This window comes from Nanorana parkeri, unplaced genomic scaffold (assembly GCF_000935625.1).
Source record: "Nanorana parkeri isolate BGI_ZX_2015 unplaced genomic scaffold, ASM93562v1 scaffold154, whole genome shotgun sequence".
NCBI lineage: Eukaryota > Metazoa > Chordata > Amphibia > Anura > Dicroglossidae > Nanorana > Nanorana parkeri.
The window spans coordinates 1,073,100-1,145,188 of NW_017306422.1; the positions used below are offsets into that span (position 1 = coordinate 1,073,100).

General features: G+C 40.2%; 1 protein-coding gene across 2 annotated transcripts; it reads left to right on the forward strand.

Moving 5' to 3' along the window:
- Positions 1-19,649: 19,649 nt before the first annotated feature.
- Positions 19,650-21,250, forward strand: CNR1 (cannabinoid receptor 1). 2 transcript variants are annotated; one of them, XM_018554348.1, is made up of 2 exons: positions 19,656-19,719; positions 19,798-21,250. In XM_018554348.1, the coding sequence occupies exons 1-2, from the start codon at positions 19,656-19,658 to the stop codon at positions 21,042-21,044; spliced, it is 1,311 nt and encodes a 436-aa protein (XP_018409850.1). In that variant the 3' UTR covers positions 21,045-21,250. The 2 variants fall into 2 exon arrangements, with proteins under 2 accessions (XP_018409849.1, XP_018409850.1); XM_018554347.1 differs by having other exon boundaries at positions 19,650-21,216.
- Positions 21,251-72,089: the final 50,839 nt, after the last annotated feature.

Genomic DNA, 72,089 nt, shown 5'->3' on the forward strand with positions numbered 1-72,089 from the left:
GAGTTGAGTTGTAGAAGTGTTGTGCAGAGGCCTAGATGCTCAATGAGCACATGCTCAGTAGGCACACTGTGTTGAGTTCTGCCCTGGACACCGTTTTTTTTGCTTGTGTTACCACTAAGGAAAGATCTAAGAAACCTAAAGAGAGTGTTTTTACCACCAACTGCTTTGCTGCATTAATAGGAATGGTCCACACAGGTGCTTCTATGCATTTGTAGATGGATAACCTACAGTTCTGACAGGTGAAGGGATTACACTGTTGATTACCCATTATGGTGTTTAAGCTGTATGCAGCATGATTTGTGTTTTTACAAAGATTCTCACATAGTACTCTAGTTGAACCACCAATGTTTATTGTACACCTGTTACCCCCTCCCCCCTTTTCAAAATGCCCTGATCGCATGATATACCTGCTTGCCATTTTTTCCTGAATTCAATCTTAGCTTCTGTGATATGTGGAACACACACTATGAGAAACAAAACAGGCCATGCTAGGTTACTTGATCTGTGTGGTTGGTTTACACTTTATATGCCTGCATTATAAACATGAAACAGGGTAGGGTCCCAACATGGTTCTGTGGGGTTAAACCAGGGCTGGTGAGACCCCAAAGTGCACTGGTGAGACCCCACACAGGCCCGGTTAAACCAGGGCTCTGTAGGGTCTCACCAGCACCAGGGCTCTGTAGGGTCTCATCACTAGCCTGGTTAGACCCCTCAGAGCCCTGGTGAGACCCCAAAGAGCCCTAGTGAGACCTCAAGAAGCACTGTTAAAACCAGTGCACCGCAGGGTCTCACCAGGACTCTGTAGGGTCCCACCAGCACCAGGGCTCCGTAAAGCTCTTTAGGGTCTCACCAGGGCTCTTTGGGGTCTCACTAGAGCATCAAGGCTCTGTGGAGCCTCAACAAGGTTCTGGGGAGTCTAACCAGCCTTGTTAGACCCACAGAGGCCCGGTGCAGACCCCACCGAGCTCTGGTGAGACCCACAGAGCCCTGGTTAAACCTGTAGGGTCTCACCTGGGCTGTGTATGGCCTCACCAGCACCAGGGCTATGTGGGATCTCACCAGCCTGGTTAGTCCACACAGAGCCCCGTGAGACCCCAAAGAGCCCTGATTAAATCAGGGCTCTGCAGGGTCTCATCGGGGATCTGTAGAGTTTTACAAGGGCTCTGTAGGGTCTCGGCAGGGCTTTGTAGGCTCTCGCCACCCTGGTTAGACCCCTCAGATCCCTGGTGAGACCCCACAGTGCCCTGGTGAGACCAGAGCTCTGTGGGTCTCACCAGGGCTCCGTCTGGTCTCACCAGGGCGAGATGGGGTCTCACCAGGGCTATGTTGGGTCTCACCAGCCTGGTTAGACCCCTTTAGGGCCCTGGTGAGACCCCTTATAGCCCTGTTTAAAACACCACCAGCACCAGGGCTCTGTGGGGTCTCACCAGGGCTTTGTCTGGTCTCACCAGGGCGAGATAGGGTCTCACCAGCACCAGGGCTCCGTAGGGTCTCACCGGTGCTCTGTGGGGTCTCAACAGCCTGGTTAGACCCTTCAGGGCCCTGGTGAGACCCCACATAGCCCTGGGGATGGTGAGACCCTACACAGCCCAGGTGAGACCCTACTGGTTAAACCAGGGCACTCACCAGGGCTCTTTCTGGTCTCACCAGGGCGAGATAGGGTCTCACCAGCACCAGGGCTCCGTAGGGTCTCACCGGTGCTCTGTGGGGTCTCAACAGCCTGGTTAGACCCCTTCAGGGCCCTGGTGAGACCACACAAAGCCCTGGTTAAACCAGGGCGCTGAGGGGGCCTCACCAGGGTAGCAGGGTTCTGTGGGGTCTCCTCAGGAACCTGTGGGGTCTAACCATCCTTGTTAGTCCGGCAGAGCCCTGGTGAGACCCCTCAAAGCCCTGGTGAGACCCCTTTAGTGCCCTGATGAGACCCCACAGAGCCCTGGTTAAACAAGGGCTCTGTAGGATCTCACCAGGGCGAGATAGGGTCTCAACAGCACCAGGGCTCCATAGGTTCTTACCGGTGCTCTGTGGGGTCTCATCAGCCATGCTGGCCGTGTCTTGAAGGCGTCTCCATCAGCTTCTGTAGTTAAACTCCGCCCTCCCAGCCAGAGATCCTCGTGTGGTGGATGGGAGGGGGGAGGTCTCTTCTTATTAGCTGGTGGGCGGAGCTCCGTGCAGAAGCGGAGCCGATGATCCGCACCAACGATCGAGGTAACGGATGAGCTCTCAGCCCTGTCACTGTCAAACTGAGAGTCTCAGTTTGACAGCTACGTGGATGAGAGCTGACAACGCTACCTGGCTGCCGTCCTGACAGGGCAAACTAGGCGGCCGCGAGGCCCTCGGGAGCGCGAGGCCTAAGGCGACCGCCTAATTTGCCTAATTAAAGAGCCGCCTCTGACTACCTCTGCCACTATTACATTGTGCCCACAGCTCATAAACAAATTTGCTGTGGTTCATTCACGTGCACATTCTTCTCCCACTATTAGGAAATTCAGTGGGGGGGCAGTGACTACTTAAGGAGGAAGCCTAGCCTGGACTGGCACTGGAGCAGAGGAAGCAGGAGTTTGTGAAAGGGAAAGAAGGGAGATGCTTCTCAACCATGCTGTGCACCGATGCTATCCACACTCTGCACCCACTTAGACACCAGGGCACTGGGGGTCCACTGTGGCGGAATGAAAAGTGTGGCTAGCCATTTTAGGATGGAGGTGGGGGGTCTATTACTTATCTCGTATCAGGTATGAGTACTGATCATTTTTTCCGGTACTCGATGATACAGAGTACCGGTGCATTGTGCCCCGATTATCAGGAAGTCGGGCGGCGGATCATGACCCATCTCCCAGCTTCCTGATTGCCTGTGAAGCCGGTGTTCTAGCAAAAGAACCCACTGCTTCAGTGGCAGCCTGGCTTCCAATTAGGAAGCCAGGCGGTGAATCATGAGGTGCCGTCCAGCTCCCCGATTGCCTAGCAAAAAGTGAAGCCGGCTTCCTAGCCAATCTGGAAGCCGGAAAACATGTCATGACCCGCCTCCAGGCTTCCCGATTGTTTAGGAAGTTGGTTTCACTTGTTTCTAGGCAGCAAGGCTTCCTGACCAATCAGGAAGCTGGGATGCAAGTCATGACGTAGCACCTGGCTTCCTGATTGGTTAGGAAGCCACGCTGCCAGGCTGCCTACCAATAAGTAAAGCTGGCTTCCTAGCCAATAAGGAAGACGGGTGGCACCTCATGACCCGCCTCCCAGCTTTCTGATTGGCTAGGAAGCTGGCTTCACTTGTTCTTAGGTGGCCTGGCTTCCTGACCAATCAGAAACCCGGGAGGTGGGTCATTACGTGCCACTCGGCTTCCTGATTGGTTAGGAAGCCAGGCTGCTTAGCAACGTTTAATGCCCGCCTCCTAGCCAATCAGGAAGCCGGGAGGGGGGTCATAACCCCCTGCCCAGCTTCCTGATTGGAAAAGAAGCTGCCTCCATGCTCCCTCAGCACTTCCAGTCAGAGGGAGATCTCCCTCTGACCGGAAGTTCTGGTATCGGATGTAAGTATCATAGCATTTGGGCGAGTACGAATACCCACCCAAATACTCTGTATCAGCATACTAGTATCGGTATCAGTGCATCAATAATTCTAACATCAACTTTAAAGCATATTTTCTCATATTTTCACTTATAACAGTAAGGGGCACACTATTAAGGACCACTGCACACTGCACATAGCTGTATCTTACATAGTCCTGACCCCTGCATTGCATTCACTATGCTTTACAATATATTCCTGAACACTACACTGTTTACACCATATTGTACATTATACATTTGTCCCCTGCACTGTATATGCTTTAGATTATACTCCTGACCCTTGCATTTACTGTGTAGTACATTATTCTCCTGACCCCTCTGACTCCCTGTCTTATGTTATAATCCTCACCCATGCACTGTGTACACCTTGTACTGTGTACTGCATTCATTATGTTGTACAATATACAACTCACGTTGAACTCACTCACCTGAAACAAAGTGACTTGAACTAACATGGGAGTTTTTGATTTTGGAAAAGTGTTTCCTCTGTTTCTGTTTTGGATTCTAACAGTTTTGAAAAAAAAAAAATTTCTGTCCCTTTTTTAAACAGCACTTACAAGATAACTCATAGTTAGTGACTGAGGACAAAGAGAAGGTAATACACTAAATACCTTGTCCTCAAACAGTTGAGCTATGTTTTTTGAGAAGCCATTGTTTCTAATTTTTGGAGACTGTTTAATGACTGGCTTGGTACCAATGGACTGGCACAAGGTCAACGTGGTGCCTATATTTAAATGGGAATCAATGTCTTTACCAAGTAACTACAATCCTGTAAGTTCAACTTCTATAGTCAGGAAGATACTTGAGAGTTATTTTCTGTGCATTCCTAAATGCACAGAATATAACTGAATATTAAGTTATAACACCAGAGATTGTTGATCCAGAGAATGCCCTATTGCCTTAAGAAATCAGGAATTTATATGTGTAAAAAATAAATCAAGGCAACTGAACTTGCTGTATTTTTCTTGAATATGTTTCGCTGGCCATCTGACTAGCTTTCTCAAATTGAGAAAGCTAGTTGGATGACCAGCAAAATGTCCTCAAGAAAAATACAGTAAGTCCAGTTGCCATGATTTATTTTTTACAGATATACCATGTCCAGGATGAATGAGAACCTTCTTAGACGAGATCAGGAATTATGTTTTCCATGCTGTAGCAAATTGGACCAGGTTTTATAAATGTATTTATCCTTCCCTGGATTAGTTGCCGATATAGTTATTCAAATGCCTCTGGCAGAGCCGTGAGTATTTTAAATTATTATCCCATTCCTAATTAAAGCACATTCTCCACCTTCAATGACTAGCTGGAGACAAAACACAAAAAATGTCCCTGGACTGGAAGTTAAAAACCGCATCACTGACACGATGGAATGTTTATGAATTGTTGGCTACAATGTCTAAACACAGGGAATGGTGTTTGAAAACCCATAGAGGTCAACAGTCTCTGAGAGGCTACAAGACCCCATCTGCTACCAATAATTCCTATAGGTACAGTGCAGTCTTTGTGCAAGTATGAAAGTCCACTTGTAATGGCCATAGACTGGGCTATAATATTAGGGATGAGCTCAGGTATGGACCAAACCCGGTCTGAACCTGAGCTCCTCTGAACACAAAAAAAGCTCCTCCCAAACATGGGGTAAAGCTCCTTATGTGCTTACCAATCAGCTATACACAGATAATTTCCCGTCTGCAGCTTGATGTAAGCAAAGGGGCAGCATGTAGCAATGTCATTGACCTTATATTTGGTCATTTAGTGACATTTGTCACTAAATGACCAATTTACCTCAAGTGACATTTACCTAATATTGCTATGTGGCCATATAAGGTAAATGACATCAGCACAAGCATCCCACCTTTTTGTTTACATGCAGCTCTAGGGTAAGGAATGCCTGGCCAGCAGCTGAATGGGTGGAAGTGCCCATGTGCACTTCCTTGTTTGAAGGAGCGTGGTTTCAGACTGAGTTTGGTTTGCCTAGCTATAATCAATAGCCATGTTTTAGCTTTAATCTTTCTACAATAAAATAGGTAAAGAAGAATGTCAGTGCCCCACTTTTCATGATCTTCTAAATTAGACATTTGTAGACTGGTGTAGTGGTACGCACTAGTATATGGCAACTGAGAATTTTAAAAAATGAATATGAATGAGCAGAGGAGTTGATTTACTAAAATGCTAGAACATATTTAGTTTACAATGTGATTTTTTTTTACATTTCTGTCTGGAAATCTACTTTACAGATGTGACTTTTGAGTGGTACACCAGTACTCACAAACTCTGTCTGCTCTGTAAGTGCTGTAATCATGATAGTCAAACAAATCTGCAATTGGTTAATGACATTTAATAACTAGATTTATTACAAATCCCATATCAAAATCCTTAGTCAAACAGTTCAGGCTGAGTTACAATTTTTGTCATTTTACACTTGGCTAAAAGAGTAATGAACATTTGGGCATATACTATGTAGTTCCTTAAGCATATTCAAGCCAATGTGGGTTGTGGGAATTTAAAGGAGCAACATCACTTTTATTTCTATAACCTGACTAAAAGATATATTTCTCCTATTAATTATATCAATATTAGCCATATTAGTCATATTTAGATATTTTTATTTCACCCTATTTCAGTTTCCTGCAGAAAAACCTCTCTGTTTGTGCATAGCAATTATGGCTACTTGGTATGTGAGGACTGAGCAGAAAATTACATTCAGCCATCAGTTAGAGGAGAGACATATATAATGTATTCCAAGTAGAGAGAACAGTGGTATTTTATTTTATGGCAGCCCAGAAGTGGCATGATTTCAAGGTTGTTTTATCTATTTAATAAATATACCCGTTTTATATGTTACATTGTGAACATTTTTATTAAAGGCACTCTATGACAATAAAGCAGAAATATATTAAATGCTCTCCAAGCCTCATGGAAGTTTTCTCTATGGTGATGTCAATGGACTTAGTAAGTAGTCTGGGAAGCTGTACTGGAAGAAAGATGTAGGCTCTTGTTTCTGATTTTTTTTTTCTGGAAATGCTGGTTGCCCGAATTTCATGCTAGATATACCAACTTTTTATTTTATTTTTACCATTTAGGTCTGGTAGGAATTTTTTGGGGGACTGCAATGGCAAAAAATCTCTTATCGGGCCCTTGATTTAAGCAGCGGCCTGGAACGTTGCTGGGTGAAAAGCAGGAGTTTTGTCAGGAGTTGCAGAATAATGATGTTAAGTGATTTGAACATAAGAGGGTGCTAAATCGAACGGTCCCAGAAACACTACACAAGCCATGCTGCAGGAAATTGGACAAGGAAGGGTAAGAAACCCTGACACAGTGCTTTAAGCCAGAGCTAGCCCATAAATAAAGTGGGAGCTAAACTTCCACCTGCAAATAAATAACGAAATTTGTGGGGAGAAGAAGGCAGTGTAGATTATGACAGGTGGCTTTAGAGCAAATGGACTGTTCAAATTACTTAACTCTGGTAAGCTTATTGTGCTCAGGGTTGGGCTATAAATCACAAAGTTCACTCAATGTACCTTAATCTGAGGTCAACACAATCTAAGGTTCCATTTAAAATACCTGTCCTCCAGCCGCTCAGTCCTAGACGCGACCTCTTGGTCCCAGTCATACACAACTAATGGCAAATAAAGAAAGGAAGTCACACTCAAAATGAATAACCATATCTCTGTATTAAACAAACCCCTGGTACATAGACAATCCAACTGAATTTCTCCTCAGGCATAGTTTGTTTGGAAAAAGCTTAATCTTAATCTAGCCAAGCAAAACACATGAGAGAATATGCTCAGGTGAATTGGCTGTAATTTTAATGGTTTTGGATAGAGTGAAGAACAGTTTGACCAATTGAAAAATTAAGACTAAATAAGGGTATGAACTAATCTTATCTAAACTGATCTACAGTATATCTTATGAAGGCTAGTTTTCCTTACATAATGTTGCAGTTGAACATAGGCACAGCCTTTTCAAATTTACCAGGACAAACCCAAATTTTGAGATACCCTACCATAGCTCTGCACTTGCCAACCCCTGTACCATATGACTTTAATGAGAGACCGTTGACTGTACAGGTAAAACAACAATATAAGAACACTGCCAATGTAGAGTAAAACTCAGAATATCCTGGCTGTCCTTTTGACAGTGGGGAACTGCTGGTAAAAGCAGAAGCACGAGGAGAGGGACAGGCCATGCTATGTACACCCTATGCACTTGTATGAAGCTTTTTTTGGATGAACATAACGTGCCTAGGTAAGTATGGTTTTTGAAAAATACTGTTCAGCAGTGAGAGGGTCCTTCTTTTATTCCTTTCGCTGCCAAGAAGAATGTCATACAGTGTTGGCAGTGGGCCCCTGTACACAGACACCCAGTGGCTAGAGCCACTGTGCTTTTGTTTACCTGTGTAAAGCTGACTGTTGGCTTTACACTGGAACTAATTTTGGAGTCTGAACAGCTGCTGGATCACTTCCAGGGGCCAGTAAACGGAGCTCCCCCCACCCGACACCCCCTTCTTCCTGGGCTCCGCTGCCCTCCTGCAGGCCCGAGACTGGCATTGTGGATGTCGGTGAAAAGCAGGGAGAGAGACCAGCAAACATCTGACGCTGATCTCCTCTCCTGCTGAATGAAGCCTTAAATTAATATTAATCAAGATATTTATTAGAGAAGCCAGGGAAGAAGCTGATCAAGCACAATCTGTGCTCAATCAGCTTATTTGAAGAGCAAAAGTGACATTAGAGGTCTAATATACCCCTAATGTTACCTTAAAGAGAACCCATCACCTCCATTGTACTATCGCTGGAAAGTTGGGAGGACAAAGTCCAAAGGTGTAGCGCTCACCCAGAGGACTACTAGGGGACTGGACAAGGATTATGAGCGGCTTCTGGAACCTGGTGTCCGTCTTAAATGTGTGAACAGAGAAGGGTGGGAGAAGCGCTACAACTAAGTTCAAGTGGAGTGGGTAGGAGGAAAGGGTCAGTTCTGTAAGATTATGCAAGGGTGAAGTTTCCAGAATGTATTTGTTTCTGTTTTGATCAATCTGAAGATCTATGGGCCTCTGTGGGCAGCTACAGGACTGGTTACCACCTGTAACACCTACAGTGTGGTAACCAGTTGGTAACCGGTGGTAACCAGTTTCATCTATTAACTGTAGGTGTTACCGGTGGTAACCAGTCCTGTAGCTACCCACAGAGGCCCATCCTCCCATAGATCTCCAGATAGATCAAAACAGAAACAAATACATTCTGGAAGCTTCACCCTTGCATAATCTTGCAGAACTGATCCTTTCCTCCTACCCACTCCATTGTACTATCACATGCAGTAGGGGGCTTGTGAGCCCCTCTATGTAATAGCAATAAAGTTGTGTAAAAAAAAGTTTAAGAAAAATAAAGTCTAATAAAATAAATGTAAAAACACCCAAAAAAAGACTGATGACCTGTACAGGTTTCTAAAACATTGCCTAATGATGATTTTGGGTACCATATTTTCTTGCCATTTCACAGGCGCACACAGTTTCTAAGCTTGGCATGTTGGGTATCTCTTTACTTGGCACTTCTTCTTTTATATGTTAAAAAAGTTTGGGTATTATATTGTGTTTTGTGCACTAAAATTAACTTAAGTGTATTTTTTGCTGAAATATTGGGTTTAGTTGAGCCAATATCATCCGACATAAAAATTTGCAACTGCCACCATTTATTCTACAGGTTCTCTGATTTTAGGAGATAGATAATTCTGGGGTTTAAGTAATGTTTAGGCCAAAAATGTGGAAAAAACACAAAAACCGCTCTGGTAGTGAATGGGTTAATGCAACTCAGAGAAAAACACCAGTCTTAAGTTACATGTTTGGAAGATGCCTTTAAACTGTAAGTGGTGTTTTGGAACAGTATGGATCTTCATGGACAGGGTCAGTGACAGTGTATTCTGGCATTGCACATTTTGCATTTATAATTTATTTTCTTTATTTCTTTATTATTTCTTGGCCTAAATACAGCTGCAGCACCCCATTTTGATCTATTTACATCTTGAAAAAGGGATTTTTAAAGTAGTTTTCACTGCGATACTTGATTTTTTTAACCAGCAATAATAGACCTACAGTGAACAGTGAAAGCAGCAGCCACAACAGATCTAAAAACATAAAAAAACAAAATAATGCTAAAGCCCTCAATGTGATGATAATGATGTCTACTGAACCTCAAAGTGAGTGGAGAGAATGGCAAAGTCTTATTAAACACCATGCCATCCTCAAATCTCCAGAAAACAATGAAAACTTAAAGCAGAACCCTTGCAGTGGGGCTACACCCACTTTTTGCCTTATATACTGATTAACATTTTTAATGATTTTTTGTTTTCCTCATAAGACCATCCCTGACCTCTTAAAGCAAACATGATGGGCAGGGACAAGGCTTTACCTGAACTACTTTCAAACAATAATTTCTACTGAAATAAAGGCAGGACAGGCCTTTTCTGCTGCCACGGACGTGTATATCTATTGAATGATCTTGCTTAGGCTTTGCATTGGTAACAAAGATATTCAACTCAAACCAAATGGAACTCCTGATCTATTGAGGAATGATGTGGATGTCAAAGCAAAAGGTCTTATATACAGCGTACATAGATGTGGCCATTGCATTGCCAAGCAAATCAGAGATCATACATTATTTCTGGCTGCCAAAGTAGACATTACTCCCTGGCCTGACAAAGATATAGGGTTGGATGAGAATGCACCAGCTGTCTTTGCTTAAACAATGCAATGCCTGTGGCAGAATCACCTTTTTTGTTCTGTTTATGCAGCTCAATGTGTAAGGCCTGATAAAAAAGAAAAAATAAATATACTGCAGAAGATACTACAGTGTAAAATTAGCCAACAGAAGGACATTGTTTTATCAGGAATAATAGGCCTTATCAGTATATAACTTTAAATCTATCTATGGAGGTGGGGAGGTGCAGTGAATGTGAGTGATGCAATGTGAAGTGGTTTAAGTGCGCACTGTTCTTGTCTTTTTTTTTTGTTTACTTTCAAAATCAGGCAAATCAGAGGGCATCCGTTTGGCCCTTAGACATGCTGTGCAAATGCGAGGTCATGGCTAACAAGAGAACAGTGGAAATAAGTTTGTCTTCAAGTGACCATATGCCCATTAACATTTGCAACAGTCCTAAACAAACTCAAATTATAATTTTTTTTCCATAAACATACTGGCTAGATCCCATTTGTCATAATCCATCAAAACTTGACTCTGGGGAAAGCCATGGATAATCAGGCAGCTTTCCAAGCCCTTGCTATAGAAATCTTTAATGCTTAAAACATAAAGAAAGTCAAACTACCCCCCAAATGTGGAAATACCAGTGACCTGTTCATTAAGGAGAGCATACTAATGATCCCTAGATACATAAACCCCAGTTATCTTAACAATAAGAGCAAACATTTAATTCCAGAAGCTATGGATCCTAGGGCACATCCACCAAATATATAGTACTGTGGAACCTCTGGCAGTTCACACGCTGCCATTCGCCCCTATTCTCCTAGGGGCCGAACGGCAGTGAGTAGCCAAATGCCACCGAGCATCATCTGGCTCGGCTATTCTGCTCGCTAGCAGGCAGAATAGAAGAAATTTAAACAAAAGAAAAAAATGTTAAAAATTATTAAAAAAAAAAAATGTTAAGAAAGCAATAATTTTTTTAAAAAAGAAAACAAACAAAAACAGTGTGGGGCCCCCCTCCCAAACCATACCAGACATACAAGGTCATGTAGGAAAAATGTGGGGTCCCCCTATAATTCCTAACCAGAACCTTGATCGAGTGCCCCCCCTCCCTTTCATACCAGGCCACATGCCCTCAGCACTGGGAGGGTGTTTTTCCAGGGTTCCCCTGTCACGGCCAGCTCTGCCCAGTTGTTGTCATTCAATGACAGCCCAGTCTCCTCAAATAACCTGAGGACGCCGGTCTTTCATTGAAGGACAACAACTTGGCAGAGCCAGTCATCACATCATGTATAGATCCGCCCAGTTGTTGTCAGTTGCAGGAAAAATGTTCTGCTTTTCAGACCATTCTCCCCGCTTCAGCTGTCACTACGACACAGCTGAGCTGAAGCCTATGCGTTGAGCCTGGCTGAGCCACTCGGCTGCTGTACGGGCTATTGCAAAATAGCCCGTACAGCAGCCCTTCCGTTCAACTGAACCGAATGGCTCCGGTGGCCGAAGTGAGCTGATGGATCAGCTGAAGCTACAGCTGAATCCTTCAGCTCTTTAGTGAATAACCCTCATAGTTGCTAACCTTGCAGGGACCAAGTGCCACCATGACAACACCTTAAAATTGGCCTCAGCCAAGGAGACATTCAGCCTTCCTCGGAAAGGCCCTCCTGCTGTGCCTGTACCAAACGTCCTCTAGGAGTGTGACCCCCAAGTCAGTTTCCCAGGCAGATATATAGGATAATTTGGAAGGTGGACCCAGCAACAGGGAATATATAACAGGTATTCTGTACCTCATCTATGATCCTTGACTTTTATGCACCAACTTTCGTAGGGATGGAAAGAAATAGAGGCTACCTATGATCTCAAAAATGTTGTAATTAATTAAATCTACACAGCTTAGATTGAGGCATTGGCAATTTCTCTTTACAATAACACAGCATCAGAGGTTTCCCAAGCTTAAAAAATGTCCTTTCTATAAAACCCTTTGTTTTGCCACCATTGAAAAAGTTGAGATTGCATACCCAGCAGAAAAACAGGGTTCCCAAAGACTGGAGCAGGGTGATTGTGTGAGGATACTAACTTAGAGGATTGCTGCATCTGATCCCACAGGACCAGAGTGCAAAAGGGACAGAGCCAAGATCACTGGTCTCTGTCAAGAAGGTAGCCATCTCAAAAGATCTGTAGTCACATTCACCGCAACCTTGGTTTCCATAGAAACCCAATCAGCTGACTCTTTTTCTTCTTTAAAAAGTAAAATAATAAGCTCCTAAATGAACTGTTAGCAACAACTGCCTGATGCACTCTATTCACCACAAGCTTAAAATATGAAATCTAATCTATCCAAAAACGTTTAGGGGAAAAGACCATAATTTATAGATATAACATAGTTAATATGTTGAATTTTAAAGAACTAGCTTTCAATCAGTTGTTGCAGACAGATATTACTCTTTAAAAGAGGGTTTTGGTTGTATAGATCTGTGACCACAGAAAGGGAACACAAGAAAATATACACCGGAACTGCAATTAAAAGAACTCAAGCACTGTTTGTTAAAGTATACCCAAACACTAAAATCTCATGTAAGTGTTAACAGTTAGTGATATGGATAGGTCGTTGTTTGGGTAATTTGTGTTATGGGGTAACAATGCTCTGCCCATCTCTCCAACAATCTCTTATCTGCAGATCACCCTGGCACATGCTTCAGTCCTGATGTAGATTGACCAGGAATAATACATTGTTTTTACAATAAAATGCCTTACAAATTACATATGGTCTCAGGGACAGGCTGTAAAAATATAATTTGCAGCCAGAAATAATAGGACATAACCCCTATACTTTCAGCATATTATGACTGTAGACTGTACATGTGGAGAGGATGTAAAGTGGCCATAGGACACACATCAGCAGCATTAAAGCTGGCCATATACTGCTCGAATTTTGACTTTTGTTGAAGGAGCCAGTCCAAACATTCTTAGCAAAACAGAACCTGCATCCAAACAGTTTGTCCTGTTCAGAAATTCAGCAGCCACTGGATAAGCAGCTGATGAATACAAAAGATGGCAGGGAAGATTCCTCCATCCACAGTGTTTAGAGTGGATAGGGTTATCTATGGATTTCTCTGGTTCATCCCACGAGGATAAAAGAAATTGTAAACATGTACTGTATGTCCAGCTTAATATGTGAAAATCCTTACCTCCCTCACTTCCAAATTCCCCCAGGATACACATCATTTTTCTATTATTTGGATGTAAAGAAAGATTCTACTTCTACTTTAAGACACCAGTGCCTACAAGTCTTACACTAGTCCAACCCTATGCATTTTATCAGCAGCACTCCACAGGCTTTTCCTATCACAGCTAAGCACATTGTGAATGTGGCTGCTCGGAACCCTGCATTGTTATAGTGAGGGGCTGGCACATAGCAAAGACCTAATTACTGACCATTCCAAACCACCTAAGCTATGTTCAGTGGCTAGGAGGTGCATTATTGGTGGTCGGTTGCTCTGGCCACAGACAGCGGCATTAGTTTGAGCGCAAACTCTGAACAGGTTGGGTTCGTCTCAAACCCAACTTAAACACAAGTCCAAAACTTAACCCTATTTAACAGTAATAATGTATTCTGCATTGTGGTACTCTAGTTATTCAAGTGTAATGTATAATACATCCAAGGTTTATTTCCTACTGAAATTTACAGAGGCTTTACAAGAAGGAGTCAAACTGTTTTACTTACTCACAGAAGGAGGTTGATCAATTATTAATAATCCTTAGTTCATTACCTTCCATTGGAAAGATATAATAGTAGTTTGAAACCTTAGTCTTTACTGTGCTGAGATAGACCAGCTGTTAGATGGGGGTATAACAATAAAGACCCATAGAATGAGTAGGTACCTAATGCAGACGTTCCCTTAATTGCTAATCTCAGTAAGTTAATGACTATAGGTCATTGAACAGACTCACTTTGCGAGGATGTAAAAGAGTTCTAAGCTTTCTTGTGGAACCACAGTGAAGTCTAGCTTTATTCTACCAATACCAGCTCAAATTTGGCATATTCGTTTTTGGGTAAGTTCCAGTGTGTTGACTGTGTCTTACATTACTTGAAGACTCTATTGCCAAGATTTCCCTTCTGTAGTTTTTGTCACCATAATAATGTCCCTCTCACATATGAGCTCTCCAAATACTGATGAATTCTACAGTAGATTCCAATAATCCGTCAGGGAAGCTTTACATCTGTATTTTACAGCAGCTAGGCAGAAATAAGAATTCTGGTGGTCTTGATATCTTATACCCGATTTCTCCCAGGATATGAGAGATGATTGAAAAGTTCATGGCCTTCATAGTTGTGTAGGAACCTGAGAACAGGTTACATTTAACTGAAGACTCTTTTGAGTTTAACATACATTTTGCATGATCTGCTTAATAACAAAAATTCTTGACAGATGTAATTGCTGATTGTCAGCTGTCAAGAATTTATAGAGCCACAGTTTAGACACCTTTAATAGAAACTGAATATGTTAATTTAAGGATTTTTTGTCATCAGTTAAGTAGAAGTCTTCACATGCTACACAGATGTTACAATGTTGTAACATTCTTATTAACCACAAACCTTTCAATCAATTCTTTAAATGCTGTCATGTGATTCAACTTGCCAGCAATCACACAGAAAAAAATATTAGTGCACTTAGTGGTGGGTAGGGTGTGTATAGGTGCATTGCGTTGCAATTCATTAGAATGGCACCCCAATGCACCTCCTGGTGGCCATGCGTTGTAGCTCCCCACCTCCATGCAATAAATGCCACCCCAACGCACCTCTCGGGCGAATGAAACCTCAATGCAATGCACTGTATTGTGAAATTATAGGCGTTCTTATAAGAAGGTTACAGGCAGAAGTGAAGCCACTGCCCTCTCTCTCTGTCTTCACCGCTCTGCCCCCTAAAGGACCTGTCACTGACTGCAGGATATAGTAGCATGCACACAGACCACTGACAAAAATGAATGGAATGGGAGAGGTGCACAGATGGAACACCCACTGCTGATCTGTGCAAGTATCTTTGCAAACTTTACAACTGCCAGTAAACAAAGTGCATTCACAATAGTGGAGGATATGTCAGTGCTTGTTCAGCTGTGTGATCTGTCAGCTGGGTAATTTATCTGCTAGCAGATAGATCACATAAATGAACCAATGCTGACATATCCTCTAGTATTGTGAATTTACTGCGTGCCTCTCTGGAGGGCACAAGCCCCGCCTGGTCTGAGTGAACCAAGGAGGGGATGTGGGGGAGCAATCTCATGGACAGGATCGTGGTGAACAATTTAGTGTCGATGTTCAGAAGAGAGATCAGGCGGTAGCTGGGGCATACCGTTGGGTCTTTATCGGGTTTAGGCATCACTACAATATGGGCCGATAAAGCATCTCTCGGAATGGGGCATCCCTCTCGTACCGAGTTCCAGGCCGCCAGTAAGAGAGCGGACAACAGCAAGGGGAAAGTGTTATAGTACAGGAGAGGGAAGCGCTCAGGACCCGGAGCCCTATCGTTGTTGGAATGTTTTATGGCGGACTCTAGCTCCGTGGCTAAGAAGGGGGTCTCCAGAGAGGCGCGTACCTCGGGGGCTAGACTGGGCATGGCGGATGCCTCCAGGTAGGCACGGATGCGTCGTTGTCGCTTCATCAGGGACTGCGCGGTCCATGGGCCAGGGAGATTGTAGAGGGTAAAGTAATAATCCTGAAAAACGGTAACTATGTCCTCCGATAGGCATTGCCTGCCGAAAGAGGATTTGATTGCCGGAATGTAGGTACGGGAGCGTTGTTGACCAAGTGCCTGCGCCAGGGAGCGGCTACACTGGTTACCGTACTCGTAGAAGTGCCAGCGACATTTGGCTGGAGTAGCTTTGGCCCTGCCCATATATAGAGACCTCAGTGAGTCACGTAAAGTGTGTAACTGAGCTAGTAGAGTTGGGTCCTGACGCCGTTTGTGTAATAGTTCAAGCGCATGAATCTGTGTTAAGAGTGTGGATTGCTGTCCTAGCCATTGTTTCTTGCGTCGGGCTCCCATCCTAATCAGGGTGCCCCTTGTGTAGGTTTTGTGAGCCTCCCATATGGTGTAGGGCGAGCAGTCTGGTGTAGAGTTCAGTTCAAAATAGGAGCGCAAATCGCGTTCGATCTCTGGGGTTAGCCTCGGGTCTTGTATGAGCGTCTCATTCAGTCGCCATCGCCAACAACGTGGCTCCTGAGGGCCAAGCTCCAGTGTGAGCTTAATCGGGGCGTGGTCGGAATATGTGATGTTGCCAATCTCTGTATGTGAAACCAATGGCAGGTTGCTGTGATGCACCAGAAAGAAGTCAATACGTGTGTAGGTGTCATGTACCGGTAATGAAAGGAGTATTACCTAGTGTTAGGGTGGGGTATGCGCCAAACATCTGACAGCTGGTGTGCATGTAAACACTTTTTGAGGCGTCGCAGTGTAGCAAAGGGCAAGTGAGATGTCGGGTTAGTGGAGTCTGTCTCTGGATCTAAGTGTAAATTAAAGTCGCCCCCAACTACTAATACGCCGTCACGGAAGTCATCCATTTGCAACAAGACCCGTTCCAGAAAGGCTACCTTCCGTCCTCCTATCAGGCCTTTCACCATTAGCAGGCGACCCTTCTCCCCTGCGGATACCTCCAATAGTTGCCACGGCACTGAGCGATTGATCAGTATAGTGACTCCTCTCGACTTTTTGTCGGGAGAAAAACTATGGTACGTCACCGGGAAGGGATGGTCTTGGAGCGAGGGAGCCCGCCCTTTGGCAAAGTGAGTCTCTTGCAGGAAGCTCACCTGTATTTTCTGTCGGTGCAGGTCCGTGAGCACCATCCTCTGTTTCTCTGGCATGTTTAGGCCTCTGACATTGAGAGATAGGATCTTGAGGGTAGACATACAGTACCTATGTCTGTGTGGGAGACAAGGAGGATGGAAGTCAGATGGGTACCAGGAGGTGGATAGGGGGGGTTACACGGACAAAGACTGGAGGGGTGGGAATACACGGATAGGAAGGGATAGTTAGGGTACAATCTACAAATACAGATCACTTGTATCTAGAAAACTAACTGGTGAACCGAGGTTCACAGTCCCTGTGGCACTTCAGGCACTGCAGGAACTAACTAGTGGGCAAACGAATCTGAGCAAGGCGGAGCTTAGCAATAAATGCTTAGAAAACAATATACGTGAATAATCCGGTAAGTATGCAACCTATCCCAGTTGGGGAGAGGGGCCAGTGCCGGGGAGTGGGGGGAGAGACAAAGCCACAAAGTCGTTGGGAGCGGACGGTGGGGGAAGGCAGCCCCAGAAGTCCCCTGAATCACATCAGTATCAGACAGAGAGTAAGAGCCCAACTCCCAGGACTGCATACCCACACCGTCCCATCCCGCAACCCCCGTGTCACAGCATCTCGCACTCCGGCGGTGGGCCCCCATCAACATAAGATAGTCATAAACAGACAGTAAAATCACTCATAGCAAAATAAACAAGAAGAAATTAGTAAATAAACCTCCGAGCAAATAGCTCGATAACAACCCAGAGTGCAGGAGCCCTGACACTCTGTTCAATTACACAGAACAGACTGGTAAGTCTCTGCAAACCCGAGTCTCAGCTATCTGCAGTCAAGCTACCAAGCAGGCTGACGGAATCGCGCCAAGACTCGGGATAAATCCGGGAGGGATCAGCGATATAAGGATACTGACGTGAAGCCAGCGAACAGGGTCTGGATAGTCCATAGAAGCTTCCCCATCTACCCAGGGTGTAGAGCTGAGGCCGGGGGTTTCAGCTTTGGTGGGTCATCCAGAGTGTCCGGAACATCAGGCATAGTTCTCAGAAAAGGCCAGTTAGCTGACCGCCACTCCCATAACCGAGCGCAGCTGGGTCGCTCGCAGTTTTAGGTAGAGATTGGCTGAGCCGGAAAGGAAAGAGAATCACATCCATCCATCCATCTCAGGGCTCCGCAGAAACCCGGTGGGATCCACGAGACGCCGGTCGAGCGGAGCAGTAGAGGATGTATGGTGGGCCCGCCCGGTCTTCGGGGACGCCGGTGCTTCGTCCGGAAGGTGGTCAAGCCAGTCCGGGAGATGTACTGGAGGTACTTGGTGCAACTCACAGAGGGATGGCACATCAGTAAGAGAGCGAACCATGAACGAGGAGCCGTCTTTGCGCACATGCAGGTGGATGGGTAACCCCATCTGTTGGAGGAGCCGACCTGCACGATCACCGAAAGGAGAGGGCGCAGCAGGGCCCGGCATCTCAAAGTGTTATGTGAAAGGTCCGGTAGGATTTGCAGGCCCGCTCCGTTGAATTCCACCGGCTTCTTCAGCCAGGCCTGGTGCAAGATGCCCTCCTTCATGGAGTAATATTGGAGTCGGCATACGACATCTCTCAGGCGGGAAACTTCTGGAGATGGAGAGCAAAGACTGCGGTGTACCCTGTCCTGTAAGATGGTCTCGGGGCCGTGTCGGGGAGCAGAGAGCCGAAGACTGCTTGCCCCGTGGAGCGAAGGTCTGAGGGGGTGGTCGCCTCTGGTAGGCCCCGAATCTGCACATTCGGGCATCTGTTGCGATCTTCCAGGTCCTCCATAGTCGGCTGCTTGCAGGATGGGTATTGATCGGCATCTGTGGAGTCTGAATCGTAGATACGAGGTGAGTGGATCCCCGATGGGGTCTCGCTGGTGCGGGAGAAAGAGAGTGAACAGTGCCTATTGGTGAACGTGGGAGGCGAGGTTCTGGCCTCGGCCACGGGTCCTGTTCCGTGTCGAGGTGAAAAAGTGTTGTAAAGACGGGGGCCCTCTCTGCGAGGATGGTGTGCCCTCCTTGCTGCGTTTAGACATCGTCTGGTGTTACAGGATGGGGTGGTATAAATCACTGTAAGTAGTAGGTAGGTAGATAACACCACGGAGCTCTCAGAGCACACAACTTACTCTGCCATGAGCAGGACACGCCCCCCCCCCTGTATATTGACAGTTTTAATAATTGCTCTGTACAATTAGGGGTACAGTCTGAAGAATTGATGTATTTCTGGAAGTAAGTGAAAAAACCCTCTGTAGAAAAAACCTAGCTAGAAGTAAACATAATTAAAACTTAAAAACATAATTTATGAATTTGCCAAGTGTATTTAAACTTGCTTTTGTCTATTTTCTTTACATGTGTGCTGTATGTGAACTTTATATTGCTTGACTTTTTGGACTGTTAGCTCATCAAAATAACTTGGTTTTTCTATTGATTTAATCAGTTTTGTAGATAAACAAACAGTCTTTCATTTGGAGTACATATTTCATCTTGACTAGACAAATAAGAACATTTACATTGTTTGTTTACCTTTTCTTTGTTGTTTGCTCTGCTGCAGGTTTGGAGCCAACAGTCTGTCTTTTCCACTGGGAACATATACAACAAAAACCTGGGGTAATGAAGTCTATCTTGGATGGCCTAGCCGACACCACGTTCAGAACAATTACTACTGACCTTCTCTATATGGGACCAAATGAAGTCCAGTATGAAGACACAAAGGGTGATCTTTCTAAACTGGGCTATTACCCACAGAAACTACCTTTATCCTCATATCAAGAAAAAATTATAGACGGTCAAAGTACCCTACATCTGGATTCTAATAATGCAACTGAATTTTACAACAAGTCATTCACTACCTTTAGAGATGGTGATGGCAGTATACAATGCGGAAACAACTTCATGGACATGGAATGCTTTATGATTCTTACCCCAAGCCAACAGCTAGTCGTTGCTGCTCTTTCCATAACCCTGGGTACATTTACTGTGCTGGAGAACGTGCTTGTGCTGTGTGTCATCTTGCAGTCTCGTACTTTAAGATGCAGACCCTCCTACCATTTTATTGGCAGCTTGGCAGTTGCTGATTTTTTAGGCAGTGTCATTTTTGTTTACAGTTTTGTTGATTTCCATGTTTTCCATCGGATAGACACCCCAAATGTTTTTCTATTCAAACTAGGGGGCGTAACAGCTTCATTTACAGCCTCAGTTGGTAGTCTGTTTCTAACTGCAATAGACAGGTACATCTCCATACACAGGCCAATGTCATATAAAAGAATAGTCACAAGGACAAAAGCTGTCATTGCATTCTGTATGATGTGGACGATAGCTATTGTCATTGCTGTGCTTCCTCTGCTAGGATGGAATTGCAAGAAGCTAAAATCCATATGCTCAGATATTTTCCCACTTATTGATGAGACCTATCTGATGTTTTGGATTGGGGTAACCAGTGTTCTTTTGTTATTTATAGTGTATGCATATATGTATATATTGTGGAAAGCTCACACCCATGCTGTGAGAATGTTGCAACGGGGCACTCAAAAGAGCATCATAGTTCACACATCAGAAGATGGCAAAGTCCACATCACTAGACCGGACCAGGCACGTATGGATATCAGGTTAGCAAAGACTCTGGTCCTTATTTTAGTGGTGTTAATCATTTGTTGGGGTCCTCTCCTTGCCATTATGGTTTATGATGTCTTTGGAAAGATGAACAAGACTGTAAAGACAGTATTTGCCTTCTGCAGCATGCTTTGTTTGCTTAATTCGACTGTGAATCCCATCATCTACGCTCTTCGAAGCCAAGACTTGAGAAATGCATTTTGTAGCATGTTCCCTGCTTGTGAAGGGACTGCGCAACCTCTTGATAACAGCATGGAGTCTGACTGTCAGAACAGACATGCTCATAATAGTAACGTCCACCGAGCAGCTGAAAGCTGCATTAAAAGCACAGTAAAGATCGCCAAAGTGACCATGTCAGTATCCACAGATACATCTGCTGAAGCAGTGTAAGTCAGTCATACTGATGGGAAGAAAAGAAAGTGGAGTCTGTCCCCTCTTAATTTGTTAAGTATAACAAGAGATAAAGAGCAATTAATATCCCTACTATTCATACAAATTTAAGTAGGAAAAAATTGAGATTTCAGTAAAAAAGTTTTACTCTGTTACAATCCTTAGTTTAGAATACAAAAAAGAGCACTAATTTTATTATACAAGAATATTTTGTAATTATATAGTTTCATTTATTTTGAAAAAATTGAACAATTCTGATATAGATTTACATTTTTTAAAGTATTGTTTGTAGTCCTTGAAGTATTCTGTGTTGTCCTTCTGGACCTTTATCTTATGTATTGTGTTTGTCAAGACACACAAATAAAAAAACTGGAAGACTTTTTAATACCTCACATCATTATGATGAAAGTTATGCTTAAAATAGTTCTAGAAATTATAGGTAATCTTCTAGTTTGTAAATTTGCAGAGGAATTTCATCTCCAAGTTTAACACTGAAAGACTGAATATGGTTTGCTTTACTTGCACAGAAATGGGGACTCTAATATGCACCTGAATTGATTGTGGTAAAATGGAATTATATTTTACATTCTGTATAGAACAATAGGCATTGTATTTATATATGGTCCTACTGTTAAATAATAATGTGTATCAAACATAATGTAGGACTGACTTCTCCTTTACAGTCCAGGGATGCCATTTTACAAGTAAATGGAATGGAAATGATGGCTTCGGCAAGCAAGGGCATTGGTGGCCTATCAGCTGTTTGTTGTTAAGACTGACAGTGTATAACGATACTGTTGTGAATTTAATGTACTTAACCATACATAGAAGTAGGTTAAAGTCAGTGATTTAAACTACTGATATCCAATATTTTCTAAACATACAGGATATTACATATAACCAAGTAAAAAAAAGTGATATAAAAACTTTTAGTAAGTTTTAATGTAATGTTACAATTTAATGTATTTCATTTGTGTTAGTTAATGTAATGTGCATGTCTGTTTGTAAATAATGAAGTAGGTCATCCTATTAAAAAATGACCGACAACTATGATTAAGTATAACATAGCTCTTGTTGCACTATTTGCACATGAATTCAGTTTCTAAAATTGAGTTCTACTACAGTATTATTGAATGAATTGACAATTAAAATATACTTTTTTTGTCTATAATGTATTAACAGATATGTCATGAGACTGCAACTACTTTACTGTTTCATTTCACTTAAATCTCAAATAAACTGCAAATTAGTTTTAAAAAACTGCCTTTTATGAAAAGCAATTATTGAATGCTTCACATAAAAAAAGACATGTCAGTATGAAAAACTGCCCTCTGCTGCTGTCAATCACTAGAAGGGACCTGATGGAGAACTGCAGGTCCCCTCTGCTGATTGACAGCAGCAGTGGACGGGTGCAATAGCTAGTTTGCTACTGGCTATTGCAAATTGAAATAGCCAATAGGAATGTAGCTATGCATTCCAATGCTTATTTTTTTTGTTCTGATGGCAGCCAACGGCTCCGATATCAGAAGAAAAAAAGACAACAGAGCAGGGAAAGCTTTACTCTGCTCGACCGGCAGAAAGTACCGTAACTCACTCCCGGGCGGCCCGGGAGAGTTGGGCTTCCTGGAGATCAGTGTCCCTGGTTAAATGGTAACCAGGGACGCTGATCTGCCTGTTCAAGTGGCCGGAGCCAGCCGTGAGATGGCGGCTGGCTCTGCCCAGCAGTCTGCAGCTTCACCTTTCACCTCAGCTCAGTTGAGCCGATGCATATGCCTTCGGCTCGACTGAGCCGCTCAGCCGACTTGGGGAGCTGTACGGGCTATAGTGAATAGCCCGTACAGCAGCCCTTCGGTTCTACTGAACCGAAGGGGTCCAGGGGTCAAAGCTAGCCGAAGCATCAGCCAAAGCTACGGCTAGATCCTTCGGCAGCTTAGTGAATAGACCCCCTTACTTTTTTTGATGTGCAACCTTTTTTTGTGCAGTACAAACATTTTCAATATACCAACAATAAAACATGTTCTATCATTGTAACTTTAAAATGTAAATTGGCTACCAAAGGAAAAGAGTTCGCCAATGTTCCCTTTATACAGGCACTTTTGGTTGTAAAAAAAATGTCAAGCTACACATATAGCTATATAATAAAAAATCAAGCTATTTTGAAAATAGGAAGCACTGTATCTTTAGAAAATATAAAGTATCTGATTTATAAGATGTTTAGGAGCATCATATGTTCAGACTCTATAGCTTTTTGTTCCACTGGTGGCACCATTGGTTTTGGAGCATGATATAATTTTAACCATTCATTATATTGACCTAATTTTTTGTAAACTACTGCTATGAAATAATGAATCACAAGTTATGAACTCCATATTTATAAAATAACCCTTGAAAAGGAAATAGTGTTAAAAACGACACTACACATTTAATTACCCCATATATTTTTGATTAGTAAATAGTATAATTACGTTTTATATTGTACATCAGTGAGTACCAAGGTGCTAGGAAAGTTAGGTTAACTATTTCATATTATAATTATGATACATTCCTCCTTGTTTTCATAATAGAATAAAAAAGTGCCAAAAAATATTTTTTTATGTGCTACTGATACTCCTAAGGACAGTAATGCTGGTATTTTCTTGCATATCTCTAAATTTAGGCATGCAATATCAAATGTTTTATCAGTTTCATATGAACCAAGTCAGTTTAATCTTTAATCCACTCTCTAAGTTGAGTGTTCCTCTTATATGACTGCTTGAAACCCCTTTGTGTAGTTTATAGAACTTCGTTATATAATTATAGAACATAATTATTGTGTTTTTCTTATATTTAAAACATGACAAAACAAGGAGTTTGAACAAATGATGACTACCAAGGAAGGCACACATTAAGGCTAAACAAAAACACAGATTGCAGACATTTTTAAGGGTCATATACTGCAGGTATTCACTTAAACAACGGAGAAACTAGGAAAGTTTGTAGGCGATAAAGTAATCTACTAATACAAGAGGAAAGTGTTTGTTATTACAAATTCTTATTGGAGCTTCACAGTGATGCTAACAGGTTTCTGTACATTGTCTTAGAAGGAAACAGGTTATCTTGATTGTCCTGCTGAAGCTCATGAGCAGTTATGAGTTGCTTCCTTTACATACAACCTAATAATTGGCTAAGCTGTACTGTAGTACCGTTGCTAGTTAAGGTAAGAGTACCTTAACTTGCCTTAACAAGAGTACAGATTTGTTTAAATTATGCCTAATTTTCATTTTCAATTAGTTTTAACCATTAGCCTACTAGAGCTCAGAAAACATAGTGGGAATCATTGAACCCCATGGGCAACTGCGGACTGTGTACAGAAATGTTCAAAGTTCTGGTCAAAAGTCAGTATGATGTATCTTACTGTTTTCAATAACAAAATAAAAAAATTTGAATAAGGATGTAGTATTACATCTGTACATTCTTTTACCAAATATAACGTTTTTTAAAGATTGCTGACAAAATTAGAGAAACCACAAACCATCTGCATTTATGTAACTAACCAGATGTATATTAGTATGCCAAAAATGTTTCCACTGTAGACATCGGAGTTGAAAGGAGTAAAAAGTTCACACAGTTGACATATGTTCACTTCATATACTCATCGATTACTTATCTAGCAAAGTGAATGATTACTTTGCATTGAATGCTAGTGAATTAGGTGAAGCAATGTTTATTTTGAATACCCAATCATGTGTTAAAAAATGTCAATTTTTCAAATCTACTTTCCATATGATTGGGTATTTAAAGTGAACACAGCTTCACCTTGTTTACTAACATTTTATTTGCCAAGTAAACATACGCTTTCTAAAGTTAACATTAACTTTGACGTGAACCGCCTCTGCTCCTTTATTAACTAACCCAACTGTCTTAAAGTGGATGTAAACTGCTTTGTAAATGTTTTGCTTTTGCCCTAAATGTGCAAGTATGCACAGTGTTGTTGGATCATCTGTTCTCAGCTCTGTCACCCGCGACTGACACTTCTAAGTTCTCGGAAGCCCTCTTTAGCCATTAGGTGGCCACTGATGATGTAACTCCTGTGCACATCCTCCCTGGTACCCAGCCCATTCACGACATCTTAGAGATGCAGAGAATAGGCTGAGTGTGTACACTGCATGGCACATGCACTGTACAGTGTACACAGATAATAAAAAATAAGCTGGGGGAGAGAATAGGTTTTTTGGCAGAAGAGACTTTGCAAGTCTCTTCTGCCAAAAAGCCCCCAGCTCCCAGTTATTTTTTATTTATTTCACTTTACTTCCACTTTAATGAGGAACATTTTTACCTGAAACATTCACAAAAACATTTCCCTTTCTCTTGCTAGTCTTCTAGCATGATTACTTAGAGAATAGTTTGAAAACGTAACACATTAATATTTTATGCCTGTAGATTAAGTAGTACAGTTTGTCGCGGTGTCTTCTAGGTATTAAGGCTGCATTAAGTTTTATTGCAAATAAGGATATTAAATTTGCTTAAGACTAGTTGAAACAATATAGAACATTCCTTGGGCTATTTCCAATGTACTCAGTGCAAGAAGAGCTACATTTTGTTATATTCCTACAGAGCATTCAAAAGCACAATACATTAGATGAACGACCATTTAAATAACTAATAAATCATTTTACACATGAGAGATTCTTAGTCATCTAGTGCAGGCATTTGCCAAAGGTAAGTGAATTAATACATATTAAAGAAAATTAAAAAAACTGCTGAAGTGAAAAAAGCAGATGCAACCAAGAGCCATTTTTGAAACTGTATTCTTGTACATGCAACAAAAACTTTTACAGGTTGTTTTATACTATCAAGACTTAAATAAATCACGGGACAATGGGGCTGTCTGGCACTAATACTAGTGCTTGTTCATATGACAAATCATATTGTGTACACGTTTGTGACATTCATTCATTATTCATTTCCATGCCGAGCCTACTGGGGCTAAGTTAGTGTAAAAAACTAAGCTACCTGAATCACAGTTCCAATGTTCTGTATTTAGTGTGTAGTGTGCTAAAGAGAAAATCTGCAGTGTTGTTTTATTTTCATATACAGGGCCTTATGAAACCTCTTGTATATACATTATTAGTCTTTTATTTTTTTCTTATTTTTAAGTAATATTTATATGTCAGCATAAAGGCATTTTAAACATGTGTCCGTTTTAAAAAGGTGTGCTCATTTTTACTTTAAATTAACAACCCAAGTTACCTTGCGCAAATGTGCAGTTATTTTTGGAGCACGCATTCAACCTTAAAAGGTTCTCTGTAGATTACTAAGGGATGGTTTATAACACATTCACCTAGTGTATACCTTAGCAAACAAAGTTTGCAATGCATTACCTCTACTAGACAAAGCTAAGACGCATAAGAAGTTCCTATGCTCCATGGCTCCATTTAGTGGCAGTAATGCACTGTGAATGTCATTCGTTCAGCTTTACACTGGGAAAACATGTTATAAATCAGCCCTAAGTGTTGCCTTGGCTTTCATCACACAAGTAGCGTGGCAATTTGTGTTTTAGAAACATAACTTCTAAGTTTCACAGGCAAGCAAATGGATTGTCCATATATTTTCTATCACCAAAAAGTCATGACAACATAGGAGACAAATCATCTGGTGTAACTCAGAACAGAGCTCTTCATCTGGGCCTTAGAAAAGTTGCCCATCCATTGTACTGATGTGTTAAAGGATAATGACACCATTTTAGGGTAACTGGTTGGGTATGTTCACATGAAAGAAACAATGCATGCTTCTAGCACAGGAACATTTTGAAAATGTCCTGTGATTAAATGTTTAGTTTGATAAGCAAAGTTAGGTCAGAGGACCGTCTCATTTTTTTTTCTTATGCAATACCTACATATACAGTAGCTATTTTTAGTTACAATTCACCAGCTTACAAAAAATCATAGATGCTCATATATATGTATTTTCCTAATTGCTATAGATCTCATGTTTTGATTATTGGGCACTTTTACAAGTATATCAGTGAGTTAAGAGTCTGTTAGAGAATAAATGGGCAAAATGGCAGATGCTATTCTGTGATGAATGCACTTCCTATGTAATCACAGATGAACATGGCACACTCCATATTTCCAGCATGTCAAAGAAACTGTATTGATCCAGAAAGACCATTCAAACTCTATTTTACTCCTCCCAATAATATGTTTCGCCCACTTAATAGACTTACAGGTCTATTCACAAAAGGATGATGACTGTGGAGAAGAGAGGAGAAGTGAACAATCTAGGACAAAATAGCCGATTTGGAAAAATTCTCCAATTCAGCTTACTTTCCAGTTCAGCTATGTTGTCCTAGATTGTTCCCTTCTCCTGCCTTCTCCAAACTCTTCACCCTTTTGTGAATAGACCCCTTAATCTAGTATCTAAGTAAGTGTCAGATCTGGGCCCCTATAGGAGCTACTGCTGTAATTCAGACTGTGACACTAGGAATTTTTAAATACCATATTTGGCCATACATGCTAAAGTTTTGGCCACTATTACATGCTCTGCAGATCATTAACTAATTATCTGGCCTGTCAATGGACTGATAGAGTTTTGCAGTGTATAAGCCAGACAGTATACATTCACTGAACTACATCCCTGAACATTGAAAATTTGCGGTTTAAGAGCACTATGATTATTTGGGGCATGTATACAGCTCAATCCTACAAAAAAGCAACATAAGCAAAACAAGCAAAAAGATATTGAATAGTGTGCTAACAAGAAAAGTCCTTGCCAGCAAGCCTCAGAATCCTTGTTTCAATTTCTGTTTTGTGTTGCAGAAATGACAATTGAAAGCTGGTTGGTTTCTATGAGCAACAAGTAATTTGTTTGTTAGCCCCGTATACAGTATTTTGTTTGTAGTCCAGCCACTATTCTGTGAAAACTTTAATCTAACCAGCAAGTGATTTAGCTGAGGAAGCTACTTGGATAAGTAGCATAACAAGTCCTATTGAATGTGACTAGTCACTACAAGCTATTCCAGGTACTCGTTGCAACTAAAGCTGTTCCAGGTACTTGTTTGCAACTAAAATTAACAGTAGTAAAACATACCCTGTGTAAAATAAATATTTTTACTAAGGCAGAGTGCACTCATCTTATCAAACCAATAAAAAATATAATATTCTAACAACTCCAAACAGTTGAAAACTAAAACTTGGTTGCTTATGGTAACTGCACATGACTGCTATTAAAATATAAACCCCACAGAGTTTAGTATTGTCAAAGATGATTACATTGCTTTAATTTAATTTTAATCTGAATGGTGCCTTAAAGATATAAAGCCACTATATTATATTATTGTTATAAAACAGTAAGACTGAGTGCACCTTTCTAATAGGTCTCAATGTATTCATGTACTTCCATCTCTTAACTTGACTTGTATGAACTGTAAGTAGTAACTGTAGTAATTGTTCAGTCTAGTCTAGTGTTGATTGTCTATTAAAAAATGTTCATACAAAGTATAAATATGTATTTGAAGAAAAACAAAAACTTGTATATTTGTACCATACAGAAATTATCTTGTTGTTGCAATTGCTGTAAATGTTTTCCTACACTGGCCTTTTGATAAAACTGTTGGAATGGTTGAAGATGAACAGAAAGGTAATCTGCTCTAACAGGGCTGAATGTATGTAAATATGATAAATATATTTTGTTGGATACTCTTGAGAAGCTGTGTGAAAATTATGTCCAGTTCTATGGTGGAATCGATAAGCATTGATGCTGTCTTTTGACTGGTTGAGTCCTAAAGGCCTGCAAAAACATACTTAAAAAGCCTGTTCTTTCAGCCAATAGTAGTAGAAAATCAAAATAGCCCAAGTTTCTTTCCATTTTCACAGCTAGGTACATTGAGTGAGGTTCATTAAGAGTCAAAGCCCAGTATCAGATCTCAGTCATGCTCTGTACATCAGCTAGTGCACAGCTGGCTTGTGATACCTTGCTTTGCTCTCAGTAATTAATGGAGATTATTCAATATTGTCTGTGATTCAAACATTGAACTTCCTATGAGAAGAATATTGTGTAATTTGATGTTTGTTCGGCTGGTAACTCCCTGTGCTTCTGCTACAATCTTTTGTTAAGTAATCTGTTTCAAAAATGTACACAAAAGTACTAGTATAATTGTCTTTTAAAGTATTTTCACTCTCTGTAGGAAAGTGTATTTCTGTAATATTTCCAATATAAAACTACCATATCATATATTATTTATACTCTGTAATTAAACTGTTCTTTGAAACATATGATCACTGTGTTGTTTTCGTGTAATTATACTTGTCTGTAAATTATTAATATTTTAATTGAAAGAAACAGTGGCACTTCAGAATGTAATGAATATTCAGAAAAGCTGCATTTTAAAAATAATTTTATAATAAAATTAGGAAGTCTCCTATTTTTCTGAGCTCCACATCCCGTCTCATTGCTGTTTACCAGCAAACTGCTGTCCTGATAGTTATATACAGTGACTCCATTTGAGAATAACTGTATTTTATAGTAAAGTTCAATATAAGATTTCTCCAGCCAAAATCAGGAAAATATCGCTCTCAGATAAGGTTACAAGCAAGCATTGTTGAAAGGCATACATTTACGTTATATTACACAGGAGTGCTCCAAACATACAAAATGTACAGTTTGCATGGAAATCCACTTCAAGCAGACAAGAGGGTATATATTACTGATTGGTAAAATTCAAAACTTATGTTACCTCTCTTTTTCTAATTTTTTTTACTGCTTAGAGCAGAGATCCCTAAACTATGGCTCAAGGGCAGAATGTGGCCATTTGCTTGTCTTTATCGGACCCTCAGCGCAGTATTCTACCAACTTACATGATAGGGCATTAATTCTTACACTGATATAAATTATGAGGCATAATTCCTTTCACTGACACAAATGATGGGGAGTAGTTCCCTCCAGTAGATAAATGTGTAAGATGTCACCAGCACACTGAAGAACCTTTTGGAATCACCAAACGCTTATTTTAGTGAACAAGTTGTCAGAATGGATACAAGCGCTTTCGGGACCTCGCAGGGTCCCTTCATCAGTCTTCAGCATTGACGAAGCCTGATGTCAGTTCCCTCCACTGACACCAACAATGGGGCACTATTTCTCCCAATGACACCAACAATGGGTCACTATTCCTTCCACTGACACCAACAATGGGCAAATATTACTCCTGCCACTGACAACAAATGCTGGATCATTTTTTTACTCCCACTCACCACCAACAATGGGGATACTTTTACTTCCAATGACTGCCGAGCCTGAGAAATTGTTAACTCCCATTAGCCACTGATGCAGGAGCTTCTTATACTCTCACTGGCCACAGTTTGGCCACTCTAAAGTCGGAAGGACAGTGTGTTGACCCTATGTTTACAAAGTTTGGGGAACACAGACAGTTTTTTTCTCTGCAGTAAAAAAAAAAAAACAAGCACACTTTCCACTTCAGTTCTGTGATTTGCACACAGTAAACCTAAATGAATAGTAGACGGTAGCAACAAGTCATAGATCCCCCGTTAATTACTTATTACATTAAAAGCTGAAATGATGTATAATCATTAGTCTACCTATAATTAGTTTGCAATAAACAGTTTCCTAATTAAAAAAAAATGTTAGAGTAGCATAAAAACAGAATATCCTTACACAGACAATTATGTCCACATACTGTGGCACTGCAACTATTAAGGGAAATAATGTATGAAATAAAGTAAACCTGTGAAGAAACTGGGCAGTTAGAAACTCTGCATATGGTAAAAAAAAACATAATCAGTGGTCACCTGCGGTAAAATCTGCTGGGCAAAGCATCTCACGGAGGCAGAACTATACATAGCAGAAGTACAGTACATGCAATTCTTGACTTTTCCAGTCTCCTTATTGGTCAATGAGGATGTGAATCACATCCTCTACTTGTACAAGAAAAGGTGAGATTTGAAAGCTGTTTTTGAAGATAATCTAAGTATTGTTTTAATTGATGTATTTGTTATATGTTCAGTTTTAATTGCCCAATTCTGTGACAGTTTTTGTTTAAGTTTGCTACTTTAAAACTGAAAGCAACTCTGTGCATTGCCCATTCAGGGCAACAGGTTTTCCAGTTTAAAGTAGTGGTTTAGGTGCTCACTGTTTTCCAAATTTTTCTTTCAAATGATACAGCTGCACACTGTGAATAAGAACAGCTCCAAGAACAGCTACAAGCCCTTTTAACATAAAAGGCAAACAATAAACCCCAAAAGAAATGAAACCCCCAAAACACCACCCTTTTTTTCAAAGCAAAGCATTGCTGCGACAAAAAGCACTTTAACCTAAAATAAAAGTCCTATGAACACATAATGAAATTAAAGAAAAAAGCCACCAATAAAAACAAAAATGGCAGCAGGGGTTAATTGTCCAGACAGATAGCAATCAGAACTATACAATTCATAGTTAAATAGTTACATAGTTAGTTAGGTTGAAAAAAAACACACGTCCATTGAGTTCAAACTATAGAGAGCTATTCCTAACTGATAATTAATCTCTCTCTCTCTATACAGTTTGAATACAATATCCTACAGCAACTTTATTACACTGTCACTATAGCACTTCATAGTGAGGGGGCTGCCTTATACAAAAGCCCCGCTATTCACCTTACTAAGCCATAGTGCAAAGGTCATGTGGTGCATTATGGTGTAAAAAAAATCTACAGGATTAATCTATACATAAATTCATCAAAACTGTGAATTTTGAACCCACAAGATTCACTTTGGACCATGGTAGTGGTGAACCCAAAACCTCGTCCCTGCTCCTTACCACCCCCCTTCCCCATATTGCAGCTTTGGCCAGATGCCAGTTACTAACAGTACTACATCATAGTAAGAAGGGGTGGAGGTCTTAAGCTCTATGTTGGCTCCGACCAAAGTGCTTTCAAACATACAAAGGGCTTGTTCCTTTAGGCAATGGTCAAATCCTTGAAACGTACACAGGCTTGTTCTCCTTGCTTCTCTGGGCAAATAAAGCCGTAATGGAATTAAGGTAAGTTTTTTTGTCTTTTTTCTTAAAGGTTCACTTTAATGTTTGATTGCTGTTGATCATGTGTAATTCACATTTATGGAAAATACATTCCGATTCGGCTGAGCTACATTTGCAGTATAAGAACCTTGACAGTAAAAGAAAGATTTTAACTAAGAAAAAAATGTTTATAGAGTATTATGATCCAAAAGAAGGAATAAAATGCACCTGTATTTATAATTATTGACCATGACTGTCATACCTTTTTAATTTGTACTAGACATTTATGGGGCAAGGAGTTTGCTTGGATCACAATAACAGTAACTGATTGGTGATGACACACCTGGCATGGCTGACTGGTGAAATTTTCATCCAAGGTACTTCTCTGCTCCACAGGACACCATCTGTTGGGCAGCCATCTTTACTTTCTAGTAGGGATTCTAGGTTGTTTACAGCCAAGATAGATATAGTGATTAGTTTAATAAAACATGACGAAGAGAGAGCAAGAGAGCACAAAGCAGAATCTTTTTCTGCTCATACTCTGAGACAGAGAGTAGTCTGAAAACTGAGTGAGGGCAAGGGGAAAAGTCATTCCACCAAATCATTTGTTGGTCTGCCTGTGTAAATTTCATCTGGAACTATTGGACTCTGCTCTGAAAAAATGACTTGGAGATGATAAGGAGAGCATAAAGAAGATATTTTTTGCCGTGACACAGAGATATTACAAAATGAATATATGTAGAGAAGGTGTGTCTGTGGCATGTCAGGTTGCTGCTTGACACTTTCCAATCTATATCTTGGAATAGGGTTATACAATTACTATTGCCCCATAGTTTTGGGTAAGGTATTACAAGCTAAATGGTGTCATAGCTAATTTATGTAAATTTGGTTAAAATGTTGTCAGACTTCTGGTATTTGGAAAAACTTTTACACTTGCAGAAGATTCAATACAAGCAAAGGAACAGTTCAAGATGGAAAGTGTCTCAGGCAGCAATGCCCAAAGTCATCCTTAGGCCTACAAGGGGCAAGCATGATATAACATGGAAATATCATCTAGTGGCAGTGTTTCAATTTCAATGCCATCCCCAGGCCAACATGTAGCAAGCATCTAGTAACACAGATATGTCCTCCAGCAGCTGGGCCCTTATTCTAAAAAAACATTTCCAGTCAAATAGGTAGGGGGCATGATGCTGCATAAAAATGTCCTCCAAACCAAAACTTCTGGGGGAGGGGGGTGTGGAGACAAACTTCCGGATGAAAGCAGCAGTGATTTGGAGCTCCAACACACGTTGTCACGGTATGCTGCATTGATCCTGCTGAGCCTTGGCTGCCTATACTTCCACACTTGCTGTTTGAACACCTCCTCTCCCTGCTGCACCCACAGCTATGGGACACATTGGCCTTGGTGCTGTACAAATCTCCAAGGGAAGGTCTAGCCAAATTTTCTAGAAAAGAGAACACAGAGACACATGATTTTGCTCATACTGATATTCAGCACACTGCTACAGACACAGCTTCCTCTCCTCCTCTAAAAGCTTTGCCACAAAGAGAGCACAGTACAAGAAAAGGTAAGCTTTTACCATCTGCTACCACAAAAAATAGTACAGATGACACAGATAAGGAGCCTCCCCTTGCAAAAATATTTAGTGCTATACAACAGTGCCAGACTACCCTGACTACTCAAATTGAAAACATTAGATGGATGTACCCATGCATAAACACTCTGGGGGGAATTTATCAAAACTGGAGCAGACAGAAACTGGAGCAGTTGCCCATAGCAACCAATCAGCATCTCTCTCCAGTTTGCTCAGTTGATATTTGAAAATGAGAGACAGAAGCTGATTGGTTGCAGTGCAAATCTGCTCCAGATTTTGTCTGCTCCAGTTTTGATAAATTCCCCCCAATATGCATAAAATGAGGGAAAGATTCACTTTAACTGAACTAAAGACAAGTGATTTGGAATCACTTGTCCTTCATTTGGTATCAAAGAGCAAAAATCCTGAGGATTTTTTTTAGTACAGTGGCCAAAACAAGTTATGAATGCAGACATGTTCTCTCACCTATTTGCCGTTGAATGCGCACATATGAGAGCTCCGTCTTTTGGAGAATCCTTCAATGCACCAATATATATATATATATAAACCTTAAAGAAAGTTTAAAATCATAAAGTTGCTACTAGTAATCTCTTTCCTATTGGCCTGGTATTTCAAGAATTGAGATTATATTATTTAGCCCCCATCTTATATATCTTTATTAGTGGATGTTTCCCCAGTTGAACAATGCCTCCACATAATTAGAGGCTGCTCTTGTTAAGTCTTAGGATACTTTTATAAATCTTATTTTTTAGATTACAATGTCCTGTGGGGGCAATCTGCTATTTCTAAAATGTCAGTTGAAGTCTAAGTTTATCTCTGATTTGTCAGTTTTTTCCCCTAAATCCCAATGTGGTTTAACTCTCAACAGAGAAAATTTCTCCACCTTCTAGAAAATATTTCACAATATAGTGTGAAATATCCATATCACCTATGTTCCAAAAATACTTTCAAGACCTCAGAGGTACTAACAGAAAAATACTGCCCTGTCCTGGCATCACCAATATATTCAATATCACACCATATTTTGGCCATGATTACCATCCAAAAATTATACAGCGGCATACTGCAAACAAGAGACTGCAGGTTCTAAATGTTAATACAACATTGCTATTTCTAAAATGTCAGTTGAAGTCTAAAGGTGCCCACACACCTTACAATTTATCTGCAGATTTTCTGTGGTCAGATGGAAAAGGTGCAACAGATTCCTCCATCTACATTAAACTGTGTGGCTGGTAGACATGTGCACTGCCAAAAAATGTGTTTAGTTTCGTTTCGCTTTAAATTCGGATTTGTGTTATTTCGTTTTTCGGGATTCGGGTGTGAAAGTCAATTCGGATTCGGAATTCGGATTCGGACGAAATTCGGTAGCGGTAGGTCGAACGTTCGTTTAGTTTTCGGTTCTTATTCGTTTCTTATTCGGTTCTTATTCGTTTCGTTCGTTCGTGACATTTGAGGAGGAAAAAATATTTTTCTCCTTCTCTAATGTCACTTTGCTCCAACGAACGAAACGAATAAGAAACGGAAACGAACGTTCGAACTACCGCATTTCGGAAATGGAAATTCGGATTCGTTTGCATTCGTTATGTCTGTAATTCGGATACATCCGAATGTCCGAATTTCCGAAAATGCGTCCGAATTTCGATTCGGAACGAAACGAATCGCACATGTCTAGTGGCTGGAGTAATCTCCACCTATGCCAATCTGTTGCACTTTTTCCATCTGACCACAAAAAATCTGCAGATAAATTGTAAGGTGTGTGGGCACCTTTAGTTTATCTCTGATTTGTCAGTTTTTTCCCCTAAATCCCAATGTGGTTTAACTCTCAACAGAGAAAATTTCTCCACCTTCTAGAAAATATTTCACAATATAGTGTGAAATATCCATATCACCTATGTTCCAAAAATACTTTCAAGACCTCAGAGGTACTAACAGAAAAATACTGCCCTGTCCTGGCATCACCAATATATTCAATATCACACCATATTTTGGCCATGATTACCATCCAAAAATTATACAGCGGCATACTGCAAACAAGAGACGGCAGGTTCTAAATGTTAATACAACATGTTGCTACATCCCCATTATAGGATGTAGTGTTTTTGGCTACTCTAAACATATTTCTGTTCCATCAACTGAAGGGAAGATAAATTACTCATCTTTTGTCATCTGCTGTAGAATTTGATAGTGAGTGTCTTGTTCCTTTCCTTTCCGGTCTCACCATGGCTGCATGCAGGTCTCATCAGGGCTGTATGCAGATCTTACCAGGGCTGCCTTTGGGTCTCACCAGGGCTGTGTTTTGGGTCTCACCAGGGCCGCGTGCAGATCTCACCAGGACAGTGTGCAGGTCTCACAAGGGCTGCATTTGGGTCTCACCAGGGCTGCGTGCAGATCTCACCAGGGCTGCATTTGGGTCTTACAAGGGCTGCGTGCAGATCTCACCAGTGCTGTGTTTGGGTCTCACCAGGGCTGCATTTGGGTCTCACCAGGGCTGCGTGCAGATCTCACCAGGGCAGCATGTGGGTCTCTCCAGATCTGTACAGGTGGGTGCAAGGCTCCCCGGGCTGTCAAGTGTGGGACCTCAAGCAACCAAACTTATTAAAAAATGTAAAGGGTCAGTTTAGACCTTTAGTATCAGGGCATTTTCACGAGTACAAATACTCAGGAAAATGCTCTGTTTCTGTACATCCCTAATTCTAGATGGTCACCTCCAAGTAAAAAAAAAATTGTAAAAAAGTTAAATAAAATAGTAGATCCATTCACAAAAGAAATTACAGACCTCAGAAAAGGACTGGCTAAAACATTATCAACTCCATTTCAGCAGAAGTTATAGCTGCTACTAGCTCTACCTGTACATCACCAATAATCTCCATCTGTTAGTGAACTGGCATTCACAGAGGAAGCTATAGGTGCTGATATAGAAGGACATTGAAGGCATTATTGTAAGTCTAGATAATCTAGCTTGTGAACAGATGTGTGCTTGACAATTGCATAAACAGTTAGCTTATCTCAAAATATGCCTTCAAATTCCAAAGGTGCAAGCATGAGTATTGTTATAGCAGCACAAGGTATGCATACGTAATTTATGTGTGCGTAAATTGTTGCCACTATATAAATACCTGTATAAATAAATAAAATAAGTAAGCAAATTAACTGTTTTACATCACATGTAAAACATGTGCCCCAGTCACTTCTTTTCTCTGGGTTTACATGCATTCTGTGATTAGATGATTTTGAAATATTATATTTTTTTAAAAAGACGATTTGTTGGTGGGAGAGCATTTTTAAAAACAAGATTTTCTCTGCTATAATAGCAGAGCTTTATTTATTTTTGTGATGGCTTTCTTTCGTTCTTTCTTTCTTTCTTTCTTTTTCCATAATAAAGTTTATTGAATGCAAAACGAGAGCAAACACAGTAATAAACCATCAATCAGTAAACTTGAGCTTACATAGATAATGTAATAAGGTACATGTTGACAGGGGGGTCAAAAGCTATATATCTATCTTATTTTTTTTATATATGTTTCTTTAAAAAATTAGCTTTGATGAAGTGACCCAGAGACATTGAATCTTTGTCTGTGACTTTGATGCTAGGTAATACAATCCATGGAGCTAGATCTAGAGAGTGCTGATGATAACTGTATAGTGTAGATAAGTGACAGCCCCATCTATTGTGTCACTACAGATCCTATAAAGCCATTTTATTTACAAAGAATTTTATTGAATCCTATAAAACCACTTTGGTCAGAGAGTGTATGGTGTGTAGCTATAATTGGGAAGTGTTCTTACTACCAGAAAGCCCTTTGTATACCAACTGCAGCCCCTTCAGTGATAATAAGCCCATTGCATCAATAAGCAGTAATAAAGACAATCATGGGATTCTCAAAGGTTTGGGCTGTAATATACTGTATTGTCAACAATACAGTCAACCAAAACAGCAAAGGTGTCCTTTTTAAATTGACGAACCCAAAAATGAATTACAAACATACAATGGAACTAGTCCACCCTGTATATGCCAAAGATTGCTACCTTGGAACTCTAATGCAATTTGTTGACTGCCACTGTTGAATCATTTTCTGCATATTATGCCAACACTGCACAAATTAACTTAGCATATTGTGCACTACTTATGAGAAAAGTCAAGCAGTAATATAAATAAATAATTGCCTTTATTTCATAACACTTATTTACAAAGTCTTGTGTGTGAGGGTTTACATGACTGGCATACCAAACACTTTGTTATCCATGTCAAAGCTAAAACATAATTGCATCTTTTTTGGAGTCTGAAAAAAAGAAAAAACTGTTAGAAAGTATTAGGACCAAATTTGTCTACCAAAACAATAATCCTTAGAAGCGCTTGTACCAAAATAAACTTAAAAACAAACACAGACAAAAGAAAACAGACATCTGTGCCGAAGAAAGAAATTACAGATCAGCATCCAGTCTGCTGAAAAATAGCAAAGCAAGGCCACATCTCCCTTAATGACGATTCCTCTATTATAAGCTATCACAAAGCTTGTGACAATGGAAATATGAGGTTCCCAAAAGATATTTGCAAAACACAATATACAAATCCATGTGAATGCATTATACTAGGGAAATAACCTTCTACTCTGTTCAGGGACTTTCTTATCATATCCAGCACTAAGACAGCATTCACAATTCAAGGTTCTTTCAAGTGTACTTGAAATTTGCTCTGCCTGAGTACAAGTAGACACTGTCTAAGCAATTGCTGTTTTGTAAAGCTGCACATATAAAACTGAAAAATAAGACATATGGGCTCTAGTGACTTCTTTTTTTAAATGCAATCTGATTTCAAGCAGAGCCATTAACACATTTTGATTTTGATTAGTGCGGTGAAGTTAGGATTTGGGTAAATGATAAATAGTAATAAATGAAGGTACAGCATTTTGATATACATTGAACTTCTCAACATCTCATGCTGGTGGAGATACTGATCCTGCTTTATTTGGGTTGGTCTCTTTTTTTGCCTCTCATTCTCATTTCTTTCTAAAGTCTGAAATTTTCATACACACTTTTCCTGTAATAAAGCATGCAAAGGTATGTGGACACCATGAGAAAGTGTCAATGTCTCATCTTTGTGCCTTCACCGCCCTGTTAATTGTTACAGCCACCTACAAACAGTTAGTACAGCTAGTGCTGTAGAAATCAGCTGCAATGGGACCCAGGGACAAGGGTGATGGAATGCAGTATCATTAACCTAGGGCACTAATAGGTGTTGTAATTTATTAAAAGGAGACCAACCCAACCATTACTTCATTGTCCATTGGTATAGGTATGGGTAGATGCAATTTTTACAGGGTTTAATAGGCCTAACCTATGTGCTGCTCCTGCTAAACACTAAACCCTGTGCTTAACAAGGGGTCTCTGGCATGTTGAGAAATCCCTTTGCATATAAGACATGAGACAGCCCCTTGTGTACATAATTGCATTTGTGCGGATATTTTATAGACTGTTATGTAGAATTATCCTGTTAGCCTGTATTCATACACCACTCTGCATTATATATGAAAGGAGGTAAAGGATTGCATTTCTAACAAATGGGGCTATCAGACAAATGGAAAATAGCCTCATCATGTAATGCGCAATATTAAAGTAAATCTATCATAAACACACATAACTCAAACAGAGCATATGAGGACAAACTACATGAGCAGAGGTTACTGCCATTTAAAATTCATGTCTAAAGCTCCAGAGAGCTCCAGAGATATAGTCAACTTATATTATATGTAAATCTTAAAGTGATGCTAAACTCAGAAATTAAATCTTGAAAATGCATTAAAGTACTTTAACTATTAACACAAAATTTAGCTTAATTGTGTATCACTCGGCTTTAGATCCTTTAATCATCTCTGAATTCATGCTGACACTGTCCTTCCTTCTGGAGGATGGCAACTTTTGTTCCCTATGGTCCCTGTGTGTAATGTAAAGTAGCCACCGGTCCAAGCTCACTCCTGTGATGGTCTACAATCTCAATACAAATAAGTAAACTAAACATGAGATTATAGTACATCACTGGGGTGAGCTTGGAGTGGTGGCTACTTTACACCTGTGTTATTGGTGGTAATACTGACCAATATGAATAAACTATACATGAGAAATGGTAGGTCTAAGCTTAACTGTGACAGGAAAAGTTATTTGTGCATAACTGTAACTGCCATTTTCACAGGATTGACAAGTCATTCTGATAGAAACCTTTGCACAAGCATTTTTTTTATCATTTCCTCAATTTGCATTGCCAAATTAGTGACAGATTTACTTTACAAATCCAACACTCGGGTATTTCTTCTTTTTCTTCCATTAATTCAATCAAAAAAACAAACAAATCTATGTCACCTATAGACTTCCAGCTCTTTCAGCCTGTCAATTTTCCTAAAGGGGTACCCTGCACGCTTCTTGTCTACTTGCTGCTGACCCATTTCTTTCTAAACAGTCCCCACTCATCCATGGGAGTGGAATCAAGTCCTCAATCCTTTTTCCACTAATTGAAATGCCTACAGTTCTCTTTTTGCTTATTCCTTGTTAATTATATATTTTTTGTAGATTAGGAAAATGCTGATTATGGAAGACTTTAGGACTGTCATGTTATCCAACGCAGATGTAAACATATGCACAGAGCCATTCTACAGATTTTCCTGTAAAGACATACCTTTATTTGCAGAAGATGAAATAAAATCAATGTATTCTTAAAACCAAATGCAGTGTGATTTTTGAAAGATAAACTATTTTTGCTAATACTTAATAATTAATTAATATAGATTAGGGTTATACATGCCCTTCAACTCATGAATGTCCTGTCTGACATCATTTGCAGAAAATACATTGTGTATTGATGCTAGAGATCTAATACCCATGTAAAGTCTACAGATAAATATGGTTTATGGTGAAGAAGAGTATCTGATTACACACATTTCCTGGAATAGCTTTGTTTACTGTATATGAACACAATGACTGGTAATATTTTTAAATATATGAAATGGAAACCATTTAAGTTCTATACAAAAAAGTAGATGTTAAGCCTAATTGGATGACATTTAATTTGCTTAAACACTATGAGGGGGATTTATCACATCTGGAGCAGACAGAATCTGGAGCAGTTGCCTATAGTAACCTATTTGTTTATCTCTTTAGTTGGTTCAGTTAAGCTTTGATAATCAAAGATAGAAGCTGATTGGTTTCTCCAGATTCTGTCTGTTCCAGTTTTGATACATTCCCTCTATGTATCACAAATAATTGTCATTTGTGTGGGATCCTTTGTTTTGCATCTCAGTGCTGCTGAATTCTTTCAGATTCCATGCATGCAACTTTATGGAACTGCTACTTAAAGGAGATAACTGTACAACATGTCTACACAATGAGCATCAGCAAGACTAGCAGAAATGCATGTTGCAGGGTGACAACACAGGAGATCAAGTGGAAGAAACGAAAGAATTACATCACCCCATAACAGGAAGTGGTTGCACAAGAACCTTAATGCCAGGGTTACTAGGTATTATTTTAACAAATGCTGCAGATTTAAAAAGAGTAAAAATGACATTCCCATTAATATGCTATAGATTATATGTGATTTTAGTGACTGAGTTTAGATCTTCTTTCATATACTGTATCTAAGCTCATGTGTCTATGGAAATAATGGCAGGTTATAAAGTAATGTATTTAAAAAAATCATTTTGCATCATTTAAAACCTTCAAGCTGAACATTAAAGAAAAAGATAAATACACAGATTAAATACATATTTGAAGTCTGTTTTGTCTGCTGAATTAATGGTATTTATGTCCATCCAGTCCTGAGATTTACATAGCTCTGTCATATAGCCAAGCCCTCATGTGCAGAGAAGGATACCTGATTTTTCTCTGCTGTAGTTACATAGTTGGTAAGGCTGAATAAAGACATGGGTCCATCCAGTTCAACCTATATGTGTGTATATGTATGTCTGAGTGTGTACAGATGTCACTAACATCTCCCATATCCTTGTATATTCGCTAAAAATAGACCACCAGCTCCTTCCAACTCTCTTGTGCATATAGCTCTGCCCTTCACAGACGTGACAGTGTCACATGTACATTGTCCCGCTCAATGTGTTTCTGGATGTCCTCAGGAGCCATGGAAGCAACTTGTGTGGCACAGAATTTATATACCCCCAATTAACAATCCACAAACTCCCAAAATAATTGAAACCCAACTTTTTCCTTATCCGACCCAGCAAGGGAATAGCAACCACAGTAATGTAAAAATGACAAATGCTCATCTGTTTCCAAAGTAACTGCTCATGTGCTTAAAGGTACAATGAACCTATATGTGTTTGACAGTTAAAGCAGCACTAAACCATCCAATCTGTTGATGGCGGTGTCATAAGTTTGGTTGAGATAAGCACACTGATAAATTTGGCATGTATCAATAGAGGCATGACTTGAATGTACCATACAATGTTATGCGCTAGTAGGCACTGCAGAAATGAAAACACTGTAGTAGACAACATTGGTATGTTTGATTAATGATTTAATAATATTTATTGCACTTTGCTAATTTGAGTTTTCTTTTATTAAACAGTTACATTGATGGGTTTAGTTACGCTTTTAGTGCCCGAGTGCACAATGCAGTGATGCCAGAGTTCTGCTTTAAGTGCACTGGGTGATGGGGTCTCTTTATGAGAACTATTCTAAATAAAATAGAGCTGATGTTAATGGCATGTTAATGGCATGTTAATGGCCATTATAAAGTGTTTTATAACACAATATGCTCAATTAAAAAAACTAACAGGTATCCTATAGGTTTCCTTATTTTTAAATAAAAGTGACAGTAATTTTCAGTTAATTCCAATGACATTTGAAAGTTTCATAGCTAAAAATGGAGTGCCTTAGGCTGGAGTTAAAGGTCTGTGAATCAAGCTTATTGAAAGTTAAAATGTAATCTATAATTAGAATTTTTGCTATTTCAAAGCATGATGGATCAGACATATTGGAATGGAGAGTATGGAACATATTCTGTGTCAAGAAAGAAATGTATTCATAGAGAATGGTGTCACTATAGGTGAAGACTAATATTAGTGATGGTGTTGCTCAGTGAGTCAGAAATTATGCTATGTAGAGCTGTTTACGCCAAGAGAATGTAAAATAACATCAGAGGGTTCCTGTGACAAAGTGTCTATGTTACATACAGTATGTACACATTTTCACCTATTCTCTTATGTGTTAAAAATTTTGTTTTAAAGGTCAAGTCAATCTTAACAATTTGAAAATATGTAGTGAAGTGTAATTAATGGCTACATATACATGGCTATCATGGGTTAAATAAGGATAAATCTAAAAATCAAGATCCATTCTTCACTGACCTAAAGTTGCTTATTGGGAGACAAATACCCATGCTGCTATTTCTGATCCTTTTCTGAAATTGTTAGTTCTGTGGATTTCTTTCTGATCCTCTGACTTCATAACGTAAGACTTAATTTATAAAGTAGTGGAATGGCCTTACTGTGGTCATTTGACTGCTTTAAAGAAGAACTTCAAGAAAAACATGTATTAGCCCTTGCAGTGGGGCTACCCCAGCAATGCAAGGATTGAGTGCTCATTTATGTCTAGGAGTTAAAAAAGTTATACTAACCTGACAATTTGAGCCGGCTTCTGCGGTCTAGATATCCTGGTGTCCTCATACACTGTGCATATACAGTAAAAAGTAATGAAGCGCCACACACTATCACTTCTCAATGGAAAATCCTCTTGTGCATACTGCAGGATGCTGCCCCAAAGAAAGCCGGGAAAGCTGTAGATCTATAAATTAAACACAGAGGGGGCGCCTTTCCTGGTGCAGATCAATTTTATTTTGATAAACATGAAGTAAAAAGCAGGAAGGTACTCACAAAGGATGAGTGTCACACAGTCATGTAAAATAAGCTGACAGGCGGTAAGCATCCACTGGACGGATCCTGTGTGATGGTGACGTTAACGCGTTTCCGGGGCACGCCCCCTTCTTCAGAACGTGACGTCACCTTCCTCATTTCCACCTTATAAAGAGCAAGTGGCCAATCAGAGACGTATCCTGAAAGCTTGTCGTAAAGTGTACTCGCGACCGTGTCTGGTATCAGTCAGGGGAACCGTGTGGAGGTAGGATGTGGCGGCCAGCCAATGGGGACCCAAAACAGTCAGGCTCCACCTACCGGGTGTCGCCGCCACTCGACCTATCACAGTGCCCAAAAACCGGACCAGCTCTTGCATCAAAAAACGGCAGAGTGTCAGCAAACAGCGATAGCTGAATGCTGTAATCAATGTGGGAACTCAGTCCCCTGAAGCAGATGGATAAGAGGAAGGTGAACAGAAAGCTGTTTAGCTACCACATACATATGAACACCAACAACCAAATATTGATAAAAATACAGATACATTTTTTTATAAAAGATTAAAACCTGCTAATAATAAATATATATCATAAAAGTTATAACTATAAATTATACATAGTTTTATGTATTATAACTATTTAAAAAAATGTAAAACCTGTGGATGGCCACATACAATAAATGTGGGGCCAGTGCCACAATGGAACCTATGGATCATCGATCAATATTTGGACCAACGTGAAGTATCTAATTTCGTGAGGGTGATGGATTGATCTGTCAAGGGGCAAAACCACTAGGAAGAACAGAGTAATGATAATGGATGAAAGTGAAGGAATAACCTCTATGTCTAGATGATAGCATGGAGGGACTGTCTGAAGCACAAGGGAGGGAGGGATAAGGCAACCGTATTGGAGTATTATAGAGAGGACGCTAACTCCAGGCCCTCGTTGAGACCACTAGGATGTAGGCTATTCAGAGAGTAAATCCAAAAGGTCTCTCTCTGGCATAATCTTTTGTATCTAGTACCTTCATCTAAATTATCTGTGTAGCAGAGTAGGAGACACACTTCGGTGATCACAGAAGCAGGGAGCCATCTTGGATGGTCTGGTGAGTATAACTTTTTCTTCTTATTTTAGACAAAAACGAGCACTTAAAATGACATTAAAGGCAATTCCCCCCCCACCCCATGCTGCTGTAAGCACTTACCTTATTTGATGCCTCTTGCTGCGATCATCTTCTTCCTTCCACTCGTTTCTGACAGTCCCTCCAGCGCTGGTGCCGGTCTCTGATCCAGCGCAGACTCCTCGTGTCCCACAGAGTCTGTCGGGCGTGCACGCTCCTAGCTGCCCAGCTGCATCCATTTAGTTTCATTTTCCCTTTTCTCCCCTCCCCTCTACTGCGCATGTGCTCACACACTTCCTCCTTCGCAGCCGTTCATAAGAAGGGAGTTCTTCAGCTGGGATGAGCGGCGCCGGAACAAGTAAATAATTAGGTATTTGCCTACTTTTTTTTTTTAACTCATAGGCATATATCTACTAGGTATATGCCAAAAAATAAGAGACTTTAGTTCTACTTTAATCTTTGCAATGCGGGGGTAGCCCCACTGCAAGGCAAGGGTTATTAAAAAAAAAATTCTGGCGTTTAAAAAAATGTATATTTATAAAGCATAGTAGTGTGCTTTCTAAATGTGCATTGTGCATGCCTAAAGAAAGCACCATTTATTGGTTGAAGGAAGAGAGCCTGGTCACATCACCTGCCAAAGGTTCACATATGTGAGGTATAAAGAAAGAAAAAAAAATACAAACTTAAGCCGCCCATACGCTCTTTGATTTTTGTTCGGAAATCTTCCATAAATGATTTTTTTAACGACAATCGAATAGTTGATGGAACACCAACATTTTTTTACTGTAATTCCGCTTGAATTTTAACAAAGGGTGAGGCTGTACATTTTTTTTAGTATCGAATGAAAATTGATGGATTAGTGGTGTTTTTGTACAAAGAAAATTGCAGCAAGAACGAAAATCCGTTCTGTTGATCGAAAAAAATCGGTGAGTTGGTATTGCTAACGCACGATTATTGAAATCAACATTGGTCTGTGCTTGATGGGCTACTAAAATTTCTGAAAATCTATAGATGTATGGCCAGCTTTACTTCTCTACCCCTGATATCTACCGAGGCATTCTTCATTCATTACAGGAAAAAAAAAATGCTTGTTAAGTTTGCCAGATTTCCATTTAGCTCAAGCAGTATTATTGTACCTGCACAGGTTATCTCTGTGAACTACAGAATCCCTCACAAGCTATTGAGATGAACAGAGGTGTTCTAAAGTTCTAACACATTTCCTGTCCTGAAAATACTGCTCCTCCATAGATACATTGCAGTAAGCAAGCGTTGTCTCCCTAGGACAGGAAGTGTGTTATTGGCAGGATTACCAGGTGACAATACAAGAAGCCTTTAAAAGAAGATAACCAATGCGGTCACAACATCTAAGGATTGGTACATTGCAATTTTTTAAATTTTGTTCTTGGGGTTAGATATGCATAAAGCGCTATAAAGGAAGCCATGCCTCTCTGTTCTGCTTGTAATTCAGTAGAGGACACTGCTGCTTAGTATTTAAATGACTATATAAGTGTGCTCCTGACATTCCTTTAAAGAAGAATGATCACTACAATTTAAAAATAATTTGTAAAACTCCAAGGGGAGCCAGTGAATGTAGCACAGGGTCCTGTTAACATCTGCGCTGTCATTTGGAAATAAGAGCACATTGTTATTACTGTGAGGTCCACACCCAGGAGAAGCTCAATACATGGGAGTTCCCATGGGGGATATAATGCCAGCACTGCGTCCCCGTCCCCTCTCCTCTGCAGGCATCCCAACCTGAAAAAAGTCATTTCAGGGAATTGCCCTTTTCATTTCAAGCGAGTTGAATTTCGCTTGAAGTTTCAAGCGAAATGATAGCAAATAGCAAAGAAGCTAATACTTGCTGTTTTTTTTTTTATTAGTATTCTGACACCTGCTGCCGTCAGAATAAAAAAAAAACAGCATAGGCATGAATAACAAGGCTTCTATTGGCTATTTCAATTTGAAATAGCCAATAGAAGCCTTGTTATTCATGCCTATGCTGTTTTTTTTATATTCTGACGGCAGCAGGTGTCAGAATACTAATAAAAAAAAAAACAGCATAGGCATGAATAACAAGGCTTCTATTGGCTATTTCAAATTGAAATAGCCAATAGAAGCCTTGTTATTCATGCCTATGCTGTTTTTTTTCCCTCTGACTGACGGCAGCCGGCGGCCCTGGTGTAAAAAACCCCCAATACAAATAAAAACAGATAGCAGGGAAAGGTTTACTCTGCTAGATAGAGCAGAGTAAACCTTTCCCGGAGAAAATGTTTCTCTCACAGGTGCACCCGGGAGCCGCTATCTAGCTGGCAATTTCACACTCATGTGGAAAGCCAACTCTAACATTCCTTTATTTTCTCCAGAAGCCACAGCAATTACATTAGTAAATGATAATCACTGTGAGAAACTACAAGTCCCAGCACTGCTCATTTGGTCTTTTTTTTTACACAGGCAGGGGGAATTTCATGTGCACAGGAGCCTAGTGCAGACAGACTTCCCTTCTCTGCTGTGGTGAATGGCAGAGCTCATCTCTAGTGGCCTCTGCTGGCAGAGACAAAAGATGCCACTCAAACATCTGTCACCTTCAATCTGCCATGTGGAGAAGAGAGGCAAGCTCTATGACAGCAATGTCCAAACTCCGTCCCTCCAGCTGTGGCGAAACTACAAATCCCATGATGCATCTCTCGCCGGGAGTCATGTCTGTAGCTGTTAGAATCCTGCAATGCCTCATGGGATTTGTAGTTCCACCACAGCTGGAGGGCCGGAGTTTGGACACCCCTGCTCTATGACCATGCTACTCAGCAAAGACAGCATAGATTGGAATAGGATCCCTCCTCTGGGGTGTTCAAAATTACTTTTTATTTGTAATGATACTTCTTCTTTATTGTGTACCCTATCATGTTTTTGTTATAAATCCACTCTAAGTATAGAGGCACTCGCAGCGAAGATAAATCGAAACATCAGCATTTTATTGTCAACATTTCAATGGAGCTTAGTCTTTCCATCAAAATGTTAACAATAAAATGCTGTTGCATCAACTTATCTCTACTGCAAGAACTGTGAGTGCCTCTATACCCATTTTGATTTTTATGGATTTTCTTTTTTGTATGATCACCCAGGCATTTAACTTACAAATTGAATGTGGTGACTACCTTTAGGAATGTTTTCATTATATATAGTAGAGATAAAAATGTTATAATTATTTTAATTAGTCTATACCTCTCTCTCATTTTCTACATATGGTCTAATGACTGCCTTTGCAGCTTAACCTTACCAGAAATACAGGCAGCACATCCATGTCCTGTAAGGATGCTGGAGATCACCTATTACACATCAGCTATATTAGAAAATAAATACAGTACAGGAAAAATAAATAATGATAAAAAGAAAAGAAGTGGAGAGTGAATGGTACTAGAAAGGAAGAGACAGTTAACATAAAAGAAGCTTACATGCAATATTTGATTTAGTGCTTACAGTGCAACCGCCCTTTTCAAGAGACCCTAGTACCCTCCATACTCCTATATGGAAACTTCCTCTACACTGATATTAATTGCACCCTAGATTTGATTGCTAAGCCCAACTCCTGCTACCATAATTGGTCAACCTTTGACTGCTATAAAACAACTGAACTGGTCATTCGAGCTAGAAAAATTATAGCATATTGCTGAATTATTCAGCAAAAAAGTAGAGAAATAAAATCATTGAAGAAAGAAAGTAGCAAATCCAGCCTGGCAAAGGAAGATTGTATATGCAAAATCATCCGTGCAAGTAGCTAAAGCATTTGAAGGATAAGGCCATTTCCCTTTATATTAATTGCTATGTGAAGGTGATGTAGATGCTTTTATCTTTGTGTTATCTATGTTTATATGTTTGGATCTTACAGGCCAAATCTATTTCCCGATACTGTACATCAGCACCTATAAATTATGTATATATAGCTGTTAATACAACTGCAGCATGCAGAGAAAACATATCTTTAGCACTAAGTAGATGGCTTGTATTTTACTGGTCAGCTAATTAAAAAGTGAGCAGTAAATTTAACAAGTGATTCTATATGAACACTTAAAGGAGAACTACAGCCAGGATGAAAATGCTAGTAAAGGTGCACTAGTCATTTATTTTTTTCAACAATTGCTATCTGAAAAACTTCCTGACCTAAGAATTTACTGCTAATCATTTCCCAAATAGAGTGCAGGTTTCCTATGTAGGTGGTGTTGCTGGTTGGAACTACATTATGTGTAAAGTATTGTGTGTGTTTTGAACATGCAGAACATACAGAACCAGTATGGCATTGTAGCTTGGCAGCCTGCCAGTCTTCATTGTGATCTTTGTTGTTTTTTTAGAATAAATAACTTCATTATTTTAAAGTTAACTGCTTATTAACACCTTCCTGCCAGCCATTCGCTTGAATGTGACAGCATTGAGGTAGGCTTTAAAGGAGAACTATGAGGTGAGTGAAAATCACTCGTCCTCATAGTTCGAGCCCACGTGTGACAATGAAACTGTCACACGTCGGTTCAAAAGATCGGGAAGTGAGCGAACACATACCGCTGCTCGCTCACTTATCGATCATCTCCCTGCAGAGAACGGTGACTGTCAGTCATGGCTCCCTGCTGGGATTCCCCCACTCCGATCCTCTAGTGCTGACTGGAGGAATGGACGGGGAGGGGGCGGGCACAGCTGGCTCTGCCTCAAGATAGGCAGAGCCAGCTGTCACTCACGCAGCTGGGTGGATCTTGACAGTAATGTCAGGATCTGTCCCAGCTGCGGCGGTCTGAGTATACCGCTAGCTGTAGCTCGCAATATACTGAGTTTTGGAACCAGAGGTATTGCTGCACTCCTTACCGGAGAGAACCCAAACGGGTGGGTGCTTGTAGTGACCACGGAAGGCACCGTGTATACCACAGAAGTTTTGGGTCACGGGAGGATGCTAGTTTATGTCCTCCCGTGACCCTTGAGAGAACTATGGGGAAAAACACATATCCCATAGTTCTCTTTTAATCCATGCTGACACACGTATGATTTACTGTTTGGCACTCAATCCAGCCTTTGACTGAGTCACACACAGTTATCACATGATTGGGAAGCCCCAGGTAGGACCAGGTTAAGAAAATGTAGCCATGAGTTTATTTACTTTTTTTCTGGCTTCAATCTTTATGTACCCTACGTAAGCCCAAGACGTTCATTGGCTCTGCAAAGATGTAGATTGGAGGGGAGATGAGAAACATCCATAATAGTAAAACAAATATCAAAAGACTTACGTGATTAACATTATTTTACAATATGATAAAGCTCCTGCAACAGTCTTGAGAGTTTGTGCTGTGTCCATTTTCATAACATCTTGATCACAACTGGATTAGCTCATGCAGCATTTATTACAAGAGCAGTAAAAAATAGCTACATTTTTCTAGAGATGAAAGGTTACACCATTTTAGAGATTTGCCTGCATACTTAGTTAATTTGTGTCACCTATTTCATAATTGGTGGTAATGTACCTGATCCAAATAATTATTGTGTGGCTAGTCTAAATGACACAGAATCTAATTAGATAACATGGCCTAATGATTTTATAGTAAAACCTGCATGCTGTTCATTGACACATTTATTATACAGGGGCTATACTTCTATTAGTAATTTCAGATGTTAATGGTAAACTATTAGTATGTAGAATACTGTTGCTGACTAGGGACACTGGACGTGAGGCATTTAAAAATTTGCTCTGTTGGTGATTTGCCAAATGTAGACCTAAAACCTGATTCACCAGCAAAAATCCACCCTACAAAAATGGAAACATGGGAGCAGAGTGTGGGAATGACTTTGATAACAATGCATTGTGGCAGAATGACAAAGTGGAGACTGGGGGTAATGGCAATGCTGATAGCAGCTATGGATGATAGTCACTTTCTCAATAGTCAGTCTCAAAGTCTTCGCTTGTTCAGGCCTTATTCAGCAAAAAGGAACGCCAAACTAACAGTTTAAGAGTCCAGAAATATTTCTTAAACTATTAGTTTGGTGCTCCTTTATGCTACATAAAGATTTCCTAAACCCCTGAATGCGACGAGAACCCTGTTTTGTGCGTTGCTGTTCAACCTAGGCCACTGGGCTAAAACAATGATACTTTACCTAACAGATATAGATCTGGGTCTAGCTCCCTGCTCCAGCTTCCATTCCTGCACTATTCTGATTATTCATTTTGATGGATGTCAGCCTCTTGATGCTTGCAGGCAACAGTGTGGTTTAATTTTCAAATACAATGCCAAAGCACAATGGAGGGTAGGACGTTGCCAACTTTTACTGGACCATTTTAAGCAACTTGTTCAGAGTCCAGACCCAATAATATAGCAGGGTAAGCAGACATGTTTTCATCGACCATGGAGCAAATTCGACAGGCCATTCCATCCAGCTACAAGAAAGAACTGACAATTTTACAGAGTGGGTCATATCAAATTGAATGGCACCTCCAGTTAACAAAGATGACAATTAACTCCTTTCCAGGGGAGTTAATAAAGTGGGTAATATCAAGATAGAATGGCATGTCATCTTTCCAGAGGAGTTCGCAATGTGAAAGTCAGTCATATACACAGTTAGTTTGTGTTGAAAAGACCTGGAGCACATACGCAGAGATCCCAAAGTGTTTATAGGGAGATATGGTTGTTGCTATATTGTACAGTTCTGCAGAAAATAACTATATTTAAAGTCATATACACCGCCAGTGTGTCCTGGAGACATCGAGTAGATAAGGATTGATTACAGAGATCACACAGAGTGTTTGCAGGGAGATAATTGCTGCTATACTATTCAGTTCTACAGAAAAGTGTTATACCCAAAATCTCTCGTCTTGACTATTGCAACTCCCTCCTAATTGACTTAGCTCTACACAGGCTATCCCCCTTCAGTCTATCATGAATGCAGCTGCTAGACTCATTCACCTAGCCAACCGCTCAGTGTCTGCAACCCCCCTCTGCCAATCCCTGCACTGGCTTCCAATAGCTCAAAGAATACAATTGAAAACATTAACAATGACTTACAATGACTTAACATGTTTTAAATATGTTCCTTATTGTCTATGATTCGATATTGTGTGAGACCCTGTGGCCTCCGCTTGTCCTCCTTTTCTATGTACCCCACCCTTTTTGTCCATAAATAAAGAATTAAAAAAAAAAAACAAGTCACAGGAAACAATACCGCCTCCACAAGCAAAATATCGGCCAGTTGAAATGGTAATGAAAACACTGAAGAGGCAGCTCCCACAGGTCAAAGGACCTTCAATCTGAGAGACAGAAAACAAAAAGGAGCGCCTCCATAGTGTAAAACAAATGTTAATGATAAAAACGCACAACTGTATTGTACTTACAAGAAGTCGGTAGTAAAAAGGCATGTAGAAAACAATGGGATGTCAAATCATCTAGCAGCGGAAGTCTGAAAAGATGTGCAGCATCAGCGTCCACTGCCCCTATGTGGTCTCGGTTTACATGTTTCTGGGGCACGCTCCCTTCCTCAGAACCTGACTCTTCTACATGCCTTTTTCTATTGCTATTACATAGGGAGCTAACAAGCACCCTATGTAATAGCAGATAGGGTGTGACATTTCCTCTTTATGGAGACATCAGGGGTCTTGTAGACCCCTAATATCACCTAGGGACCCCAAAGAAGCTGATGAAGCAGAGATCTGCTTCCCCAGCTTCATCTCCTGGCAAAGACACCGGCAGCCGCTGCGGGGAGAGGGGGGCGCCGCCGCACGGTACAAACGATCCGGCACCTGTACAGACGCCGGATCACTTGTAAATTAACAGCAATCGCCTGCTGTTAAGAGCGGTACCAAGAACACGGCTGCTGCAGCAGCCGTGTTCTTGTTTTAACCACTTCAAAGTGCTGCAGTCTATAGACGTATTACGGCCCGGAAGTGGTTAAATAAAAAACAGTAATCTTTAGCAGAGCCAGATATCTAAAATGTATGTATTTTAATTATATTCTCTGCAAAACTGTGGCTGCTGCAGCTGGTAAAAGAAGCAGGCAAGGGGAAATAGGGAGTTCTAATCTGATTTTAAAACATTTCTTCTACACATGGGCTTCGTGTTTTCAGTGCACACTTTTAAATATACTCCAAAAATTAAAGGTCAATATTTTAGCAAGTAAGAAATTAGAGCAAAAGGAAACTTATACTTTAGTCATAGCTACAGTATGTGTGTGAATATTCACTTATATTTTCCAATCATGTGAAAAACAAATTCTCAATTTGTCCCAAATTCTTAATCAGCCTTGGACTGTCAATGTCCTTTGAACACTGAATACTAGCATGGGATGCTAATGCAGAATGAATACTATTTTAAAACAGAAATGCCAAAAGTCAATTTTATAAGGCAAAGTAAAGACAGGCTCTTCTACACAGAAATGTATTCTACAGGTGCCTTCTATCATTCCCATTTCAAACATTGTACCTGTTTGCTGTGATTTATAATTAAAGAATATGCTTCATCCTGCTGATTAGTTGCTCCAGGAGGCAGGAAACGTGTTCTTTTTGAAAAGGAAGATGCTAGAGATTGTAGTTAGGTTCACTTCCCTATTAAAAAGGAGCTTCAGGCAAAATAAACTATTGACACTACTACTAAAGTATGTGTTATGGACACAAGCTAGCCATTACATACAAATCAATTCTACAATGAACCTTCTCCAATCTACAAAACACTTGTATTTATTGCAGGTACTGCTGCATTTTGCCATACAACAAAAAAGGCAAGTGTCCATAATGTAAAATGGGATCAGCTTTCATGCAATTTGTCTCGAGGAAGAAAAATGCTTATCCTACCTCCTACCCTACTCTACCCTCATACATTACATATGTATGTGTATGAACTGTGGCCAGCCCTCATTAAAAGCTACGAATTCCGCCAGGCACCTGATGACACTTGGAAAATGAAATTGTAGATGACTACTGTTTGTACACCAATATTCTAAGGCAAAAAGTTCAGACAGGTAAATTGTTCATGCAGTCCAATTAATCAGTGAGTTTCTTTTTTACCAGAAACCAATCAGAGTTGGATAAAAGTAATATGTCACACATTATAGTGTCAGGGAATGCCCTAATTAAACTCTGAAATAGCCTGCAAGGCATATGATTTATTTATGTTCCTCTGATTCCTGGATAATCCAGTGCACATTCACTTTTGCTCATTTACTAACAAGAGTTACGCTAAGGGAGTTGTGTATACTAGATCACAGGATTATTTTCCTCATAATATTACATTTTAACCATTTCTACTAATGTTATTATCTGACAGAGAATATGTGCAAATTGGTCAACGTAGTACACTGTGATCTTCTCTGCGATCTTTCAGCACTGTTACTCTTTAGTACACACAAAGCAATAATCCAGGCAACCAAGCTAGAAAACCTTATCCAATTGCTTTTGGATAAGTGACACTAAACTCAGGAGTTAAAACCTAAAAAGCATTACCTTAACTAATAGCAAAAAATGATTTGTGCATCACTAGGCTGTAGATCCTCACATCATCTCTGAATTGGTGCTGACACTGTCCTTCCTTCTGGAGAGTGGCTACTTTGGTTCCCCATGGTCCCTGTTTGTGTTGTAAAGTTGCCACCACTCCAAGCTCACCCACATGATGGACTACAAATTACGTTTAGTTTACCTATTTGTGTTGAGATTGTAGTCCATCACAGGAGCGAGCTTCGAGCAGTGGCTGCTTTACAACACACAATGGGACCATAGGGAACAATAGTAGCCACCCTCCAGAAGGAAGGACAGTGTCAGCATGAATTCACAGATGATTTGAGGATCTACAGCTGAGTGATGCACAAATAAGCTAAATTTTTGTTAATAGTTAAGGCACTTGGATGCATTTTTAAGGTGTAACCCCTAAGTTTACTGTCACTTTAAGTCAGTGCTGGACATGCTCTTCTGCCTCCACTTACTCCAAAAGCGATACCAGTAATTACGCAAGCCACAGCCACATTACATGTAATGTGGCTGTGGCTTGAATGAATAACTCTAAAAAATTGACTCTTCAATCAGGGCCGGATTTGCCACAAGGCCACCGAGGCCCACCCTCTGGGCGGCAGGGGTGTGTAATCTTCCGATGCCTGGAACATGAAGTTCTGGGCGCCAGGCGGGTCGTTGTTTTTTTCTACATTTAGCTCTGCTTTGGACAAGAAGGGCTAAATGTACAGCAGTGAATCGGCTCATTTGTTTACAAGTGATCTCAGCTGCCTTCCCCTCTCAGCTGTCACAGGAGTTCCAGCACAGCGCTGTGCTAGAACTCCTCTATTGGAGGTGACAGGTTCAATAAAGAGAACCTGTCACCCCAAAATGCTATCACACAGGGGCTTGTTAGCCAATGATAAAATACATTAAAAAAAATAAATAAATAAAAAAGTGATAAAAAGTTTAAAAAAAATAAAGAAACAATAAAAAAAATAAAACTAACCCTGCCGCCCCCGCCGTCTGGTTGCCATTCTACATTGGAGGGGGGGTGTTGGCGGGTAGGGGAGTGCATTGAGGAATCCGCCCTTGGGGCAGCAGGGAGAGTAAATCCAGCCCTGCTCTTCATGCTTACAATAGTCATATACAGGTGAAACTCGAATAATTAGAATATCGTGCAAAGTTCATTTATTTCACTAATGCAACTTAAAAGGTGAAACTAATATATGAGATAGACTCATTACATGCAAAGCAAGATAGTTCAAGCCGTGATTTGTCATAATTGTGATGATTATGGCTTACAGCTCATGAAAACCCCATGAACCCCAAATTCACAACCTCAAAACAGTAGATTATTACATGCAATCAATAAAATAAGGATTGTACATAGAACAATATCGGACCTCTGAAAAGTATGCATATGTACTCAGTACTTGGTTTGGGCCCCTTTTGCAGCACTTACTGCAATTACTTTTGCACGATATTCTAATTATTCGAGTTTCACCTGTATTGGATCCCAACGATCCTGTCATTATCCTGAACCTGTCTAATCCACCAAAGCACATGAACACACTTTACTGGTACAGTGCAGGAACTGCTAGTTCTTGTTTTCAGATAAGTTTATATGTGTCTTGGGAAGTACCTGCATCCTAGTTCCAGGCTTTATATGGTACCTGACTTCTCACCAAATTGTGATTAAGCCATTCCTTTCCTGACAGTTGGTTCCTCCTCTGAGCACAAAGGCTCTGGATTTTGGTGGTTTGATATCAGAGAGTAGGGGAAAGTTTTGCCATGTTTCACACATTCAGGTTTATAGGGTATGTACATTTGTTTAGGTTATGTGGTATATTTATATTTATTTTGCTAAAGGTGGCTAAATAAATACACACAGTTTCAAATTTTGTTGAGCAATCTGCTTATCTCATCTGTAAACATTCTAACAAATATTTTTTGTGAATTTATTGATACATTTACTTAAATGATTTAATTTAACAAATAGATAAATTTAATTGTCCGTTTGTAAACATTTTTATGTGAGCGCGTATAGGAATATATTTGTACGTTCAGTTACAGCATTACATGTAAATAATCTAATTTCCCTTTAAAATATCAAGAGTAAGACAAGAATGAAATCATGGCATGCCTCCAGTAATCCAGGAAATGTTCTTAACTATACATTCCTCAGTAATTATCATGAAATGAGAGGCAGCTTGTGGCTGTCTTGACTGTTTTTTATCTTAACAGCCAGAGGAGGTAGAGACATCTGCTGTTGTTTCATCATGTCAGATAATTAGTGAAAAGGAAGGAATGCCTAAAGTTATGTTACCTCTGACACTTTCACTTGGCTCTTACTTTTTCGAACAGGAGTAACCTATTTAAGATCTGTCCAGCATGTGAGATCTACTTGGCTATCCACCATACAAGAGATAAATAATGCTGAAAATAACTTACACAGATTCTAAATGAGGAACATATTCGATATATTCATATTTGAAGAAATTCAGATGAACATAATTAGATGATACGAATTACATAAACAACAGTGCTTCCAGTAGCATTTACTGTGTATTTAAAAGAGCTTCTGCTGAATTTTAAATAAGTCCATAACACATTAGGCAGCTGGCTTTACTATCTTTAAGGATCACTATTGTAAAGATATTTCATTTTGATACCTGTAAGCTGCAAGTACTTGTAATGATAATATTCAGTATGCTAATTGATTTTTTATTTTACTTGACAATTTTAAAAATGTTTTCATATTTACATGAAGATCAGCAGAGGTGAGAGTGACACGTGTTGGAACTAACAATAACGGGTGCTTACAACAGTCACATTTAATTTACACGGTTTAACCTTTAAAAAAGAAAAAACATCTGTTGTTGCAACTGCTCAAGCCTCCATGTCCATGTTCCTGTTCCAACCCATGTCACTGTCATTTTTGCTGGACATGTACTGAATGTGCTGAATGTACATATGGAGGAAAATGTTACTAAATGCATGTGAAACAGATGGGGGAATTAACATACTGAATACCATCTTTATACATACAAGTATCTGGAGAAAATTTAACTAAAAGCACATGAAAAAGGAAAAGTAACCAATATACCAAACACCATCTCTATACATACAAACCGCTTACTGTTATAAAAATACATTTTTCACAAGTCCTTTATAGTTTGTATAGTCCTTTGAACATAAGCCTTTAGTAGATAGCTTTCACCCTTTAATATTTGGGTATACATGTAAGGGGGTTATCTCACCATAGCATTATTTAATGCTACATTCAAATTATATAATGTTTGCTAATGGTATATGTTTCGATGTTATGCAATATTGATGAAGCAGAGGTTGCTGTCTCTGAGAGCTAACCTGGCCCAATTTTGACCCCTCTAGGCAGCAGTTGGCAATAAGTGGTTTAAGGAAATGGTCATATTTTGACAGTTTATGCCGCTAAAGTGGCACACACACACAGAGAAGGAAGTAGCTTTATGGATCTTGTCAGCGTGTATTGTTAGAATGTCTCAGGCAGATGAGAGGGGGCTGTATAAGAAAAAAACATCAGTGGAGAGACACCATTTGAAGGGTGACACCTATGTATTGGATGTGCTCAGTGGTTCACCTGCCTGTGCATATAGAACAAGCTTATGTGTGGAGAAAGCTAAGGCACTTGAGGACCTGAAGAGGTGTTCTGATGTGCCGCTCAATTAAGAAGTTAGTATTCACAGCCTTTAATTGCAGGGAGCACTTCTTTTTTGGGAAAGGGACAGAGTTGCTTTAATAGCACTCTATACTACAATAGTGGACTGTACACAAATAAATTATGCCAACTTTAAAGTGGAACTACAAGCATATACACTGTTAGAATACTGTATGTATATATTTACTGTTTTTACCTGTCAAAAGAGGTGCCAGTTTGGTCATCCATTTTTTGATACACACACCTCTGATATTTGGTAAGCGTGCACTTCCTTCTTCCTTAATGTTACTGCTTCTCATGTAAGCTTTTCTGCTTTGTAGGAAAAACCACTGGACAGAGGTGGTGATACTCGTTGACTGTCAAGTGAAGAGGCTACAAGCAGAGAGGTGACACAGGAAGCTCGAAGATTAAATGCTTAATTTAGAATTATGGGTTGATGGGTTGGGTTCATGTACCCTGTTCTACCCAGAAGCAAACTTTGTTTGGACTTCTTCCAAACCATCACCAATACTAGTCTGACCTCTGGATCTCATTTCTGCATGCTGATCTTTTTTTTAACCTGCTGCCCTTCTGTTGCTGACTCCGACTGGTCCTAAGACCGTGCCCTTTTCTCTAACTTGGAGTTTGTGTCCTGACCATGTTACTGTTGTGCAACATACTTTACCATCAGTGCCATAGATGTAATGTTTTTATTCTGACTCGTGCCTGCATACTCAGTAAAAACAGGTATCCAGTGATCCCTATATACTTCAGGAACTTGTGCCACTCTGCTACCTTTGCATCATCTGCTATCAGGTTCAGAGGAACTGAAACTGGAGGTACAACACAGTCCAACCTTGTCACCTCGATCTTCACCAAGTAGAGGACACATTACTTTCTAATCACCTGGCGAAAGTAGGTTGATATAAGTAGATGTAAAATAGAACGGTTTTCTGTAGCGAACTGTACTGGACATATTGCTTCTTTATGAAGCTCATTATTAGGGATGCAGCACCTTTGGTACTTTTGTGCTGTATATAGCATCAACACCTTCTTTTAGATAAAATACATATAATCATTGGAATGGGTCATGAGGGATACAAAGGGACACAGGTGATATCTGGCACCTGGCCTTCCCATTGCCCACAGATGCAACGGTGTAGATCCATAATCTATCACATTGTACAGCAATGAAGATCCACATAAATCAAGATGAACAGCACTTGATGACCCACCATTCAAAAAAAGTTGAATGGGTCCAGGCAGGGGTATCAGCTTAGGCTCAGCTTGGAGGGCAGTGTTTCTCACACAGGGGTATTATATTGTGTTTCTGTGCACTAAAATTCATTTTAATGCATTTTTAACTAAAAATTTGGGTTTTATAAACTGTTGCGCTAATATTGTATAACATAGAAAATTGCAACTACCTTAATTTTATAGGTTCTCTGCTTCACATGGGAGACACATTTAGGGGCAGGGCCAGCACTAGTCTAAGGCTACATATGAGGGCACTGGGGGGGGGTTAAAAATGCACCTTCACCACACCTTGCATCGGCCCTGAGCCCCGCTCCCCCATTCTCAGGTGTCACATGCTACCGGTTGCCTGACAATCAGAAAGATGGCCGCTGTCCCCATCACGTGACCTGAGCCCACTCTCTCAGTTCTGCAGGTTGCGAGAGCTTCTCACCTTTGGCCCTGCCCCTACAAGCGCAGCCAGTGAGTGGATGCCGGAGGGGAGCAGGAGGCAGGGAGGTGATTGGTGGCGGTGTGACCGGGGCGGGGTTATGGGGAGTGGGTGGTTATACGGCTGCAGGTGCAGTGTCAGGTTGGGGAAGAGATGGGAAGGAGCTGTTGGGTGCTGGAAGATGAGAGGGTAGGGGGGCTTTTAGAGGGTCAAATGACCTGCCTGTGTGCTGCCTGTCACCACCCCAATGCTATATACAGTTTATCACTACACCTGTCACTGCCCCCCATACTATATACAATATATCATTACACCTATCACTACCTCCATAATATATACCATGCATAATTACACCTGTCACTACCTCCATACTATATACCAGGGCTCAAAATTTCCACTCGCCTTTTCACATTTGGTGAGTAGAAATAAAGTGAGGTCAAGCCAGGCACAAGTCCAGTGGTAGGATAGGGGAAGAGAAGGTGGCAGCATCAGGCGCTGGGTGCCTGGCTGCCCGGCAGTGAGGAAGGAGGTGGGAGAGGGCCAGGAGGGAGCTAGAAGTCGAAAGTACATCATTGTACTGCAGAGCACCCTGCAGGCACACTATGGGGCAGTGATGGGGCCTTGGCTGGTAGGACCCAGCGAGCAGCCACCTGAATACAGAGCTTGCCTCCTCTCCCTGCTCCATGGTGTTCCCGCCAGGAGGACAGTCAGATAAGGTGATGCTTTCATCTATGTGCCTCTGTTCTGTGTGTTTTGTGACATTTTTGTAGTCCACTATAACTGATGGAATTAATATGCCTTTCTGTATAAAGTGTTGCTAGGAGTTGTAGTCCTCTGTAGCCTTTAGCATTCTGCATTTCTGTATAAAGTGTTATTATTACATTGTAACATATAATGAAATAATGATAGAAGTCACCATAATGCAGAATCAGTGGGAGCCTTGAGCTTGTTTTCCTGCTCTCAGGTGGCCAGTGCAGGCTTTCAGGTGGTCAGTGGGGCTCTCAGGTGGTCATTGTGGGCTCTCAGGTGGTCATTGTGGGCTCTCAGGTGGCCAGTGTTGTTAATATCTATTTTTGTAACTTTATTCTGAATAACTCAACTATCAGACCCATGCATGAGGTGCATGATTTTGCAAATGCAGCCTACAACAGATTGTTAAAATACTGATCATGGAGTCTGTACAATATTCCATAATTTTTACTTTGAAAAAATTTATATTCTCTATTGAATATTTTTTTTTGGCCTGAAAAGCTGCATAAGATATGTGATTTTGCAAATGTGACCTACAAGAGATCATTGAAATACTGTTTAGGGAAGCTGTACAATATTTCTTTGTTTTCTGTAAAAAGTATACACAATATTTTTTGGCCTGAAGAGTTGCAAGAGGTGGTGTACACCTTTAACAGATTGTTAAAATACCGTTGTAAAACATCCCTTCTTTATAGTCGAGATTTGGCCTGCAAAGCTGCATGTGGTATGTCATTTTTAAAATGTGGCCTACTCCAACTGCTGCTATGATGTCTATTTAGACTGTACAATATTACTTCCTTTTTTCTGTGACTTTGATGCAGATTTCTTTGGATGAAAACCTACATACTGTGTGCCTATTTAAAAGATGTTTACTTCAACTGCTGTAATGCTAACCATGGAGTCTGCACAATATTTCTAGCTGTTGTCTCTGAAGTAATTTTATTTATTTCAATGTTAATATGAAAATGTATTTCATACTAAAACCTGCCCAGTCTCTGACTTTGAGATTGTGGCCTAATGAAAAAAGTATGACATAGTGTGCATGGAGCTTGTAAAATATTTCTGGCTGTTGCCTCTGAAATAATACACAATAATATTTTTTTTCACAATACAACCTACTTCATTTTTCCCTCTTCAGTTGTAGGCTAGTAAAACTGCCTATATAATGTGCAGTGAGTCTGTACAATATTACTGGCTGCTGTGTCTGAAATAATACACTCTAATTTTTATTTCATGAAATTGCATCCCAGATAAGCTGCTTACAGAATCTCCGGCAACTGTACCATATGTGCGGCTATTGTCTCTGAAATATGGCACTATCGTTTTTTTCAGAATAGAAAGAAGGTAAAAATAATAGTTTATAAAAGAAAAAAAACTTGACAGTTGTTTATGATGTACAGTGCTTTAGCCAGCTAAATGTCATCCAGCAAAGGTTTACATCGGCTTTAACCATTCGGGACTAGTGGTTTTTTATCCCTTATGGACTGACCAGCTTTAACATTTCAGCTATGTGCCTAATAATTTGGTAGAAACGTTATCATTATTTATGATACTGTGATTGGTATATTTTTCATTTTGAACAAAGAGAGCTTCATTGATGGTTTTGTTTTATACCATTTTTTTGCTATTTACTTTAAAAGCAAAATTAAGTATTACATTGCAATAAATACAACCTTTCCAAATTTTAATAGTGATACTTTTATAAAAATTTAATATTACTGGAAATTTACTGGCAGCTATAGTAATCATTTAGGCAAGAACTCTATTTGTTTGGCTCTGTTTGGCTTCTCGGCACAGACCAGAACGTAAGCTGTCAAGCTGACATAGGTTTCTGTCAGGCATACACATAGAAGTACTGTTGTGGAAATGTCATTATATGGACTTATGTCGACATTTTTATTTTAGGATGTGTGTGTGTTCTCTAGGTTGTCATCTGTCTCCCTGTGTTGGATTCAACCGAGGGACACTTTGGCAGAGCATAATTGGGTTGAATCGGGACCAGCGGTAAAACCGTCAGTATGAAAACCTTCTTATGGGCTTGGAGACGTGTTCGCAGTGTATGTACACATTTGCCGGTTTTGTGAGTATCAAGCGCAATGCGCTGGGCTTATTCCCGGCGGACGTCTGTGCACATAAGCAAAGCGGTGTCTGCATAACGAGAGATACGTATATTTCTATTGCGGCTACGCTATCCTTTTGGATACATATCTGCTTTTATGAGAAGACATTGATTTATGTCTTGCTGGTGTACTGGTACCGTACATTGACAATAGCATTAGCAATGTCTCCTCAGATAGTCTCAAATCTGTAAGAACAAATAGAATAATCTTAATAGATACTGGTCATTCTGAGCAGTATTGAATGGGGTCCATGCTGGCTAAGATGGTGGATGTGCATACACGTGGCTGAATGGGGCAGTGGCAGTGTTTAAAACAAGGGTGCGCGAATTTGCATGCACCAGCGCTAGTGAGTCATGCACATTTCTCTGCGCATCCACGTTGGTGCACTCCTCTTTTCTTTTGTTATGTAACTGTACAGTTTGGGCTGTTTGGCTGATGTTGTAAAGCCATCTCCCTGGGGCGTTATCCCTTTGTGCCTTATAAATAAACTGAGCTCCTGTGCTAGTCAGGACTTGCATACTGAGACTCCAACTTGAATCAGCATTTTGCCTGACTCTGCTTGGCACTACTGAAGTACTTAATTTCCTTATACCAAAGAGCTGAATACAACATGCTTTCAAGCGTGACGGAATTGGTTGCGCTTTGCGCGCATTGATATCCGCAAGTGTACTTCTTAGCACAGCGGAGATTTGTGCGCCGGGCCAGGCGAATTCCCATAACAGTACACATAGAGTGAAGGGGGAATCAATTACTTCATGGAAATATTCTGCTCAGTCAGGGAAAACTAACATGATAACCTAATAGCAGGAAGAGGGAATCAATTAACTCATGTAAATATTGCTTTCAGTTTATGTCTATCAAATAGCCTGTGCCTGTCTTCCTGAACTTTCCATCTATTTGCAATCCCACTACAATGTTTACCCTGAGGAGCACAGTTAGATGTCTGCTACTTCCAGGTATGAGAGAGCATGTGATTCTTTGCACTTTCACAATGTAGTGCTAGTTGCCTAAGTGGCCAATTTCCAGACCAAAACACGCAATTGTGAAGGGGAGTGACCTTAGACTTTTGTAAGTTCTGATTGTATACACTTGGAGTTTACACAGGGAATTCTTTTACTTGGCTCGATCAGGTACACAGCAGCAGGGGGTATTATTGGGCAGTATAAGCATTTAAATATTTGCATGGAAAGGGGTTGGATGTGGGTAACAAAGCATTTGAAAAATATCCAGTTCCCAGAGGACTATTCTAATTTGATTAGATTAGTACTTGGAGACCACTAATTCATGCCACTGTATGTAAGTCTATGGAAGCAAGCCCTATTTTAGTCCAAACTTTGGAGGGAAAAATTACCCCACATGAATAGCATCTGGTAATTATCCAGGTATGCTTGTTCACTTATATATATGTTGGTTATTTGTCTCGTATATACCATGGTATGTGCTAATTTTGCTAGTATGTTATTGCATGTTTAATAATTTTTCGTTGTGTTTGTTAGTTAAATAGATTAATGGTTCACAGTATTTAAGGTATCACTATATACCAATAAATGTTATGTTGTTGTAGTGAGCTCAAAAACCTTGTGCTTGAATCCTTCTAACCAAATACTTGTAGGTGTGAACGTTTATATAAAGCATCATATCTTAAGCTATCATTTGGGTAACAAATGTATGCATCCCTTCAGTGTCATCAGAGTCTGGAATGGAAGAGAAAACACGCAAATCAGTTTTTGATAGCTGTTTTTGGAGGGTTACCACATAATCTGTGAAATCTTAGTGCAAAGCCTGGAGCTGCTGTGGAAAATATAGCCCTGTTGGGGAAGCATTTCCAAAAAGAATTTAATAAGGTGTAAAACCTATAGTTTTCTGAGGGGTCATTCATGAACAGAGGTACTCTGTTCATGATTTCACCTTTTCTGCTCTCATTTTAGCAATTCTATTTTTTAATGTTACATTGAGACTTTCAACTTTCCAGTTTAACGCGCGTGTGTACACATGTCGCTAAGAACTCCCATACCCCTGTATATTTTGTAAAGTGAGAAACTCATCTAAGGGTTTCTGAAGTTATCAATGCTGTGCTGATACCACTAACTGTGGAAAGGAAGTCCACATTTTTACCACTCTGACAGTAAAAACTCTTCTGCAGTCTAATATGAAAACGCTTCTTGTCTAACTTGATATTGTTGCCATGTGTAATCTTCAGAGTCCTTAGTTTAAACAATTTATTCCTGATACAGCAGTTCCCTTTGATGAATTTGTATAATGCAATCATATCCTCAGCCCCTACATCCTCCTTCTTTATTTATTTATTTGTCCTTTTCTGATCCCTCTCTAGTTCAAGGACATCTTTCCTGAGGATTGGTGACCAACACAAACTGGCATGCTCAAGGTGAGGCTGAACCAGTGTTTTTTACATAAATCCTTATTTTAATGCAGGATAGTATCCTACTACCTTTGCTAGTTTCTGGTTAGCATTGCATACTATTGCTGTGGTTGAGTCTGTGGTTCATAGGAATCCCTAGATATTTCTCCTTTCCTGACTTCCCCTAAAGAGCATGTACTTAGCTTCCAAGTACATAACTTTACATTTTTCAGTATTGAATTGCATCTGCTACGTTATTGCTCCTCAATTTTATCAGGGTCTTGTTGTAGTGATTCTTTATCCTGTTGTAAAGTTATTGCTCTACATAGCTTGGTATAATCAGCAAACACTGTGATTTGAGCTATTTATTCCAACCTCTATATTGTTTATAAATAAGATGAACAGAATCAGTCCAAGGATATAGTCTGCATATAGTCTAGATACATCTACAAGACGTTTACACTCTGGATCTTCAAGTGGCTGTTATAGAAATGGGCTCATGGTAGCAAACTCCTGCTCATGTGGTTCTTCTCCTGATCCTTGTGGTTAACCATCTATTGGTAAAATGTAAGTTCGATTTAATATTGTACATCTCCTAATCGTCAAGTTGGTTGGCAGATGCAATGCTACCTCATATTTGGTGAGTCTAGCATTGCTTACATGTTTTGTTCATGCTCTCTGTAGTATCTCTTGCACAGCATGTGGAACTAGCAATGTTAGCTCATGTCCCAAAACAATATCTGCAACTTCCTCAAGCAATGCTGCACCTGCTGCCACGGCTTTTACACAGCTGGGTGAATCCTGGATTACAGGGTCTAGCTGACAAGATATATACATCAAAGCCCACTCATACTGCTTAAACTGAAAAGTGAAGGCAAACAAGTACCAACATTTTAAGATTCTCTAACACATGTTCCATTTGAACAATCAAAATCTAAGCTCCAGAATCATCTCTCTCTTTATGCTTGTCAAGCTTCACAAAAGGGGAACATGCCCCAGAAAGGCATTGGCTGGTTATCACACATGACCCAGAAGTCAGCAATATTCACTGCTGTGTCTCCCAGATACAACGACACACCGTACCGCAGCCAGTCGCTGTAGATCAACAAGGAAAGCTTAGAAGATATGCTAAGCATTTAAAAAAAATTCTGAGTTTAAGTAAATTAATCTGTAATTTTCAGAGTTGGGCAAAACACATGTTAATGGCTGGCAGAGACTTGAGAAAACGTCAACTGAATACAGGATAGAAACACAGGGTTGTACTGACATATCTCCAGAGATGTACCCTTAAACACTTACACTAATTAAAGAATCTGCAAACACAAGCCCTAACCAGCCCCTCTGTAACACAAGAATTAATTGTCTTTTTTGTCTTACCTCTATTTGAAATTCATGACCATCTTAGTTTGTTTTCTTAAAGACGTTAGCGTTTTTATTTTAATTATGTGATGTTCTGTAATTCCCATCTACATTGTCTGATTTTTCTACTAGGGTAGCTGTATATCAAGTACACATTTGCAATAATATATATGAAGGTAATATTAACAAGGAAAACCGTTAAAGTATTTTTAAAACATGAGGTATTTTCACAAAATTTATGGCAATGAGAATTCTGATAATTTAGTGGAGAAAAATACTTGTCTAAATCGCTGTGAGCTGTGAATATATCCTTATTTTTGGTGCCAATTATGTTAGATAAAGGTAGTGCTTACATATTTCAGAACAGATGCTGGCTTTATTAACCTGCACGCAGTGAATAGTATAGTCCTACCTGCCAAACAATTTGTCGGTACGTTAGTTTGCAGCTTCTGAAAATTGGCGTCTTTGTTTTTGGCATAGAGTCTTGGCACTAGATATTTTGAAACATACATTATTGGCAATAATAGCTTATATTGCATATGTATACACTATGACACTCAGAAAAGCATTTATCCCATATAAAAAATGTATAGTCATTTATTTACTCATAACCACAACATAACCCTTGAATTAGTCCTAAACGTAACCAGATATGCAACAGAGCCATTTTTGCATTTCAGTTGTGGGCCTATTAATTCAAAAATAACTTTGTTGCTACCTATGGTACAGAAATGAGGCATATTTATTATTGCAAATAAGCATTTCCTGTTGTGATATTGTGTTTCAAGAAAATAATAAATAGAACTAGAAAAAATACACTTTTACCAATTTATTCAGTTAAAGTTTTAAATTAAAATTGAAACTGAAATAGAAATGTAGTGTAAGTGTAGATCTTCACACCATTCAAGGGGGAAATCTTCCCCTGCAAAGTGCAAATTTCCTAGCAAAGTGAATAGCCTGTTTGCCTTTAGTAAATCAATTCCAATGTGTCAGTGTCTGTTTACATTTTAACAAAAATAAACAAAAAAGATTACTGGGACAGGAAATTTCTTAAAAAATGACTGTTTATTCCATGAGCATCAATACAATAGGCAACTGCTTATGCATTTCTGCCTTAAATGGCCTTAGACATAGCTGTGACTAAGAACAATTAAGGCTGACAGACATCAGCAGTTGTCTATTCTATTGATGCTCATGGAATAAACAGTCATTTTTGGAGGAATGTTGTGTGCTTGCAAAACTTTTGGTTTATCCTGTCAATTCTACAAGGGCGAGTATCCAAGCACTGAGTGTGGAATGGAAGGCATGCATCAGGGGATCAGCATTTCCATATTACAGCTCACTGCAAGCTTACACAGTTGAATCCAAAATCACAAAAATGTGCATCCCCACACTGTCAGTATAGCCACAATCCCAACAGTGCATCCACTCTCAGGCTCCCTGTCTGGTGCATGGACTCAATGTCCTCCAGCTGAAATTCACTGCAGGCAGAGTGAAAGCACAAATAGTGCAGACCCAATGATATAGAAACTAAAAGACTGATTATACCTACATTCTGATTATAATTTTAAAAAATCACTATATTCAGACCCAGGTTACACCTTAAAAGGGTTCTTCAAGGAATACAGTCATACAAGCAAAAAATTGCTTATAACATGGTAAGAAAGTGATGGATCTGATTTAATAACAAGCAGGAGGTTTCAGCTAACAGTAGAGCAAGACACAACTTTTTTTCCCCACTTGCTACAACTAGATACTTTCAATACACTAATGGGTCTATTCACTAAGCTGCCGTAGGCAGCCGAGTGAATGAACGACCTAAAGCGAAGTGAGCCGAACGCTGATCGGCTATTCGCTTCAGGCTGGTACGGACCTGGTGGAGAACTGCAGCAGAGGGCGGGTGCAATGCTAGTTTACTATTGGCTATTGCAAATTGCAATAGCCAATAGGAATCTAGGAATGCATTCCTATGGGCAACATTTTTTTTTCTATTCTGACATGGCTCCGTGTCAGAATAAAGAAAAAAAGAGAAAAAGCAGTGTTTCTCTCCTGGGAGGCCGGGAGCGGGAGACTCCCGGAGCACCCGGGAGAGTTTGCTGTCTGGAGATCAGTGTCCCTGGTTAGCTGGTAACCAGGGACGCTGATCTCTCTGCAAGTGACCGGAGCCAGCCGTAAGATCACGGCTGGCTCCGCCCAGCTGTCAGAAGCAGGCTGTTGGCCGGCCAATGGCATATGCCTTCGGCTCGACTGAGCCGCTAGGCTAAGTTCGGGAGCTGTATGGGCTATTGTTAATAGCCCGAACAGCAGCCCTTCGGTTCTACTGAACCGCAGGGGTCCTGGGGCCGAAGCTAGCCGAAGGATCGGCCGAAGCTACGGCTAGATCCTTCGGCTGCTTCGTGAATAGACCCCTAAGTGTATAATAATATATTATCAAGGAGACTGCGTTAGTAGAAAATAGTCATAACTTGGAAAAAACAGTTGAAACCAAGGTGAAGAGCCTGGTGTGCTTTATAATAAGAGTTTGCAATGGCTGTATGGCCCACAGGTGTTCTTTAAAGTCTTATAGGTGAAAGAAAACCAGTTATAAAATTACAAGTTTAATTTACCTAATTTAAAAAACAAAAACAAAATCCAAATTCAATAGTACTTTTTTAGAGTAATCATTATTTGGGGTATGACTTTTTGAGATGGGAAGAACGTTAGTTAAATCTTGTTAATTAAAAAATGCAAAAAGCATCAATTAACTGTGATTCTCAACCTCGCATTAAGGTCATATGTGTAGTGCCTCCTTCGCATTAAGAACCCTGAAGTTCCTGCTGTCTTGGTCAATATGGGAAAAAGAGGACTGTCTAGTGGAGGACTTTTGTGATCCAAGTCTTTGACTGAAGCTAAATTTCCTTGTATATGTGAAGTCAACACATCTTTATTAAAGAGTAGGCAAAGTGTAGTTTTTGATTTGGCTTTCTGTGTCCCACCCCTTTCTGTGTCCCAGAGACAGAACAAGAAGTAAAAAGAAATCCCTCCATGGTGAGGGTATATCCCTTCTCAGACAATTGCCCCCTGAACAAGTATCACAATTGGAAGATTTCCCTTTTAATCCAGTTCCAGTTACAACTATAAAATGTTGTATTTCCCATGACTTTCTGTCAAACTGACATGGTCACTGGGATAAATAGGTTAAGTGTTCACGGTGGGGACACAGATAGCAATAAAAACTTCACAAGGGCTTTAATCTTTCCTTTGTCTATAAAAAAAAGGTTGTGGCTGTAGATATAGTTAAAATGTATTTAGATTATTGTGCAAAATAGAATAATATAATATGTTTTTTTAATGTCTGTTTAATGATTTAAACAGGATTGTATTGTATATTTCTATGGCATTCCTTTTGGCTTAGCAAAGACATTTTAATACTTACGAGGTTGAATTTTAAATTTAGTTAATTAATTTAATCCCCTCCAATACATCACTTAGCAGATATCCTAGCAGTCAGTGTTATCTTAAGGCATCAGTACTCTATCAGCAGCAAAAATCCAACCCAGCAAATAGCCTTTTCTTACCTTAAGAGGAGGTTACAAAGCTTCTCTCTGACACCCACATCACCACTTGTCCCCTGGACCATGTTCCCTCACCACTACTTCGGTCACCATCTTACTCTATCCTACACTCTCTTACTCACATTTTTAATCTCTCACTCTCTACTGGCATCAATAAACCCTACCAACCCCAACAATCTCAGACCAATCTCCTTACTCCCATTCACCTCCAAACTCATAGAACGCCTTATCTACAGCCCCCTGAGCCGCCAGCTTGCTGATAACAACCTTCTCGATCCCTTACAGTCCTGATTTTGCCCCCTACACTCCACTGAAACCACCCTCCTTAAACTCACTAATGACTTACTAACTAAACACAATGGCTACTATTCCTTACTCTTGCTATTAGACCTTTCTGCTGCTTTTGACACTGTTAACCACCTCCTCCTCCTCAAAAAACTCCACTCGCTTGGCCTACAAGACTCTGCGCTCTCATGGTTCTCCTACCTAAGCACTTCTTTAGTGTCACCTACAATTCTAACTCCTCCCCTCCTCTTCCTCTTTCTGTAGGGGTCCCCCAAGGTTCTGTCCTTGGATCCCTTCTCTTCTCTATCTACACCTCCTCCCTTGGTCAGCTAATAAGCTCACATGGCTTCCAATACCATCTCTATGCCGATGACACTCAAATATATCTTTCTACTCCACAACTCACCCCCTCAGCGTCACTAATCTACTAACTGACATATCAGTCTGGATGTCGCAACACTTCTTAAAACTCAACCTTCAAAAACTATTTCCTCCCACCCATGCACCCCAACTTTTCCCTTGAGATTGTTAACACAACTATCCAGCTCTCCCCCCATGCCAAGGTCCTAGGTGTCATCCTGGACTCGGACCTCACCTTTCTTCCTCACATCCAATCACTATCCAAATCCTGCTGCCTTCACCTTCGTAACATCTCCAAAATACGCCCCTTCCTCACCAATGAAACCGCAAAATTACTCATCAACTCACTTGTTATATCTCGTCTTGACTATTGCAACTCCCTCCTCATTGGCCTACCTCTACACAGGCTATCCCCCCTTCAGTCTATCATGAATGCAGCTGCTAGACTCATTCACCTAACCAACCACTCAGTGTCTGCAACCTCCTCTGTCAATCCCTCCACTGGCTTCCAATAGCCCAAAGGATGCAATTCAAAATACTAACAACCACTTACAATGCCATCCACAACTCTGCCCCTGGCTACATCTCGAACCTGGTCTCAAAGTATCAATCTAACCGTGCTCTCCGCTCTTCAAAAGACCTTTCCAGCTCCCTTATCAACTCCTCCAATGCTCCAGGACTTCACTAGACCCTCTCTCATCCTATGGAACTCTCTACCCCAACCTGTCCATCTATCTCCCACTATGACTGCCTTTAGGCGATCCCTTAAGACTCATCTCTTCAAGGAAGCCTATCCCACCTCAACCTAACCACTGAACTATCACTTTCTCAAACCATTCATCCCCACACAGCTACCTCCTCATGTATCACTTGCCCCTCCCTTTTAGATTGTAAGCCCTCATGGGCAGGGCCCTCCTTACCATCTTGTCTTGAATTGTATTGTGATTGTAATGTGTTCCTTATATTGTAAAGCGCTGTGCAAACTGTTAGCGCTTTATAAATCCAGTATAATAATAATAATCTACTAGTTAAAGTTCTTGAGGGGAGATGAACATAGAAACTGGCATCTCACTCAAGGAATATACTGTCAAAATAGTCATACTTGGTCAACAATAATTTGATATCTATGAGATACTAAACACTTTCTATGCAGCTAAATGTAAATACAGTATTGTTCTGTGTTTTTATGTCAGCCATTTCAGGCTGTGGAGAGGTTCGTGCGAGTCTGTATTATCCTTGTCTAGATTGTAGATGGATGATAAATTTCATTCTAATAAACTTGATCCTGTTTAAATGATTTCAGTGCCACTCCATGTGCTTACATCTCAACCTATTTAGTTTAGTATGTCAGGAAATCATACCTTGTAGGAAACAATAAGCCACTAAGATTAACTATAGGGATAATCGAAACTACGGTTTAATTGCGAGATTTCGGTGAAATTTTGCCATTTTGATTAAATGCAATTGAGTCCATAGGAAAGGCAAAATTCAGATGGTTTTGGTGTTTTTTAGGTGAGCAATGGGCTTTAAATGACTGCTGATGTATTCAAAAGATTATTTTAACTATCAAGTACCTGTTATTGAGTCAAAAAACAGTCCACATTAGCCTCATTAGCCTCATTATTTACATTTTTTTTAAAAGACAGTGGAAAAGAAAGTAAATTAAACCATTTTTAAAAATGTGCTCATCCCTAATCAACTATGACAGCTCTATCAATTTGAAATAAAATAATGTTTATGTTTTGGAAGGTAGAAGTACAGAAATGCATCCCATTCTGCAGGGATTACTAATGGATTTTTTCAGCAGTCTAATCTGCACCATTTCACAGTGACATACATCTCTAAGCATACTTGTTTGTGTATTTCTCTGAACATTGTTTAGCCTGAAGGTGTTTGGATCATGCCTGCATC

What these genes read in the sequence shown, in the direction of transcription:
- CNR1 (XM_018554347.1), top strand. Translation starts at nt 19,656, where the DNA reads ATGAAGTCTATCTTGGATGGCCTAGCCGACACCACGTTCAGAACAATT.